General features: G+C 38.7%; 1 protein-coding gene across 2 annotated transcripts; it reads left to right on the forward strand.

Moving 5' to 3' along the window:
• The first annotated feature begins 4924 nt into the window (after positions 1 to 4924).
• FAM241A (family with sequence similarity 241 member A) lies at positions 4925 to 49775 on the forward strand. 2 transcript variants are annotated; one of them, XM_010389320.2, is made up of 2 exons: positions 4925 to 5290; positions 47378 to 49775. In XM_010389320.2, the coding sequence occupies exons 1-2, from the start codon at positions 5138 to 5140 to the stop codon at positions 47621 to 47623; spliced, it is 399 nt and encodes a 132-aa protein (XP_010387622.2). In that variant the 5' UTR covers positions 4925 to 5137; the 3' UTR covers positions 47624 to 49775. The 2 variants fall into 2 exon arrangements, with proteins under 2 accessions (XP_010387622.2, XP_030780165.1); XM_030924305.1 differs by lacking the exon at positions 47378 to 49775 and adding an exon at positions 29536 to 29831 and having other exon boundaries at positions 4966 to 5290.
• The last annotated feature ends 22314 nt before the right edge of the window (positions 49776 to 72089 follow it).

Below are 72089 nucleotides of genomic sequence, written 5' to 3' on the forward strand. Positions count from 1 at the left end.
TAAAACAACTGTTAATCTGCCTTCCTACTGTAAGGAAAGAACTCAGCAGTACATTTGAATGCAACAAAATCACACTGGAGAACGTTAATAGAGCAGAGAGAATAAAAATTAATTCCAACCCAGGCGTAGTGGCTCATACCTGTAATCCCAGCACTTTGGGAGACTGAGGCGGGCAGATCACGTGAGGTCAGGAGTTTGAGAACAGCCTGGCCAGCATGGTGAAACACCGTCTCTACTAAAAATACAAAAATTAGCCGGTGTGATGGTACACGCCTGTAATCCCAGCTACTTGGGAGGCTGAGGCAGGAGAATCAGTTGAACCCAGGAGGTGGAGTTTGCAGTGATCCGAGATTACACTACTGCACTCCAGCCTGGGTTACAGAGCAAGACTCTAAATGTCTCAAAAAATAAAACAAAAATTAATTCCAACAGAAAGAGCAAATTTTTCCTTCTCCCAATCAGAATGGACTGTCTGGGAAGGAAAGAGAGCATTAATAGAGCGTTGTTTTAGCTGATAGAGCTTCCTTAAACTGAAAGAACACTAAAGGAAGTGAGGGTTCTCCAAGTTTCCTTTCCTCTAAATTTACATAAATTGTGCAAGAACCATACAGTTTCCTGGAATTTTGGTTCATATTCCAAACATCTCAAAAATAATTCCCTGTGCCATGCTAAATAGAAAGGAAGCAGATGAAAATCACAGGAGAAAAATTAAAGAATATAGGAAGCTTAGAATAACATTATAGCGTGTCAAAAATCAAACCGACAAATGAAGTTTTGGGTAGTTTCCACAAATAACTGCATTTGTTTTTCTAAGATTATATTACCAATTGAGTCCAGAACTCTCTGATTTGCTCGTTTCTCCCTCTGGAAAGATGTACAAATGAAATAAGAAGAACATTAAAAATAATAAAGGCATGAAAGAGAAGGATTAAAAGTCCTTGTTCCCATAGCAACTGCACAAACCACATTTGCACTAGACAGGCCATTCCTTAGACATGCATCTGTTTCTTGCCACTTATTAATTTCTGGGAAAGCACAAAACACACTAATAAAATCACAACTCCATATGATTTGACTTTGGGAGGCCAAGGTGGGTGGATCACCTGAGCGCAGGAGTTTGAGACCAACCTGGCCAACATGACAAAAATCCCATCTCTACAAAGATACAAAAATTAGCCTGGCATGGTGGCACACACCTGTAGTCCCAGCTACTTAGAGAGCTGAGGCAGGGCAGGAGGATCACCTGAGCCTGGGAGGCGGAGGTTGCAGTAAGCTGTGATCGCGCTACTGTACTCCAGCCTGGGCGGAAGAGTGAGACTCTGTCAAAAAACAAACAAACAAACCAAAAAAAAAAAACACTACATATGATTTGAGACCAACATGTTATAGTTGCCTAGGTAATAACAATCTTATATTTCCCTTGGGAAACTGGCAGTGCTAGCTTTATGTGTATATTTTTCACATTGTGCAGCAGAGTGAAAATAGCTCTCGTCTCCCATAAGATTAGGATGTAGGCCGGGCGCGGTGGCTCAAGCCTGTAATCCCAGCACTTTGGGAGGCCGAGACGGGCGGATCACGAGGTCAGGAGATCGAGACCATCCTGGCTAACACGGTGAAACCCCGTCTCTACTAAAAAAATACAAAAATCTAGCCGGGCGAGGTGGCGGGCGCCTGTAGTCGCAGCTACTGCGGAGGCTGAGGCAGGAGAATGGCGTAAACCCGGGAGGCGGAGCTTGCAGTGAGCTGAGATCCGGCCACTGCACTCCAGCCTGGGCGACAGAGTGAGACTCCGTCTCAAAAAAAAAAAAAAAAAAAAGATTAGGATGTAATCTGGATAATGTCTTTTATGTAAAATGCTAGATTTATTTAAAGAGGTGGTTCTCCAGATCTCCAGGAAAAACCAGACTCTAAACAAAAGAGTAACAGTTTAAATAAGAACTCACTCACTAAACTAAAGGTAAATGATATTAGGGGGGGAAAAAAAAGGTTCTGTCTTCAGTCCTAGGTGGAGATCCAAGGATTCTGGCTACTCTTTGGTGAAAGTTTTTGACTTCTGCCAAGAAAATAACACAAGAATTGGATTAAAATGAAGCTTCACAAGAATAGGGACCTAGACCTGGGCCTAAGGCCTAGTAGCATTCAATAAGAGAATAGGGACTTAGAGTGGGCCTAAGGCCTATTAGCATTCAATAAATATCTGCTAAAAAACTGAATGAATACACTTCTCAAAGAATCAAGAAGTTGGAATCTACAAAAGACCAGACAGTATACTCTAAAGGACTTTTTTTTTTTTTGAGACGGAGTCTCGCTCTGTCACCCAGGCTAGAGTGCAGTGACGGGATCTCAGCTCACTGCAAGCTCCGCCTCCTGGGTTTAGGCCATTCTCCTGCCTCAGCCTCCCGAGTAGCTGGGACTACAGGCGCCCGCCACCTCGCCCGGCTAGTTTTTTGTATTTTTTAGTAGAGACGGGGTTTCACCGTGTTAGCCAGGATGGGTCGATCTCCTGACCTCGTGATCCGCCCGTCTCGGCCTCCCAAAGTGCTGGGATTACAGGCTTGTGCCACCGCGCCCGGCCCTCTAAAGGACTTTTTAAGACTTGTCCCCTAAGCTGAACAAAGTTAACTTCTGTATTGTACCTGCCCGGCTATATAAATATTCTGTGACTTCTGAGTCTTTTTATATATACAGAATTTCTGCTCACTTTAGCCTGATTGAAGAGTGCATAGTTGTTTGACTTATAAAGTTACCGAATGCCACAAGAGAGAACTTCAAAATGTGCCTTAGTTCATGGGTTGGCGATAAAGAGTTGATGTTCTCTGGTTTGCTGAATATAATTCTAAAGTTTTATCAAAAAAAGTTGATTTTTATTTTTTTATTTTTTTTTTTTTTTGAGAATGTCTCGCTCTGTCACCAGGCTGGAGTGTAGTGGCGTGATCTCGGTTCACTCAACCTCCACCTCCTGGGTTCAAGTGATTCTCCTGCCTCAGCCTCCTGAGTAACTGGGACTACAGGTGTGTGCCACAACACCCAGCTAATTTTTGTATTTGTAGTAGAGATGGGGTTTCACCATGTTGGCCAGGATGGTCTCCATCTCTTGACCTTGTGATCCGCCTGCCTTGGCCTCCCAAAGTGCTGGGATTACAGGTGTTAGCCACCACGCCCAGTCAAAAAAAAAGTTGGTTTTTATAAGAAACACTACTAATAGCCAAACCAAAATTCCAAGAATGAAAATGTTGTCTTTAGGGGAAAAACAATGAGGCCATCAGAGAGTCTACTGGGTTCCCATGGTGACATTTGTTTCTGATTATACGTATATAATATTAAATACTCTCTTCTGGGGTTTTAAAGACTTTTAAGAAAGGGAATGAGCCAGATTCATTTTCTTTCTAATTTTTGATATCCAACAGCATATTTTCTGGCCCCAAGAGACTGTTTGTGGAAGAGACAATTAGAGAGGGCATGTGTGAGAAACTATGTGTGAGAGATGGTGTGTGCGAGAGGTTGTATATATATGAGACAAACTATATGTATGTGAAATCATGTGTGTATGAGAGAGATTGTGTGTATGAAAGATTGTGGGTGTGTGAGAAAGACTCTGAGAGTCTTCTGACTACAGACAACAGGAAACAGATCTTTAAAATAAGCCTATGGGATTCTGCCTATTTTAATTCCTTTTCTGAGCCTGAAAACATTTTAATAGAAGGTCCCAAATAACTCTTACTCTTCTCCATGTGTACACATGTTTACTTTCCATATTTACTTTTCTGATATTTTACCTATACAATAACCCATCGTTTTCTCAATGTACAGATAAGGCACACACAGAAAAAAATATGGTATTTTATTTAAACACCCCTCCATTTTCCTTGAACAAAATGGATAGGGTAGTACAAAAAAGAATTACAAATTGGATATATTCCCCTTACCACCCACTAAGAAAGATGTATTCTTACCCAGTTATAGAAAGATACACCATTTGATACACCATCAAACGACGCAAGGCTCCAACAAAGTACACACACGAGGAAGCACTCCACAGAAAGGGACAAATACACAGACCTTCAGTGAGACACTAGGAAAGGAGGCTAAAGGAACAAGAGGGACAGTGAAATGTGTGTTCCTTGAAAAGGATGGGCAGGTACTCAGGCAAGAACAGGGGGACCCTGCTGGAGAGTGTAACTGGGTGTATGTGTGTTTCTCTCTCACATGCAAACCCACACACACTCATCTCTTACATACATGCACTCTCTCTTAAATATATCTACTGGCTCTCTCACACTAGTTTCTCTTTCACACTTGATCTCTCTCAGTTTCTGTTGTTCCCTCATTCACTCTCTCTCTCTCACAGTCTCTTGCATACACATACAATCTCTCTCTCTCTCTTTCTCTCTCTCTTTGAGACAGGGTCTGGCTCTGTCACCCAGGCTGGAGTGCAGTGGTGTGATCTCTGCTCACTGCAGCCTCGACTTCCCGGGCTGAAGAGATCCTCCCACCTCAGCCTCCTGAGTAGCTGGAACCAAAATGCCACCACCACACCTGGCTAATTGTATTTTTAGTAGAGACGGGGTTGCCCAGGCTGGTCTCCAACTCCTGGGCTCAAGCAATCCGCCCACCTCGGCCTCCCAAAGTACATACAATCTCTTATATGCAGTTTCTTTTCTATAGAATCTCTCTCACACACACAAATGACGCTCAACGTCTCTCTCACACTAATGGTTTCTTACACACGCACAATGTCCCTCATAAATACACACAGCCTCTCTCATCGTGTATAATCTCCCTCATGCAGTCTATGTCCATAGTTTTTCACACAACCCCCTTCTTCTCAGTCTGTCGGCCTCTCAATCTCTCACACACCCCCCCAACACACACACACACACACACCTCGTTGGCCCCGCCCCCTGTCTTGACCCCTCCCCTGTATGGCTCCGCCCCGACGGCCGGGGGTTGGGCGAGCCAGTGACAGGAGGGGCCGGGCTGGTACTTCAGGCGCCCAGGCCGGCGGGGCGCGCTCCGGAGGCTCCTGTCAGCGGCGGGTACGGCGGATCCCAGGGCAGCCCTCGGGCGGCGGCGCTCCCTGGTGCGTCGCGGCGTGGTCCTCCGGCGGCTGTCCAGGGCGGCAGGAGTTGGTGGCGGGATGTGCTCAGTCGGGGAGCTGCTGCGGGGCGGCGACGGCTGGGAGCGCGACGAGGACGGGGACGCGCTGGCGGAGCAGGCGGCGGCAGGGACCGAGCGGGATCCCGGGGCGAGCCCGCGGCGGCGCGGACAGCGGCTGAAAGAGAACGAGCAGGTGAGCGCGGGGAGGGGCGGCGGCGGAGCGTCAGGGTCGGGGGCCGCGAGCCCCGCCCAGCGGTGGAGGGAAAGGGCCCGGCCCGCCGGCAGCGCCGCAGCTCTGCCCCGCGTGGGGCACTGGCTCCGCGGCTCTCTGGGAAGCCGCCGCCGGGAGCGGTTAGACGGCGCTCCCGGGAGGAGCCGCGGGGTCGCGCGAGTGCGGACGCCAGCGCCGCCCCGGGGTCGCGTGTCTGACGGGGTCAGCGTGGCCAGTCCCCTGGCGTCCGGCAGAGGATTCTCAGGCCGGCGCCCAGGGCTCGGAGGAAATGCCCTCCATAGCGGTGATTTATTTAAAAGCCTCACTTGTAAACACTTCTTTTTCAACTTCGAGTCCGTGCCTTGCGCCGGGACTCCCCTCCCGCCCTCCATCTTGCGTTTCTGAGCCCACACCTAGCGTGTCTGGAAGGTGTGGGTGGATTCCGTCCAAGGGCAGCGCTGAAAGCATGAGTAGGAGCGGGTGTTACAATGGATGTCTTGACAGGGACTCTCCCAGAGCAAGTTCTTCACGTAAACACAGATGAGATCAAAGCTTCAGTTAAAAAGTGGAGAGGCAAGAATATTGCTTTCGGTTAGTATTATACTAAAGAGAAGTATAAGAGGCCAGCCATAATAAGGGAAAAGAGAAGTTGGGTAATTTTTTAAACTCGCTGAGTTTGATCTCATTTAAATAAAGTGTGATAATGGTCATTATAACATCAGATATCTTAAAGATTAGGCAAAAGGTTTAATTTTAAAATTGAATTGTATGTTGGATGAATTTTCTACAGCAAATACAGTATTTAGACTTTCCAAATACCTGAAGTAAGCTGATCTTTAGAATCACGTTAAGGAGCAGGAATTCAAATGATTATTGGCCTTTATTACAGCCTGTACTGTTAGAACAATTAATGCCTGTCTCTCCTCATTTTTCTTCATTTATCCTTTCTGTCACATTTCACAAATTCCAGTATCATCACTAAATGCGTTAATAGATGTGTACCTTATATTGTTTCAATAGGTTACTTAGGAAACAGTAACACTGTGTAGCACACAAAATATGCCTTAGCGTTAGGTTTGATCACCACGTGGAGTGTAATTTTTCATCTGTGACAATATAAGAGAAAATGACTCAAGCAAATAATTTGGTAGCTAGTTCTTCTGATTCCGTTCCTAGTGGTTTTTCCCGTTAACTGTACTCAGTTGCTCAAGGGCTTGGTTTCCTCTAGCTTAAATTGCTCAACTGGAAAAGTGAAGAAGACAGCACAAGAATTCCTTTGGGGGTGGGGAGGGGTTGCATCTGAGCAGGGGTTTCCAAACTAAATTTTCAAATGGTTGTAAGGGAGCATATAAAATACTTCATTTAAGCTTCTGTGCACTTCATTAGTATGATTATGTAGACATCACTAATAGCACAGAATTGCTTATGTTACAAAGTAAAAAGATAAAACAAAAAATGAAATGTGTATCTTAGAAAACAGATATCACTTTGCATACCTGCTCCTTCATTGAATGTCATGAAAGTTCATTTCCTGTACTCCTTTGAAGTGTTATTTTTATCATTCTCTTTTTGCCTCAAAATTTATTAATTTATTCGAAGCCCCCATACACAATAATTGAAAATCACTTCTGAGATAGGCATTACCTACTACTAGCACCAAAGAAGATTTTGTCAAGAAGCCAAAAATAAGCAAAAACTTGGTGCAACCCAACCCATTGGTGTAAAAAGCAAACTTTTCTGATAAATCGTTTCTTGGTAATATTATCATAAAGCCTGGCTGTTTTTTTTTCAAGTCCTGTAAATGTAAAACTGTTATGCATTACATGTGTGAAGATATTTGAGGGAGAAATGTAATTAACAACAATGGAACATATCCCAAGGACTCGTTTTATTTAGCTTTTATTTAGGGAGATGATTTTTGTTTGTCTTGTTGGTTGTTTTAAGGATACAAGGACGCCAGATTACAAATGGAATATTTTTGAAAGATTGGTTTCTAAGTTAATGATTTAGAACTTAAAGTGAACTTTTCCATGAAAACAATGATATAAACAGAAACAGAACGAAAACTAATTAGCTGGAAATGAGACAGAGGCCATCTTCCTGCCGTCTTTTCTACTTGGCACGCTCACTTGGTGTTCCAGAGTCATGGATAGGCTCATGGATATTGAGAGGAAATTAGAGGCAGGAGCTAGCAGAGGCGCTCCTTCTAACCCGGAAAAGAGCTATGGTTGTATGCTCTTGAACTCAGTAACTCCAGAGGCACCTGACTTGTGCTCGTCTAACTCTTTCAGTGATTTTGTCAACACCTAATTTTCTGTATTAAGTCCCTTTCTATTTCTATTCCCCTCACAGAGTTTGCTCTTTCCTGATAATTTGATGGAGGTTTCTTTCTTGGGCTATTTCTCAAGCTAAAGCCTCCTCCACATACATCCCTTCCTTCACTGATTTTTCTTTCAACTTCTATCTGAAAGGTTCATTCCTTTTCCTTAACCTGGAAGGCTCTTCGATCAGCTTGTTATTATAATATCGGAACAAAATGTATCTTTATTTTGTTATTTATTTCATATAATACTGAAATGCTAGTATTAACATAGGTGTTTTATTACTAGTTAAGATATTGTCTGCATCATTTTTTACAATTTGTCCTTAGATGCTACTCCATTTGAGCAAAAAATGAAGGTTCCTCTGTCCTGGCCTGAGTCTTTCCAGGTAGGGCGACTGACAAAGGAAGCCTGGTTAAAATCAAGTCACTTAAGAAAGAAGGCATTGGGAGAATGAGTCAAGTCCCATAGATGAAGAAACTGTGCCGGGTTTGAAGTAGGATCAGGTGTCTAAAGAGAGAGAAGCAAGGGAAAGAAGGAATTTCAAGGAATGCCCAAGGAACTGAAGAGACAGGACATAGCTATTCCATATATATGTTGGTAATTGTGTGCATGAGAGATGATCCAAGTATGTTCCTGAGGGTGAATGCCAGGTGGCTTTACGTAAGAATTTCTGTGCCTTGATGCATAGCTGGAAGGCTAAACATTTCCAGTCCGTTATTATATATCTTAAATGTCAATAGCATCTGATTAGATGTGGCACAATGTACAGGTCACTTACAATCTGAAATAACCTAACATGACCCTCTTACCTAGAGAATAGGGAAGTCCCATTATCCTTAGATTGACTTTAGAATTATTAACTCTAGCTTTAACATCTTTATGATTATAAAGGTAATGTGTGCTTTGGAAAATTAGAACTATAAAAAGATCTAAAGAAGAAAAAAGCCTTTGAAATCCCACTCTGAATAATATTTTGATATCAAATATGAAACATTTGGTATTACTACAGTATATTCATTTGTCTATGTGTATATGCATATATACACACTTTTTTTTTTTTTTTTTTGAGATAGGGTTTTGCTATGTTGTGCAGGCTAATCTCAAACTACTGGCCTCAAGCAATCCTTCCATCTCAGCCTCCCAAAGTACTGGGATTACAGGTCTGAGCCTCTGTGTCCAGCCACACACGTATTTTTAACATGTTTTAATATAAATAGAATTTTGTGTCTTCTTTTACAAAAGGTTGTGTCATTTTGCCATGTTATGGAAATCCTATGTGAAAACTCTCTTTAGGACTGCCAAATAATTCATTCCCCTAACACCGCACATTGAAGTTGCTTCAAGCTTTCTTTTATAAATCATGCTGTATAATCTTTTATCGTATTAAGAATTATATTAAAGTCTATATTAAGTTTTTTTATTTTTGTTGGTATTATGAAAAGGATTTTTTCCATATCATTTATTTCTGGTGTCTAGCTATTGACTTTTATGTATTTCATTTTTAACTGGCCACCTTTCTAAATTTTTATACTGGTACTAATAAATACTAGTGTATCTCTTAGACTTGATTTTTTGCATCTTCTAGGTATATAATTATCCAGTTTATAGATAAGAATGATTTTGCTTCCTTTCAAATGACAATGTCTCATTTCTATTTCTTGCCTTTTGCAATGCCTAGAACTTTCAGAACAATGCTGGCTCATAGATAAATTTAAGTAAATAAATGAAGGAACTTCTGTAACAGCACTTGCCAAAGTGTGTTCCATGAGATGAGCTGTAAAAAAGAAACAAAATGGGGGGTCAGTGAGGGGGCCCATGCCTTTTTATCTGTCAGTAGAAATATGATTAACAGTACAGATTCCAGATCAGGGATACCTGGGTTTGCCTTTTATTGACTGTAACTTTAGGCAAGTAACCTCTCTGGGCTTCAGTTTCTGTGTCTGCATAATGGAAATAATTGTATCAACTTCATAGGATTATTGGAAGGATTATATGAGTTAATAATACGTGAGATGTACGTAGAGCAGTCTCTGGCACATAGCTAGCATGTGAGTGTTAGCTGTTAGACCTAATTTTGAACCAAAGTCCTAACTGAAACAAAATCTGAGAAAGGCAATTTTAAGTTTTCCAGCCTTTGCAATTAGAAAAACACCTTAGGAGAAAAGCAGAATAGAATAGTGTTAATATAGTTTGGATGTTTGTTGCCTCCAAATTTTATACTGAAGAGTGATCTACAGTGTTGGAGGTGGGGTCTCATGAGAGGTGTTTTGATCATGGGGGTAGATCCCTCATAAATGGCTTAGTGCTATCCCTTTGGTGATAGGTAAATTGTCACCCACTTAGTTCACACCAGATCTGGTTGTTTAAAAGAATCTGGAACCTCTTATTCTCTCTCTCCCTCTATCTCCCTCCCTCCCTCCCTCCCTCCTTCTTGCCATGTGACACTGCCTGCTCTCCCTTCACTTTCCACCATGCTTGTAAGCTTCCTAAGGCCCTTACCAGAAGCAGATGCCAGCAATATGTTTTCTCTACAGCCTGCAGAACCATGAGCCAAATAAACCTCTCTTCTTTATAAATTATCCAGTGCTATATTATCTGTGTCTGATTTTTTTATAGCAATGGAAACTGACACAAGTATTCCTCATCTTTAATGTGCATAGGAATCATCTCTTATTAAATGCAGATTTTGATTCAGTTGGTTTGGAGTGAGGTCTGAGATTTTGCATCTCTACAAGCTCCTAAGTGATACTGATGCTGTGCCCATGGACCACATTTTGGCAAGGGAATGGAGAATAAGCAAGTCAAGATACTGTATTCACCACACTTGCCCTTCAACATAGTATCAGTAATACATACATATGAAGTTGTTTAACTATTTTCTTAGAAGTGTATATTTAAACTCTTGGTAAAATATGAGAAGCCAATAGTTGTTCCCTAGGCCACATTATTTGCTGTAGGTCCTACAGCTAACTCATGCTAGAGCAGACTAGAACCCAGGTGTCTGAACACCAAAGCTAGTGTTTTTTGTTTGTTTCATAAATACAAAAAGCACATTACATGATGGAAGAACAGTCTGACAAATTTTCTGCCCTTCTTTAGATTGTGTAGTTCAAAACTAAATACTAGCTTATACTCACTTCCTTGCACATATTTTAAAAGCAGTTTGCAAGCAATATTGTAACAAGTGCTATGAACTTAGATGAATTCTGCCCTAACTTAATCTCATCTTGTTCCTAAGGACATCCAGTCACTAGAGTAACTCAGGGAATAATTTTGCATTTGATAGGCATCTTTTGTTCATTTTTTTAAAATTATCCTGACTGGAATTTCTAAATCAGTGGTTCTCAACTGGGGGCGTTTTGTCCACAGGGGGCATTTGACAATGTCTGGACATTTTTTTTATTGTTGAGACTAAGGGGGTGGTACTGACATCTAATATGAAAAGGCCAGGAATGCTGCTAAACATCCTATAATGCTATAGTCCCCTACAGCGAAGTATTGTCAGGCACAAAATTTCAATAGTGCCAAAGTTGAGAAACAATACTCAAAATATGTAAGGGTTAAAGTCCTTTGAGTTGTCAAAAGTAATTACTCTGATAATAGATACTCCAATAGATAGTTTAAAATTGTTTATTTGCTTGAAACCTGTATTTTAAACAGACTTCCAAATGATCCCTTTTCTCTGTGTCTCTTCTAGCAACTCCTCAAATGCAACTTGCTGTTATTTTGCTTTCTCGCACATTCCTTTTCTGCCTTTCTTTCCTACCAACCACCTACTTTCTGTCCCTGTTGAGTCTTATTGTCCCATGTGTTTTATCCTTCTCCACCCATCTCGACCACTTTCTCTTCTTCTGCATACATCTTCCCCTACCTCTTCCACTTCTTTACAGAAGCTGAGCATTATGAAACAATGAAAAGGGGTTTGAAGTATGACAGATCTAATTTTGAATCCTGGTTTTACTACTTTATTAGCCCCCGTGATCCTGATTACTTAATCCCTCAGAGATTCAATTTCCTCATTTGTAATGGGTATAATGCTACCCACTTCTTAAAGTTTTTATGAAGATTCAGTCTCATTTTGTATGTAAAATGCCTTAACACATGGGAGGTAGGCCCTCAATAAATATTTGCTCCTTATTTTTCCCTCACCTTTTCTATTTTTCGTCTTTTTCTCTGATTTTCCTCCTCTTATTTCCCTCAACTAACACATCATAGAACTGTTTTTAGTACATGTAATTCTCAAATTTATAGAATATTTATTGAACAAAGTGTTAAGATTGTCTTTTCTAAACATTAAATACATTTTTTCACAATCTTTAAAGAAAAAAGTAAACCTGTCAACCTAAATTATGTTGTTTTTTATGTAGATCTCTAGTTGTTTTTTTTTTTCCCCTTGTTGCTCACTAATCCTTGAAAGGAAAAATACCCACCTCCTCTGTACAAACTGTTCTCAGTTTCCTATTCAAAAGAAGAGATAAGGCAAGATTAAAGGGAAAAACTAAAAGTACCATGACATCAGTCTTGCTGTAACCAAAATATGTAGAAGTTCTGTGTCTCCATTCATGTGTTCTTTAAGACTTAGCAAAACTATCCTCATTTTCTGTCTTTTCTGGAGTCATCATCTTATCTTGCAGTAACAGCCACCTATCTCCAAAACCCTTGTTTCTACTTAGTTATGTTTTATTTCATTGTGTTTGTGTGTTTAAGAGAATTAATAAGATATTTGAAGTGTAGCTTCTTTTGAGCAGATCAGCCAAGTTTCTAACTAACCTGATGCAGAAGATACTTTGTATCTTCTAATCTTTTTCCCCATACCCAGTGTTCCCCCCTCCCCACAACCATTTAACTTCATTGACAGCTGAGTCTTATCTTGGCATAGGAAGAGGAAGTGATTGGCTTTATTTCTTGCTAGTTTCTTATGGCAACAACTGTAGCTTATCAGGGTTCTAATCAAAAGGAAAGCAAGGTACAAATGTTTTTAACTTTATGGAAAATAAAGGATAAAATTATTATTAATACTTAATATCTAAACATAATGTTAAGAAAGTTAAATTCCCATTGTGGTTTTCACTATATTTATTTTCATGTAACTTTTTAAATATCTGTGTTTGAGAATTTCTTTTATTTCCTCTTCCAATTAATCCAAAATAATTTAATTTTTGTTTTGATTAAACAAAAATTTAATCCTCTTGATTAAAGTTTTACTTAAATGTCTGCAGATGGTCTACAGAGGTAGGGAATTTAAGTTTGATGTGTGATTGTGAATTCCATCAGTCTGACTGAATTGAGGATTTCTTATTCCATGAGTTTTAGAGGTAATAACAACAGAAGTGAAATTTTCACTGCCACAAATTGAGAATTGAGAAGGAAAGTCATTTTTCAGGAGAAATACTTGATTTTGACTACTTTTTTTCCCTAAGTTTGATACTTTATTTTTTTTTTAATTTATTTCTGTTTATTTTTGAGACAGAGTTTTCCTCTGTTGCCCAAGCAGGAGTGCAATGGTAGGATCTCAGCTCACTGCAACCTCCACTTCCCAGGTTCAAGCAATTCTTGTGCCTCAGCCTACCAAGTTCCTGGGACTACAGGTGCATACCACCATGCCTGACTTTTTGTATTTTTAGTAGAGATGGAGTTTTGCCATGTTGCCCAGGCTGGTTATGAACTGCTGGCCTCAAGCAATCTGCCTGCCTCGGCCTTCCACGGTGCTGGGATTACAGGCATGAGCCACTGTGCCCAGCCTGGCTACTTTTAACGAATAAGTTCACCCATCTTGTTGTAGCATCTAGCTTATTGTCCTGCATATACAAGGTACTAAGTAATGTCACCAGAGATTTCATATTTTTTTATTAAAAAAAGGAGGTTTTTGAAAAAGTATAAAATGTAGAAATTTCTTAACCTGCAGTTTGAAATCAAAAAGAGGCTTGGGCAAGGCACGGTGGCTCATGCCTGTAATCACAGCACTTTGGGAGGCTGAGGCAGGTGGGTCACCTGAGGCCAGGAGTTCGAGACCAGCTTGGCCAACATGGTGAAACCCCACCTCTACAAAAAAATACAAAAATTAGCTGGGTGTGGTGGTGAACATCTGTAATCCCAGCTACTCAGGAGGCTGAGGTAGAAGAATCGCTTGAACCCAGGAGGCAGAGGTTGCAGTGAGCTGAGATCATGCCACTGTACTCCAGCCTGGGCGACAGAGCAAAACTCTGCACCCACCACCCCACCCCCGGCCCCTGCCCCCAAAAAAGAGGCTTCAGTTAGGCATATTCTTGAATTCGTGGCCCACTATCATATATCATTAGTTTATGAAAAGCCCTTCTCTTATTTATTTTTCCATTGCATAACCATTTCTTTCACTACAATAGGCAGTTGTTCCAATATGTCTGTTAGATATTACTGAAATTGAGTGTATCTTTTTGACTACCTGGTGGTTTCATTTGTGTATTTGCAGTTATGACTTATAATTTTAAAAATATTGAATCCCGGTAGTTAAAATGAAAAATGAATGCAAATTTTGATATTTTTCAGTTTATAATCATTTCAAAGACTAAGTTCTAGTTGATATTCTCATTGGTTTTTATCCATCCCCTCAAAAAAATCTTTTTTCTTTTATTGGTTCTATGTAGTTTAGTGGGAGGTAAGTATAAAACAATGCTATAATTTTTCATTTACTGATAAATGACAAGTTATAATGATAAAGAAGTTATAAATTATGTAATATATAATATAATGCTGTTATTAGATGAAGCCTTATATAGGTAGTAAATTTTTACATTTAATTATATCATTTTTTAATGTTTTGTAGGAAATGAAAACTGCAACTTCTTATAGAGTCCGATAAATAGGAAAATATGTCCAGCCTCACTAGAAAGAAAAGAAATGCAAATTAAAACAATTAGGCATGATTTTTCACCTGTCAAGTTGTCAAAGATTAAAAAGATGAAAGGTGTGGGTTTAGAGATACAGTGTATAAAATACTATATGGCTATATGAGATATAGTGTATAAAATACACTAAAAATTAGAGGTATAAGCTAGTTCAGTATTTCTAGAAGGAAATATGATATCAAACCTTATGAACAGATACTATTATTACCCCTACTTTAACATGTACAAATTGCAGAGCAAGGAGGTTAAGTAACAGTGAAAGTATAGCTGCTAGAAAGTTGCAGAGTTGAGATTCAAATCCATGCTTAAAAGCCCTAAACTACCAAGCTAGTGTTTGGCCATGAAATCAATTTAGTGGATTTTAAACAGGATAGGATAATATGGAAATTACTAGAATACATCACACATGGTATGCGTGTCACTTTGTGGAACTTAATATGTACTAGTTCAGGATATATAATACTGTATATTTCTTATTGTGGATGACAGTCACGATCACTGCAGTAGCACAGACAGATCAATTCTATCTCAGGTGATGTACCTGGAACTCTTCCCCCAGATCTTCCCTTGGCAGGGCTTCATATCCCAGCATATCTATTACTTTCTCAGAAAGTTCAGCTCTGACTACTTTGTGGAAAGAACCTCCCACCCCATAATCCTCTCTTCCACTAGACTGTTTTCTTTTCCTCATAGCTCTTCTTGCTAGTTGGAATTATCTTCCTTGTTAGTTAATATGTTTATTCTCTGCCACTCTTCACTGACCTCTCCACAGGCACACTCTAAAATGTAGAGTGTGTGCCCAGTCCCCATGAGGACAGAGATTACATTATATGGCAAATGTTTCAGAAAATTATTTGGGCATCTCTGAGCTACTACAGATGAATCTGTCAAAACTTCTATTCAAAAACATACTTGCTAGTAAAAACTCAATTGATGTTTTTGCTGAAGAAATGTGAAATTACCATGACAGAAATTAGTTTTCAAGAGGGAGAAACTTGGACTTTGTGTATAACAGGAACATGTCCTCTTATCAGAATTAACAGAAGAGGAACTAGTGATGTTAGTTGTGCATTGAGCTTAAAAGATTTCTGTGAAACATTTGTAAAATTGTAGGCAAGGATGTAGTCCTTGAAATGCTGTATTTAAAAATATCACAATATAAAGAAGGTAAAAGGCTAATACACATAGAAACTGGGGGTATTAACTTGTGTTGCTCTAAATTTTGAATTCTGTTTTTTGTTTTTTTGAAAATAGGATAGTAAGAAACCCAGATAGTCAGTGAAGCCCAGAGCTAGTAGAAAGACAGTGAATAAAATTCTTATCAGCCATTTCAATTGTGACAATGTTAAATTATAATTTTCAAAAAGGTAAAAGTATGGCTCTCATTAAACATAAAAGGAACACGTGTTAAATATTTTATGTAACTCATTATTTAGAGGGAACCCAGTAAATGTTACAACCTTTTCAAAGAAGAAATCAAAGAACTTAAAATATTTATGGAGAAGATATGTTGAAATGGATTTCAAAACTGGCTTTTTCCACAGGCAGAGAGAAGGAAGTCAATTGAACCTTAACTGGAACAGAATTTATTCCTGTAGATAAGAATATTTTTGCATTGCTCTCAATTATCTGTAATTTATAGACTTTAAAATAACTCAGAGACCATGAAGACTAACAATGTTCTAAACAATGCCGTAGAGACACCCAATAATTTTTTTGGCTTATTCTAAATAGATAAAGATAATTTAATATTTCTCCACATCCTCTCCAACACCTGTTGTTTCCTGATTTTTTAATGATTGCCATTCTAACTGGTGTGAGATGGTATCTCATTGTGGTTTTGATTTGCATTTCTCTGATGGCGAGTGATGATGAGCATTTTTTCATGTGTCTATTGGCTGGATGAATGTCTTCTTTTGAGAAATGTCTGTTCATATCCTTTGCCCACTTTTTGATGGGGTTGTTTGTTTTTTTCTTGTATATTTGTTTGAGTTCTTTGTAGATTCTGGATATTAGCCCTTTGTCAGATGAGTAGGTTGCAAAAATTTTCTCCCATTCTGTAGGTTGCCTGTTCACTCTGATGGTAGTTTCTTTTGCTGTGCAGAAGCTCTTTAGTTTAATTAGATCCCATTTGTCAATTTTTGCTTTTGCTGCCGTTGCTTTTGGTGTTTTAGACATGAAGTCCTTGCCCATGCCTATGTCCTGAATGGACATAGAAAACCTAGGTTTTCTTCTAGGGTTTTTATGGTATTAGGTCTAACATTTAAGTCTCTAATCCATCTTGAATTAATCTTCGTATAAGGAGTAAGGAGAGGATCCAGTTTCAGCTTTCTACTTATGGCTAGCCAATTTTCCCAGCACCATTTATGAAATAGGGAATCCTTTCCCCATTTCTTGTTTCTCTCAGGTTTGTCAAAGATCAGATGGCTGTAGATGTGTGGTATTATTTCTGAGGACTCTGTTCTGTTCCATTGGTCTATATCTCTGTTTTGGTACCAGTACCATGCTGTTTTGGTTACTGTAGCCTTGTAGTATAGTTTGAAGTCAGGTAGCGTGACGCCTCCAGCTTTGTCCTTTTGACTTAGGATTGTCTTGGCAATGCAGGCTCTTTTTTGGTTCCATATGAACTTTAAAGCAGTTTTTTCCAATTCTGTGAAGAAACTCATTGGTAGCTTGATGGGGATGGCATTGAATCTATGAATAACCTTGGGCAGTATGGCCATTTTCACGATATTGATTCTTCCTATCCATGAGCATTGTAAACTAGTTCAACCATTATGGAAAACAATATGGCAATTCCTCAAGGATCTAGAACTAGATGTACCATATGACCCAGCCATCCCACTACTGGGTATATACCCAAAGGATTATAAATTATTCTACTACAAAGACACATGCACACGTATGTTTATTGCGGCACTATTCACAATAGCAAAGACTTGGAATCAACCCAAATGTCCATCTGTGACAGACTGGATTAAGAAAATGTGGCACATATACACCATGGAATACTATGCAGCCAGAAAAAAGGATGAGTTTGCGTCCTTTGTAGGGACATGGATGCAGCTGGAAACCATCATTCTTAGCAAACTATCACAAGAAGAGAAAACCAAACACCGCATGTTCTCACTCATAGGTGGGAACTGAACAACGAGATCACTTGGACTCGGGAAGGGGAACATCACACACTGGGGCCTATCATGGGAAGGGGGGAGAGGGGAGGGATTGCATTGGGGAGTTATACATATATAAATGATGAATTGATGGGTGCTGACGAGTTGATGGGTGCAGCACACCAACATGGCACAAGTATACATATGTAACAAACCTGCACGTTATGCACATGTACCCTAGAACTTAAAGTATAATTAAAAAAAAAAAAATCGCCATAAAAAAAAAGATAATTTAATAATAGACAAAGATAATTTTTAAAATTTTCTACACACAGTAGATTAATTTCTGAATAGCAGGGCTATATGTGTCTCTTTAGAGTGTCATGTGATGTTAGAAAATATTAATTCTATTCCAGTCTTCTTTCCTAGTACTATTGAATGCATACATTCAGTGTACATGTGAAAGTGCATAATTTACATGAAAAAAGTAAAAATTGATTTCTTTTTGACATTCTTCTGTTATTATACAACTAAAATTAACCTGAATCTGAGATCACTCCCAAAAAAACACCCCAAACATTTCCAAAAAATTTTGGTGAGAACAAGATTGCTGCTCAAAGGATTCCATATCTATGTCTAGCTTTTATTTAGCACAGAAATCCCAATTGCTTGTTCATATCATCCTAGCATATTTTTTCCGTGTGTTGAGTGGTCACTTGTTCAGAGACAACTTTGTCTACTCGAGAGTTTCACAGCAATGTAGAGGCGCATTTCATTTAAGCTTTTAAATTTAAAGAAGGGCAGGAACAAAATGATTTTTTTCTATAGGAAATTAACCAATTAGCATTACTATCTGGCATCAATAAAAATATCCAATGTAAAACACTTGAGAAAAATAACATAAAGAAAAAAATAGATACCAAACTTTGTCCTTTATTATTTATTTTATTGATTATAATTTTTTATTGTGGTTTATTTAACAGTAATATACTGAAAAAGGTATAATGATTCTGCCATTTCTAGATGATAATATTTTCTTCTTGGAGTTTAAATGATTCGCTATTCGGAAATCAAAGTCTTTGGGCACTCTATATTTGGCTATGATTTTCAACCTTAAGTTGCTCTAACAATCTAGCTATATACTAAAGATACTTTCTCCTTTTACATAATATTGAACATAAATTGTTTTAACAACTGATTGTAATAATTGTATTATATAAATGTTTCTGTATTTATTATTATTTAGTTTTCCTGCTAGCATATACGTTCTTGATAGCTTTTAACCCATTCATTTCAAAAATTTAATGAGCTCCTACTGTTTTTCCAGGCACTGATCTAAGTCAAGATATAAGGAAACAAATAAAAACAGGCCACATTTCATTTCTGATTAATCTTGTGTTGTAGTAGGGAAAGAGAGACAATGCATAAATGAACAAGTATATCAGCCAACAAGTAAATCATTGGGTTATATGCAGTATGAAAAAAAAACCAGGAAGGTAGACAGGGAGTGTGGATGTGAGCTAGGATTGCTATTTTTATTGTTGTTATTATTTTTTCATTGCTATTGATATGTAATATTTGAACATATTTATGGGGTACATGTGATATTTTGAAGCATGCATTGTGTAATGATTAAATCAGTATATTTAGGATATCCATCATCTCAAACATTTATTATTTCTTTGTGTTGGGAACATTCAAATATTCTCTTCTAGCTTTTTTGAACTATACAATATATTGCTGTTAACTGCAGTCACCTAACTGTGCTATTGCACACTAGATTTTTTCTTACTGTATGATTGTGCTTTATCACCCCCTTTCCCCCCATACATACATACTTCCCAGCTCTGTTAACTGTCATTCTACTCTGTCTCAAAAAAAAATCAACCTTTTTAACTCCCACATATGAGTAAAAACCTGTAATATTTGTCCTTCTGTGCCTGGCTTATTTCACTTTTAAATAAAGTCGTCATGGAAGAGCTCACTGAGGTAATAGTTGAGCAAAGACCCAAAGGAAGTGAGAATTACCTACTTGGCTGTGCCCCTCTGTTTGCTTTGACTCTTTAGTAGGGTAGAGCAATTTAAGTCCCAGTCTTAGTAATTATGGTAACATACCTGTCTTCAATCTAGATTCTCAATTCTTTCTCACAATCCCCACTTCCAGTTCTCTATATTTTGTTGCTATTTTATTTGCTCCTACTGTAAGCAAATGCAAATTCTTTGTGGAAAGATAGAATGAAAAAGTAAACTAACTATGGACTTATTTCAGTTAGCAAATTTCCTCTTTTAAAAGGTGCGTTTATTATACCAAAGCCAAAGACACATCAAAGAAAGAAAACTGCAGACCAGTATCTCTGATGACTATTGATGTACAAATCCTCAAGAAAATATTAGCAAGCCAAACAATATACTAAAAACGTTATTCATCATGACCAAGTGCGATTTATCCCAGGGATGCAAGGATAGTTCAACATAAATCAATCAATGTGATGTATCAACAGAATGAAGGATAAAAACCATATGATCATTTCAATTGATGCTGAAAAAGCATTTGATAAAATTCAACATCCTTCATGATTAAAAAAAATAAAACACTAAAAAACTGGATATAGAAAGAAAATACCCCAACATAATAAAAGCCACATATGACAGACCCACAGCTAGCATCATACTGAATGGAGAAAAACTGAAAGCCCTTCCTCTAAGATCTAGAACATGAGAAGGATGTCCACTGGTCACCAGTGTTATTCAACATAGTAATGGAAGTCCTAGCTAGAGCAATCAAACAAGAGAAAGATATAAAGGGCATCCGGATTGGAAAAGAAGAATTCAAATTATACTTGTTTGTATATGATATGATGTTATATTTGGAAAAACCTAAGGACTCCATCAAAAAACTATTAAAACTGATAAATTCAATAAAGTTGCATAATACAAAACCAACACACAAGAATCAGTAGCATTTCTGGCTGGTCACAGTGGCTCATGCCTGTAATCCCAGCACTTTGGGAGGCCGAGGTGGGCAGATCACTTGAGGTCAGGAGTTCAAGACCAGTCTGGCCAACATGATGAAACCCCATCTCTACTAAAAGATATAAAAATTAGCTGGGCATGGTGATGCATGCCTGTAATCCCAGCTACTCGGAGGCCGAGACAAAATAATCACTTGAACCCAGGAGGCAGAGGTTGCAGTGAACCAAGATCACGCTGCTGTACTCCAGCCTGGCAACAGAGCAAAACACCATCTCAAAAAAAAAAAATCAGTAGCATTTCTCTATACCAACAGTGAACAATCTGAAAAAGAAAAATTTTTAAAGTTATCCAATTTACAATAGCTACAAATAAAATTAAATACCTAAGAATACATTAATATATTTAACCAAATAAGTGAAAGATCTCTACAATGGAAACTGTATAACACTGACGAACAAAATTGAAGAGGACACCAAAAAATGGAAAGATATTGCATGTTCATGGATTGGAAGAATCAATATTGTTGAAATGTCCATACTACCCAAAGCAATCTACAGATTCAATGCAATCTCTATCAAAATACCAATGACATTCATCACAGAAATAGAAATAACAATCCCAAAATTTATTTAGAATCACAGAAGATCCAGAATAGCCAAAGCTATCCTGAGCAAAAAGAGCAAAACTGGAGGAAACACATTACCTGACTTCATATTATACTACAGAGCTTTAGTAACCAAAACTGTGTGGTACTGGCATAAAAACAGACACATAGATCAATGGAATAGAATAAAGAGCCCAGAAACAAATCTACACACCTACAGTAAACACATTTTCAACAAGGCTGCCAAGAATATACACTAGGGAAAATACAGTCTTTTCAATAAATGATGCTGTAGGAGAACTGGATATCCATATGCAGAAGAATGAAACTACATCCCTATCTCTTGCCATATACAAAAATCCAAATGAATTAAATACTTAAACACCTCAAACTATGAAACTACTACAAGAAAACATTGGGGAAAAGCTCCAGGACATTGGTTTGGACAAAAAATTCTTGAGTAATACCCACAAGTACAGGCAACTAAAGCAAAAATGTACAAATGAGATCACATCAAGTTAAAAAGCTTCTGTGAAGAAATAAAGATGTTCTTTGAAACCAATGGGAACAAAGACACAACGTACCAGAATCTCTGGGACACATTTAAAGCAGTGTGTAAAGGGAAATTTATAGCACTAAATGCCGACAAGAGAAAGCAGGAAAGATCTAAAATTGACACCCTAACATTAATTAAAAGAACTAGAGAAGCAAGAGCAAACACATTCAAAAGCTAGCAGAAGGCAACAAATAACTAAGATCAGAGTAGAACTGAAGGAGATAGAGACACAAAAAACCCTTCAAAAAATCAATGAATCCAGGAGCTGGTTTTTTGAAAAGATCAACAAAATTGATAGACCGCTAGCAAGACTAATAAAGAAGAAAAGAGAAGAATCAAATAGATGCAGTAAAAAATGATACAGGGGATATTGCCACTGACCCCACAGAAATACAGACTACCATTAGAGAATACTATAAACACCCCTATGCAAATAAACTAGAAAATCTAGAAGAAACAGATAAATTTCTGGACACATACACTCTCCCAAGACTAAACCAGGAAGAAGTTGAATCCCTGAATAGACCAATAACAGACTCTGAAATTGAGGCAATAATTAATAGCCTACCAACCAACCAAAGTCCAGGACCAGACGGATTCACAGCTGAATTCTACCAGAGGTACAAAGAGGGGCTGGTACCATTCCTTCTGAAACTACTCCAGTCAATAGAAAAAGAGGGAATGCTCCCTAACTCATTTTATGAGGCAAGCATCATCCTGATACCAAAGCCTGGCAGAAACACAACAAAAAGAGAGAATTTTAGACCAATATCCCCGATGAACATTGATTCAAAAATCCTCAATAAAATACTGGCAAATCAAATCCAGTGGCACATCAAAAAGCTTATCCAGCACGATCAAATTGGCTTCATCCCTGGGATGCAAGGCTGGTTCAACATATGCAAATCAATAAGCATAATCCATCATATAAACAGAACTAAAGACAAGAACCGCATGATTATCTCAATAGATGCAGAAAAGGCCTTCAACAAAATTCAACACCTTCATGCTAAAAACTCTCAATAAACTAGGTATTGATGGAACATATCTCCAAATAATAAGAGCTATTTATGACAAACCCACAGCCAATATCATACTAAATGGGCAAAAACTGGAAGCATTACCTTTGAAAACTGGTACAAGACAGAGGTGCCCTCTCTCACCACTCCTATTCAACAAAGTGTTGGAAGTTCTGGCCAGGGTAATCAGGCAAGAGAAAGAAATAAATTAGGAAAAGAGGAAGTCAAATTGCCCCTGTTTGCAGATGACGTGATTATATATTTAGAAAACTCCATCGTCTCAGCCCAAAATCTCCTTAAGCTGATAAGCAACTTCAGCAAAGTCTCAGGATACAAAACCAATGTGCAAAAATCACAAGCATTCCTATACACCAATAACAGACATACAGAGAGCCAAATCATGAGTGAACTCCCATTCACAATTGCTTCAAAGAGAAATACCTAGGAATCCATCTTACAAGTGATGTGAAGGACCTCTGCAAGGAGAACTGCAAACCACTGCTCAAGGAAATAAAAGAGGACACAAACAAATGGAAGAACATTCCATGCTCATGGATAGGAAGAATCAATATCATGAAAATGACCATACTGCCCAAGGTAATTTATAGATTCAGTGCCATCCCTATCAAGCTACCAATGCCTTTGTTCACAGAATTGGAAAAAACTACTTTAAAGTTCATATGAAACCAAAAAAGAGCCCGCATTGCCAAGAAAATCCTAAGCCAAAAGAACAAAGCTGGAGGCTACCTGACTTCAAACTATACTACAAGGCTACAGTAACCAAAACAGCATGGTACTGGTACAAAAACAGAGATGACCAGTGGAACAGAATAGAACCCTCAGAAATAATACCACACCTCTACAACCATCTGATCTTTGACAAACCTGACACAAACAAGCAATAGGGAAAGGATTCCCTATTTAATAAATGGTGCAGGGAAAACTGGCTAGCCATATGTAGAAAGCTGAAACTGGATCCCTTCCTTACACGTTATACAAAAATTAATTCAAGATGGATTAAAGACTTAAATGTTAGACCTAAAACCATAAAAACCCTAGAAGAAAACCTAGGTAATACAATTCAGGACATAAGCATGGGCGAGGACTTCATGACTAAAACACCAAAAGCAATGGCAACAAAAGCCAAAATTGACAAATGGAATCTAATTAAACTAAAGGGCTTCTGCACAGCAAAAGAAACTACCGTCAGAATGAACAGGCAACCTACAGAAAGGGAGAAAAATTTTACCATCTACCCATCTGACAAAGGGCTAATATCCAGAATCTACAAAGAACTTAAAACAAATTTACAAGAAAAAATCAACCCCATCAAAAAGTGGGCGAAGGATATGAACAGACATTTCTCAAAAGAAGACATTTATGCAGCCAACAGACACATGAAAAAATGCTCATCATCACTGGCCATCAGAGAAATGCAAATCAAAATCACAATGAGATACCATCTCACATGCGTTAGAATGGCGATCATTAAAAATTCAGGAAACAACTGATGCTGGAGAGGACGTGGAGAAATAGGAAACACTTTTACACTGTTGGGACTGTAAGCTAGTTCAACATTGTGGAAGACAGTGTGGTGATTCCTCAAGGATCTAGAACTAGAAATACCATTTGACCCAGTGATCCCATTACTGGGTATATACCCAAAGGATTATAAATCATGCTGCTATAAAGACACATGCACACATATGTTTATTGCAGCACTATTCACAGTAGCAAAGACTTGGAACCAACCCAAATGTTCATCAATGATAGACTGGACTAAGAAAATGTGACACATACACACCGTGGAATACTATGCAGCCATAAAAAAGGGTGAGTTCATCTTCTTTGTAGGGACATGGATGAAGCTGGAAACCATCATTCTGAGCAAACTGTTGCAAGGACAGAAAACCAAATACCACATGTTCTCACTCATAGGTGGGAACTGAACAATGAGAGCACTTGGATACAGGGTGGGGAACATCACACACTGGGGCCTGTCATGGGGTGGGGGGAGGGGGAAGGGATAGCATTCGGGGATATACCTAGTGTAAATGACGAGTTAATGGGTGCAGCACACCAACATGGCACATGTATACATATGTAACCTGCACGTTATGCACATGTATCCTAGAACTTAAAATATAGTTAAAAAAAAAAAAAAGGATGAGTTCATGTCCTTTGTAAGGACATGGATGAAGCTGGAAACCATCATTCTGAGCAAACTGTTGCAAGGACAAAAAACCAAACACCGCATGTTCTCACTCATAGTTGGGAATTGAACAATGAGAACACTTAGACATAGGGTGGGGAGCATCACACACCGGGACCTATTGTGGGATGGGGGGAGGGGGGAGGGATAGCATTAGGAGATATACCTAATGTTAATGACAAGTTAATGGGTGCAGCACACCAACATGGCACATGTGTAGATACGTAACAAACCTGCACGTTGTGCACATGTACCCTAGAACTTAAAGTATAATAATAAAAATTAAACTGAAAAAAAAAAAAAGCTTCTGCACAGCTAAAGAAACAATCAACCAAGTGAAGATACAACCCACAGAATGGGAGAAAATATTTGTAAACTACCTATCTGACAAGGGATTAATAACCAGAATATATAAGGAACTCAAACAACTCTATAGGAAAAAAGTCTAATAATTCAATTTTAACGTGGGCAAAAGATTTAAATAGACATTCCTCAAAAGAAGACATACAGGCCAGGTGCCGTGGTTCATGCCTGTAGTCCCAACACTTTGGGAGGCCAAGGCAGGCCGATCACTTGAACTCAGGAGTTTGAGACCAGCCTGGGCAATATGGTGAAACCCCATCTCTACAAAAAATACAAGTAAACTAGCCAGGCATGGGCTCAGCTATTTGGTAGGCTGAGGTGGGAGAATCACCTGAGCCTAGGAGTTCCTTCAAGGCTTCAGTAAGCTGTGATCACACCACCGCACTCCAGTCTGGATGACAGAATGAGACCCTGTCTCAAAAGCAAAAACAAAAATAAGACATACAAATGACAAACAGGCATATGAAAAGATGCTCAACATCACTGAGCATCAGAGAAATGCAAATCAAAACTACAATGAGATATCATCTCACACCAGTTGAAATATTTTTTATCCAAAGACAGGCAATAAAGAAAAACTAGTGAGGATGTGGAGAAAAGGGAAGCCTCATACACTGTTGGTGGGAATGTACATTAGTATGACCACTATGGAGAACAGTTTGGAGATTCCTCAAAAAACTAAAAATTGAGCTTCCATACAGTCTGTCAATCCCACTGCTGGGTATATCCCCAAAAGAAAGGAAATTAGTATCTCAAAGAGATACCTGCACTCTCATATTTGTTATAGCAGTGTTCACAATAGCTAAGATTTGGAAGCAACCTAATTGTCCATTAACAGATGAATGGATAAAGAAAATGTGGTACTTATACCCAAGGGAGTACTAGTCAGCCATTAAAGAGATTGAGGTCGTCTTTTGCAACAACATGGATGGAACTGGAGGTCATTATGTTAAGTGAAATAAGCCAGGCACAGGAAGACAAACGTCGCATATTCTCACTTATTTGTGGGATCTAAAAATCAAAATAATTGAACTCATGAAGGTAGAGAGTAGAAGGATGGCTACCAGAGGCTGGGAAGGGTAGTGGGGCGTGAGGGGGAAGTGAGGATGGTTAATGTTTACAAAAAGAATGGAATGAATGAATGAGACCTAGTATTTGATATACAACAGAGTGATTGTTGTCAAAATAATTGTACATTTTAAAGTAACTAAAAGAGTATAATTGGATTGTTTGTAACACAAAATTAAATGCTTGAGGGGATGGATACCCCATTTTCCATGATGTGCTAATTTCACATTGTATACCTATATCAAAATATCTCATGTGCCCCACCAATATATACACCTACTATGTACTCAGAATTTCTATTTTTTTTTCTTTTTTTTTTTTTTTTTTTTGAGACGGAGTCTCGCTCTGTCGCCCAGGCTGGAGTGCAGAGGTGCGATCTCGGCTCACTGCAAGCTCCGCCTCCCAGGTTCACCCTATTCTCAGCCTCTCTCAAGTAGCTGGGACAACAGCCCTGCCACCACGCCTGGCTAATTTTTTTTTTTTTTTTTTTTTTTTTTTTTTAAATTAGAGACGGGGTTTCACCGTGTTAGCCAGGATGGTCTTGATCTCCTGACCTTGTGATCTGCCTGCCTCAGCCTCCCAAAGTCCTGGGAAATTTTTTTTAAATGTTTTTTAAAAGTACATTTCTTAATGAAGATTATATATTCACACCTTACAATGAATTTGTTTATTCTGCTTTCCTTTTAATACCTGGTTCAACTCCTTTACAATAAGAGATTTAGAAATTTGATTATTTGATGTGAAGGGGTGAGGTTGAGAAGGAGAATGTAAGTTTTTTACGGCAAAGCATGTTTTCTGAAAAAGAAATTTTCCAATAAACTGTACTACGGTTTATTGGAATGAGCTCAGAATTTGTTGTCAGACTACTACTCTTGCTTTCAAATCCTGGCTGGCTGATTTTTGGGGGAAGTCCTCTGGAGTCAGTTAGACCTCTAGAGTCTAATAGCACCCACCTGATTGTGATTTTGTGTGGAGCTAATGCTTGGAATATATGTGTTTGACAGTTCATTGAACAAATGGCTATAAGCAAAGGAAGATGGAAAAAGATCAAAATTACAAGGATTTTTTTCTGAAGATATTAAAAATACTAATAATTTTCTGTTGGCCAAGGTATGATTTAAAAATTGGGTCTTCAGCATATAAACTATATATGTATTAATAAAAATCATTAGAGAATATGAACTCTCCATCAGAAGAGAACATAGAGTAAAAAGATAAGATGCCCTCTAGATAAGTTAGAGGAGTTCTAACTATAAACTCAGAAGGGAATGGGCCAGCGGAAGTAGACCAAAGAGAAAAAGGGAGATGAAGACACCTAGAATGACTAGTAGGCTTCTGGCTTGCACTGCAGGTTGTGCCATTCATTGAGGCAGAGGATACTGGAGGAAGACCAATTTTAGAGCAGATGATTATGAATTTGGTACTGGGCCTGTTGAATTTGAGGTTCCTGTAAGACATTCGTGTAGAAATGTTGAATATGTAGTTGAGCATTCTAGTCTAGAAATCTGAAGAGTTGCCTGAGCTGAGAAGTGATGTTCTGAAAGATAAGAAGAAAACTATGAATATTTTATGAAAATATGGGTCATTTTAATTAGGAATGGATAGAGCAGCAGTGTTTTATATGGTAATTTGGGTACATATCTTTATATACTAAGTAGCTTAATAGCAGGGAATATGGGTTATTATTTTGTATACCCTACAGCACTTAACCTTACTCTTGGTAAGCATTCAATTATTATTTGTTGAACTAAATTGACTAAAGAGTTTATTTTGCAAGCTAGCCTGTTCTGTGAATCAAGGATTGTGAATTATCTGAGTTGGAGCTTAGTAATCAAAGATTCTCAAGAGAGGACATGACAGACATCAAGAACCAGTGTGTGGTTTCCTGAAAGTAAGCAGCAATCAGTCTGGCAAATCAGTCAGGTCTGTGCAGGCTTGCCACAAGTAGGGCACAGCACATCTTGCATAAAATGCAGGTGCAAAACTTGCTGAGAGGAGAGGATCATAACTTTGGTATGTAAGCACAAACTGTGTTACAGTAAGCAGAAGACTTCTAGTAATTTTCACTGTATCACCATTCACCTAAAATTAAAACAACTAATATACTTTGTTATGAAATATGGTGACTTTATATAGATACGCTGTTTTTCAAAGAGTTTTTTTCACAAGAAATGTCACAGATTCACACACTTTTCTTTATCTACAAGACTAGATTCCTACAGACTCTTTAGTCCTATAAATAATGAAAAGCAATTAACCTTTTTTCCCTACTTAGTTCAAATGATTGATAGCTTAATAGATACTTCATTTAATAAGAATTGTCCAGTAGTGGTTATTTCAGAACTGCAAAGAAAAAAATCAGCCAAGTCAATGGGTTGACAAAAAGTGAAGTGTATAAAACAAGAAGCTGTTATTGTACAGGAAACAATAAATTCCCAAACAATTAATATATATGAATGGCATTTTCATAGCTTTTTGAAAAATTGTCAGATTTGTAAGTACTGTTAACTTTGCTATGAGACAAAATTCCATCATAGATCTTACTAAGAAATTATTGATAAGTTAATTTTAAAAGAAGCTTAGTTCTAACAAGGATGGTTCCTATATTTGAATTTATTGTTTTAATTTAAGACAGTGTTTGGCTCCTGTTGCCCAGGCTGGAGTGCAATGGCGCAATCTTAGCTCATTGCAACTTCCACCTCCCAGATTCAAGCGATTCTTCCACCTCAGCCTTCCAAGTAGCTGGGATTACAGGCATGCGCCCCCACACCTGGCTTAATTTTGTATTTTTAGTAGAGACGGAGTGTCAGCATATTGGTCAGGCTGGTCTTGAACTCCTGACCTCAAGTAATCCGCCTGCCTCGGCCTCCCAGAGTGCTGGGATTACAGGCGTGAGCCATGGCACCCAGCCTTTGATACTTCTATTAGTCATGCCTACATGTTCAACTCTTTAAATATAATATGGAAAAGATACAACAGCATAAGCAAAATAGTCTTCAGTCTTCCATATAGCTTTACCTTGGACTAGGTACAAACTTAAAACTCCTATCCTAAAATTTAATTTAAAAGAAGTATTTACAAAATCATAAATGCTGATAATTATTTCAACAGATGCTGGCCAAACTACCAGAAGAGCGGCCATCAGTGAAACACTCAATGTTTTTTTTTGTTTGTTTGTTTTTTGAGACAGAGTCTCGCTCTGTCACCCAGGCTGGAGTGCTGTGGCCGGATCTCAGCTCACTGCAAGCTCCGCCTCCCGGGTTCACTCAATGTTTTTAAGAATCAGTCCTCATCCATAGGCATGGGCAAGGACTTCATGTCTAAAACACCAAAAGCAACGGCAGCAAAAGCAAAAATTGACAAATGGGATCTAATTAAACTAAAGAGCTTTTGCACAGCAAAAGAAACTACCATCAGAGTGAACAGGCAACCTACAGAATGGGAGAAAATTTTTGCAATCTACTCATCTGACAAAGGGCTAATATCCAGAATCTACAAAGAACTCAAACAAATATACAAGAAAAAAAAAACAACCCCATCAAAAAGTGGGGAAAGTATATGAACAGACATTTCTCGAAAGAAGACATTCATACAGCCAACAGACACATGAAAAAATGCTCATCATCACTCGCCATCAGAGAAATGCAAATCAAAACCACAATGAGATACCATCTCACACCAGTTAGAATGGCAATCATTAAGAAGTCAGGAAACAACAGGTGCTGGAGAGGATGTGGAGAAATAGGAACACTTTTACACTGTTGGTGGGATTGTAAACTAGTTCAACCATTATGGAAAACAGTATGGCAATTCCTCAAGGATCTAGAACTAGATGTACCATATGACCCAGCCATCCCACTACTGGGTATATACCCAAAGGATTATAAATTATTCTACTACAAAGACACATGCACACGTTATGTTTATTGCGGCACTATTCACAATAGCAAAGAGTTGGAATCAACCCAAATGTCCATCTGTGACAGACTGGATTAAGAAAATGTGGCACATATACACCATGGAATACTATGCAGCCAGAAAAAAGGATGAGTTTGCGTCCTTTGTAGGGACATGGATGCAGCTGGAAACCATCATTCTTAGCAAACTATCACAAGAAGAGAAAACCAAACACCGCATGTTCTCACTCAGGTGGGAACTGAACAATGAGATCACTTGGACTCGGGTAGGGGAACATCACACACTGGGGCCTATCATGGGGAGAGGGGAGGAGGGAGGGATTGCATTGGGGAGTTATACATGATATAAATGATGAGTTGATGGGTGCTGACGAGTTGATGGGTGCAGCACACCAACATGGCATAAGTATACATATGTAACAAGCCTGCACGTTATGCACATGTACCCTAGAACTTAAAGTATAATAAAAACAAAACAAAACAAAAAAAGGAATCAGTCCTCATCTAGTTAGTGCCTCAGATTCATTCTGGTGCCTCTGATTTTGAATATTACTGCTTTTCTTCGTTTTGTCCTAAAAGGAAGTGACTCATCAAACACACAAACTAATCCAGTTCCAATCAGGATCTATATTTTGCTTAAGGAATGAAAAGGTATATGTTACAGTATAAAATCCATTTTTGTACTTAGATGCATGAATAAGAGGAGTTGAGATTGTGAGTAAATGCTAATCTTAAAAAGAAATGGCAACACCTCTAAGAAAGAGACAACAAAAGAGTAAGAAAGATCCAAAACAATCTTCAGGAATTGGATGGACAATTATCAAGAGGTGACTGAAAGGATTTGGGAGTATGGAAGGAATACCAGGAACATTGAGACAACATAATTTTATAGTGAAGCATCTCAACACAATTTTTACCAATAACACTTAGCAGCCTAAAAGAAACAGGGAAATTGGAGACTGTAGGAAGTCAGGGCATGGGGAGAAAACGTAGCTATGAATTCATAGTTGAAATGGTTGACCGGGCACGGTGGCTCAAGCCTGTAATCCCAGCACTTTGGGAGGCCGAGACGGGCGGATCACGAGGTCAGGAGATCGAGACCATCCTGGCTAACACAGTGAAACCCCGACTCTACTAAAAAATACAAAAAACTAGCCGGGCGTGGTGGCGGGCGCCTGTAGTCCCAGCTACTCGGGAGGCTGAGGCAGGAGAATGGCGTAAACCCGGGAGGCGGAGCTTGCAGTGAGCTGAGATCCGGCCACTGCACTCCACCCGGGCGACAGAGCGAGACTCCGTCTCAAAAAAAAAAAAAAAAAAAAAAAAAAAAGAAATGGTAGACACTATGTATTCTCAACTGCAAGGAGAAAATAGAAGCCAAAAGGACTAAATATGTAACTAATCCAGAGGCTTTTAAAATTCTACTTCTTTCTTGGTATGTATTGTCATGTATTTGTTTATCTTCTCTTCCTGTATGATACTGTGTCTTACTTGTGTTTCACAAATGTGAGACTCCTGACCTTTTATAAGAAGGTAACAAGGCATTTTTCTTTCCTTTTCTTTTTTTTTTTTTTTTTTGAGACGGAGTCTCGCTCTGTCGCCCGGGTGGAGTGCAGTGGCCGGATCTCAGCTCACTGCAAGCTCCGCCTCCCGGGTTTACGCCATTCTCCTGCCTCGGCCTCCCGAGTAGCTGGGACTACAGGCGCCCACCACCTCGCCCGGTAGTTTTTTGTATTTTTTTTTTTAGTAGAGACGGGGTTTCACCATGTTAGCCAGGATGGTCTCGATCTCCTGACCTCGTGATCCGCCTGTCTCGGCCTCCCAAAGTGCTGGGGTTACAGGCTTGAGCCACCGCGCCCGGCCGGCATTTTTCAAAAAGCCTTTCTTTGGAGAGGTTGAGTGGGGTGGTAGAGTGGATTAATTGGAACAAAATTCCAGTTGTTTGTTGGGAAAATATTTTTTAGTCTCAAATCCCTCTGAGACTCACTCCAAACTAATTTCTTTCTGTCATTCTTCTTCCTTCTTTCAGCCTCTCTGTAACTAAATTTAGTTTAAAATTATGTTTTCTAGAAAGGCAGCCTTTCCATGATCATTGGAGCACATTCTGCTCATGTTAGAAGTTCATCGTTCTTAGTCATTAAGCACATACAGTATCCCCCCTTATCTGCAGGGGATACATTCTAAGACCCCCAGTGGATGCTGAAATTGATAATAGTACTGAACCCTATATATACTGTTTTTCCTATGTGTACATACCTATGATTACATTTCATTTATAAGTAAAGACACAGTAAGAGATTAACAATAAGAATAAATTGGAACAATTATAATAATACACTGTAATAAAAGTTGTATGAATGTGGTCTCTCTCTCAAAATAATCTTATTGTATTATACTCACCCTTCTTGTGATCTGTCAATCTAATAATTGAGGTGACTACTAAGCGACTAATGGGTGGATTGTGTCAACAGCATGGATATGCTGGACAAAAGCTTGAGTCATGTCCCAAGCAGGATAGAGCAAGATGGTGTGAGATTTCATTGCTGTACTCAAAATGGCCCACAATTTAAAACTTACAAATTATTTATTTCTGAAATTTTCCATTTGATATTTTCAGACCACAGCTGACTACAGCTAACTGAAACTGGGAAAAGAGAAACTGGATAAGGGGGACAACTATAGTATTAAGGCAAGAAAATTTCAGGGGAAAACAAGCGGTTATTTTTTGGCCAAATATGATACATTTTCTCTCTTAACTGAATACAGTTAGAAATAGGAGAAAAAAAAAAAGCCCACCTTTGAAGTGCTCAGTGTGCTTAGTCTCTGTGCCAACTTCTGTAGTTTTTCTTTTCTTCTGGGGGTAGGAATGGGATTAAAGGTTAGAGATTGGTTTTGTTTTTTATTTTTAAGAAAAGATGAAAATTTAAAAATCCTGGTCAAATAGTAAGTATGACAATTGAGACCAGGTGCTGTACTATAGGGAGCCAGATGTGTGTATAAAACAAGAAGCTGTTATTGTACAGGAAAAAAATGCAAAAACCACAAAACCATTTTAAAATTATTATTTTTACTTTCTTTCTGTGCTGATAGCGCCCCCACAAACATGGTAAACATTCCTAAAACCCACTGGACTTTCTGTATGAAGTGTGGCAAGCACCAACCCCACAAAATGACACAGTACAAGAAGGGCAATGATTCTCTGTATGCCTAGGGAAAGCAGTGTTATGACAGGAAACAGAGTGGCTATGGGGAGCAAGCTAAGCCAATTTTCCAGAAAAATAAAAACTACAAAAAAGATTGTGCTAAGGCTTGAGTGTGATGAGCCAACTGCAGATCTAAGATAATGCTGGCTATTAAAAGATACAAGCATTTTGAAATGGGAGGAGATAAGGAGAGAAAGGCCCAAGTGATTCAGTTCTAAATGTCATCTTTTGTTTTGTTATGAAGATTATAAAATCTTGAGTTTATGGCCGGGCGCGGTGGCTCACGTGAGCCTGTGATCCCAGCACTTTGGGAGGCCGAGGCAGGTGAATCACGAGGTCAGAAGATCTAGACCATCCTGGCTAACACGGTGACACCCCTTCTCTACTAAAAATATAAAAAATTAGCTGGGCGTGGTGGCAGGCACCTGTAGTCCCAGCTACTCAGGTGGCTGAGGCAGGAGAATGGCATGAACCCTGGAGGTGGAGGTTGCAGTGAGCTGAGATCGCGCCACTGCACTCCAGCCTGGGCGATAGAGCAGGACTCCATTCCAAAAAAAAAAAAAAGGTATTATTTTTGCTGAATATAAGTGAATCAAGACAAGTATAACTGAACTGCTTTTAAAAACTGATACATTGAAACAATTAGAATGTGAATCACCACAAGACTGATTTTATATTTATAGTGAAGCATATAGTGTAGGCTTTAGAACATAGGCTTTAGAGCCAGATTGCCTGAATGTGTCTAGATTCTACCAGTTACTAATGGATCTTGACTAAATTATGTAATCTTTTTTCCTCAGTTTCCTTTATGTTTTGAAGATCATAGTACTGAAAACATTGCCCAGAACATACTATTCAATTAATGTTCATTTTTTAAATTAATAAATGTGTCATGAAATAAGTTAAAAATTTCATTTAAGCATTGTTGTTTTCAAGGCTTACATATTTCAGAGCTTATCTACATAGGGACAGCCTTTGAGATGAAGAGGAATAAAAAGCAAGAAATGAGTCTTTGCAGGTGACTAAATTCTGAAGTGAAGATGTTTTGTAAACCACAGAATCAGTTCGTGGTATATGAGAGCTATAACCAGCTATCCTTTTACATAATAATACAAAAGCAGTTAAACACACCATATCATTTTTTAAAGCATCATTTACATATTTGAAAGCAGTGCATTAGTGGGGTTTTTGCCAATTCTTTTGATTTAGCTTTTGACCAAATTGACCTTTCTTGAACTAAATGCCAAGCATTTTGCAGCTCTTAAATGTTGATCACATTTTGCCTTAAAATATATGTATTTGTTTATAAATGTTAACCTCCACACTAGATTATTAGCTTCTCAAAGTTAAGGATGTAGTCTTATTTATCTAATGCTTTATAGGCACCAGAAAAAATGTTTGTTGAATTGGTTCTAGAGAATAGTTTTTAAAGCAAAATAATCATAAATGTTATGCTGAATATGAATGACAACATAGTTTTATTTGTTCATTTGTACATTAATATGTTTATTTATTTGCTATTTGTTTTCTTTCTGGGCTGCCAGATACTTTGTTTGTTTGTTTTGAGGCAAGGTCTGGCTTTGTCACCCAGGCTGGAGTGCAGTGGTGCACTGCAGCCTCTGCCTCCTGGGCTCAAGCTGTTTTCCTACCTCAGCCTCCTGAGCAGCTGGGACTACAGGCGCCCACCACCATACCCCGCTAATTTCTGTATTTTTTTGTACAGTTAGGGTCTCACTGTGTTGCCCAGGCTGGTCTTGAACTCCTGAACTCAAATGATCTGCCCACCTCAGCCTCCCAAAGTGCTGAGAATTATAGGTGTGGGCCACTATGCCCTGCCCTGCCAGAGATTTAATGTGGTCCATAGAAGGAGGAGACCATTTTATTGTTCGCAGAGCATTCTTGATTTACTTTTTATATTTCTACATTTTTAAAGAACTTCTCCAGAGAGTTATAAATAATGATAGAAAGTATTTTAATTGTGCTAAAAGTTTTTCTAAAAAATAGGTTTGAGAGTGACATTTAATGTATTGAAAGCAACTAAGGAAAAAACAGGACTATTCTGAGATTTGGGTTTCTGGTTAACTTTCTTTAGGCTTAATGAAAAAATGAGTTAATTACCAGCTAAAGTACTTGGTAGACTACTGCACAATGATGGAAAATTGCCCACTTGATGATATTTGTGAAAATATAGTGAAGAAGGAGAAAAAGGGAGCCTTTTTAAATTCATTTAATCTTCAAGTATGTATTTAAAGCCTTTTTTTAATGTTAGTAAGAACTGCCTGATTAAATGGATCCTCATAAGTCAAACTTTTATACTGAGAGTTTGATCACAGGACATGTGAAGAATAATAAACACTCTTAAAGGTGCTTACGGTCCCAGGACTCATTCCAGAGAACTAGCTACCTACCATATAGCATCCTCTGATTCAGCTTCACAGAAGTTGTCTCACAGTTCACCATCAGAAGAAATGTCCAGAAATAACCAAGGTAGGGCTTCCAGAACAATGAGGTAAGGAATTCAGCAGACTATCTCCTCAGCAAAGCAGCAATTTAACTGTTGAAAATTATTAAGCAAAACAAAATAAAGCAATCTTTTAAAGTCTCCAAGAACCATCCTTGAGGTATTCAGCAAATAGAGAATTATTCATTCAAGAAAATATACTAAATCTCAGACTACAGTTTCGCCCTGGAGGAGTAGGCCTCTGGTGTTTCTCAGCTCTCTGCCCCTCCTCCTCCTAGCTCTGTGTTGTGGAATCTCAATTCCAGGTAGGCATAGCTGAGAGGACCAAGTCTTTCTTCCCCCAACCAGTCTCTAAGTGAGGCACAGCAAGTCGAGAACACAGAGGCCCAGCCTTCCCCTCCCTGTACTCACTGTAGGGCAGAGGTTCCCTCCCAGGAGAGGTAACCCAGGAAAACCAGGGGCTGCTCCCCAACCTCAAGTGTGTAATTTTACAGCAGGGTGTCGCCCCAGGGAAAACTAGTGCAATGGTGCAGGAGCCCTGCCCAGGAGGAAAGGCAGATCTTATGAGTGAAGAGCTCCATAGATTTCCCTGAGAGGACTTTGTTTAACTGGGGAAGGGAATGGAGAACTTCATGACTAAATTTGTTGTTGAAAGCAATACAGAGCTTGGTGAAGCGCAATTAAGAGGAGGCTGATAGCGCCATAATACATCAAAACATATTACTAGTGGCACTATCAAAACAATACAGCGGCCAGAAGTTTTAAAGAGAGAACCAGGGAAAGAGCCAAGAAGAGCCTTCCTGGGATCAAAGTCAACTGTGAGAATCGATAAAGCAGGGCTCATGTGCTAGGCTACACCCACTCAGAAGCAATTATAGTAGGATATGGGGTAGACTTGAAAGCATTCTCTGTGCTGTACATAGACCCATCAACACAGGACAATAGCCTCAATGGCACAAGGGGCTTAAATTCAACATCTGACCAAACACCAATTGAACAATAAACTATTCTGACCCCTTACTCCTTGGAAGCCAGGCTTTAAAATGACATCACAGTCATCCCTGACAGTCTGAAAAACTGTGTATATGCCCAAGGCATTTCTCTGTCAGTTGCCAGAGTGGGAATCTCCAAGCTACTAGTCCCTGGCTGAATGTGTAAAGTGTTTACCACAATATCTAGCATATGGGTAAATTCTGATTAGTGGTAGCTATTATTATTATCATCATCTATAGTCAGAACTCTTGGTTTCAAGGACAAAAATCCAACTCATACTAGATTTTGGAAAATAGGAATTTATTGGCTCATGTTATGAAAAAGACCAAAAGTAGATATGCTAGCTATATCCGAGTACTGAAATTGTGTCAATGAAATTGTCTCTATCCATTTCTTGTCTTTACTTTATGTTGGCTTTGTTCTTAGCAAGCTTTCCCCTCCTAGTAATATGGCCTACATCTCACCAGCTATCTAACTACAATTTGTTTGTTTTTTTCAAAAAAAAAAAACCAAAAACCTGTCTCTTTTTCAATAGTTGCAGTAAAAGTCTTGACTAGAGCTTTCATTGGCCTGTCTTGCATTACATACTCATTAATTAAGTAAATACATGCCCAAGAAAATGAAATGCTCAGCCAGGCGTGGTAGCTCATGCCTGTACTCCCAGCACTTTGGTAGGCTGAGGTGGGTGGATAACCTGAGGTCAGGAGTTCGAGACCAGCCTGGCCAACATGGTGAATCCCTGTCTCTACTAAAAATACAAAAATTAGCTGGGTGTGATGGTGGGCACCTGTAATCCCAGCTACTCAGGAGGCTGAGGCAGGAGAATCGCTTGAACCCAGGAGGCAGAGGTTGCCGTGAGCCAAAATCACGGTGTGGCACTCCAACATGGGCGACAAAGCGAGACTCTGTCTCAAAAAAAAAGGAAAGAAAATGAAATGTTCTTATTGGGCAGGCTTGGAGCTGGGGAATGGAGACATCTTCAACCAACACATGGACTAAGAGCAGGTAAAGTATGGCTTCCCCAAAGTTAAATCAAGTAGAATATATGGTATATATACTAGGCAGGCAAAAACAGCAGATTTTCAATACTGCGTATGTAATGATATGCATTAACACAACAACATGTAATACTGGACACAGGAAGACAATTGGTGAATCTTAAATTGTCAACTCACTCAGCAAAAGCCTGTTTATAGAATGTAACTTGTGCCATTTCCAAAGTGAGTAAACAGGTTTTACCAATATTAATGTGCACAGATTGTTCTGTGGGTAGGGATGTTCCATAGAAAACATCCCACTTCAATTTCTATATAATTAAATTGTCATAACACTTGAAAAAAATACAACTGAACTTAATTATCATGAGAAAGATGATCACTAAGGCATTAATTATCTCAGGCAGCATGGTACAATAGAGAATAGCAGTAAAAATCACAAGATACTAATTCTGCCAAAAATATAGTAATAATAATTACCATATATTGAGTGCTTATTCAAAAAGCTTTTATCTGTTTTCTTATCACAACAACTCTATAAAATAGGTATTATTATACACATTCTATGGGTGAAGAAACTGAGAGTCAGTGGTTAAGTAATTTGCCCAATGTCACAGAGCTGATACATGAGAGAGCAGGATTTGAATCTGTCCTGTTTACTACCAAAGCCTTGTTTTTTTGTTAATGGGCTATGGGACTTAACCTCTTCATTCCTAATTTCTAAAGTAAGAGACTGTGATTTAATTATCTTTGAAGATGCTTCTCAAAAATCCAGTGATTACTTAAGGGTTTACCTTTAATTTCTCATAATTAATTTTGGGTATCTTTTAAGAAGGATTTTGAATCAATTAGAACACCCCTCTATTTTTATGTATGTCTTTAATCATGGACAAAAAAAAGAATATCACTGTTTTGGTGAGAACACTCTTCTTGTGCATGTCACAGTCAGTACTCTCTGTGAAACCACAAAGGAAACTACATTTGACAAATGTTTTTCCATTGGGACCTCACATACAAAGAATAAATTTTGGCAAAGACAAAAGTGATTAACGTTAGAACAGGAAAAAAGCTGCAATCTGTATTTCTGCACTCATGTACTGGTTTAGCGAAGTCTTATGGGTTTGCTTATTGTTTGTAGGGGAGGTTTTTTGTTTGTTGTCTTAATCCAATTCTGCCAACCACATATCTCTCCATTCTTGCCGAGTCTTTTTTTTTCACATTTGAATCTGAATTCATTACTACTTTTAAAAACTATGGAAATGTACTAACCTGATGCAAATAGCTTTACATAGTTTAAATTTTTGTACAAGATGAAAATAAGAATTTGAACAACTCTTCTGCTTTTGAATACTTTTAGGTTTTCTGTAAACTGTGAGAAAAGATGTAAAGGAAAAAAGTAATATTCATTTTGCTGTGTAAAATGTATTCATTCTGTGTAAAGTGAAAGTGTATTTATATAGCTTATTTTTTCAGAGGTGGAGTACATAAAATGTCTCTGAAAACTAAGCAGCATTAACTAGATGCTAGTTACTATGTAATAATAACTGGAGGGTGCACAGTGTAGGGATTAATGGTGGATCCCCTAGAGTAAGAATATCTAGGTTCACGTCATAGATCCTTCAATTACTAAGTGTAGGTCAATGTCCAGACATTTAATTCCTCTTAAACTTTACAGTTTCCTTATCTATAAATGGGGGGAAATAATAGTGCCTCCTTTACAGATTGTTGCAAAGATCAAACAAGATAATGCATGTAAAACACAGTGCATGTTACATAGGAGGCACTTGGGTTAGCTTTCCTACTCTACCATTAATACCACTACCACTACTATTACTCTGAAAATTACAAGCATCTTGACAGAGAATCAGACCCCTAAGAACTCATCTGTTCGTATTAGTGTCTGCCCTTAAAACACAGTGGGTTAGGAATTATACTGAGCATGTAAGTTTTAGCTAGCAGCTGTCATTTTCTGTAATTTTAGTCTAGAATTTATAAATATTTGAAAAAATTCACAACTATGCTCATGGGAGAATACAGTGAATTTTGATATTACATTTAAGTTTTCTTTGTTTTAAATTTTTGTGGGCTTTTTGCATAGTATGTTATTGTAGAATATTTCCATTTTTCCTTCAACGAATACTTATTATGAGACTATGATGGGCCAGGCACAGTGCAATATACAAAGTACTAATGTAAAATTTGTAAGACATGTTTATTGCCCTTAATACCCTTAGCGGGTTCAAAGCTAGTGACAGAACATAGATATATAAAGAAATAATTTTATAATAAAATATTATGCTAGGCATAATAATGGTCTCTCCAAAGATGTCCACATCTTGATCCTCAGAACCAGAGAATATGATATCTTACATGGCAAAAGGAATTTTGCAGATGTGATTAAATTTAAGGACTTTGAGATGTGGAGCGTATCCTAATTATCCAGGCGGATCAAACCTAATCACACATGGGTTCTTAAATACAGAGAACTTTTAATTTGTCTTGACTTAATTCTTGTATATGGATCCAGTTTCATTCTTCTGCATATGACTAGCCAATTATCCCAACGCCATTAAATAGGGAGTCCTTTCCCAATTGCTTGTTTCGTCTGCTTTGTCTAAGATCAAAAGATTTAAATGTAAGACCTCATACTATATAAATTCTAGAAGAAAATCTAGGAAATACCCTTGTCAACATTGGCCTTGGCAAAGAATTTTTGGCTAAGCCCCCAAAAGCAATTGCAACAAGAACAAAAATTGACAAGTGGGACCTAATTAAACTAAAGAATTTCTGCACAGCAAAAGAAACTATCAACAGAGTAAACAGGCAACTTAAAGAATGGGAGAAAATTTCCACAAACTATGCATCTGACAGGGGTCTAATATACAGAATATATAAGAAACTTAAATCAACAAGCAATAAACAAGTAACACTATTTTTAAAAGGACAAAAGACATACACAGACATTTCTCAAAGGAAGACATAAAAGCAGCCCTGAAAAAAAATGCTCATCATCACTCATGAGAGAAATAAAAATCAAAACCACAATGAGATACCATCATACTAGTCAGAATGGCTGTTATTAAAAAGTCAAAAAACAACAGATGCTGGCGAGGCTGTGGAGAAAAGGGAATGCTTATACATTATTGATGGGAATATGAATTAGTTCAGCCACTGTGGAAAGCAGTTTGGAGATTTTTCAAAGAACTTCAAACAGAGCTACCATTTGACCCAGCAATCCTATTACTACATATATACCCAAAGAAAATAAATTGTTTTTCAAAAAGACACATGCTCTCATATGTTCATCATAGTGCTACTCTCAATAGCAAAGACAGAATCAACCTAGGTGCCCATCAGTGGTGGATTGCATAAAGAAAATGTGATATATGTATCTATACACACACTACACACACACACACACAATGTAATACTGCACAGCCTGAAGAACAAAATCATATCCTTTGCAGCAGTCAACATGGATATAGCTGGAGACCACTGTCCTAACCAAATTAATGCAGAAACAGAAAACCAAATACCACGTGTTCTCACTTATAAGTAGGAGCTAAACATTGGGTGCTCATGGACATAAGGATGGCAACAGTAGACACTGGGGACTACTAGAGGGAGGAGGAAGAAAGTGGAGTGTGGGTTGAAAAACTACATATTGGGTACTATGCTCACTACCTGAGTGATGGAATATATACCCCAAACCTCAGCATCATGCAGTATACCCTTGTAACAAACCTGCACATGTACCCCCGTATCTAAAATAAAAGTTGAAATGATTTTAAAAAGAGCTAAAGAAATAATTTAAAATTAAAACTTTTGAGGCCCCTAATTTTATGTCCTCTTTACACAGTATTTCTCTATGAAGAATTCTGTATTTCTCTCTGTTTGTTAACAACAATTAAATGTAGGCAATAAAAAATACAGGTGTTCGTTATACCAGTGTTTTCTCAAAATGTGGTGAAAAGCTAGGTTTTTGTTTTTCAATTCATTGCAGACTGATACATTTGTAAAATAAATTTTAAAAAAAGAACTTTTTCTCACTGTGGTCAGAGGAAAATGTTAACTACTGAAGAATGGTCAAAGAGGTGCAGTACTGCTAGCTTTGAAGATGAAAGAAAGAGGTCCAGGAGCCAAGGAATATGGGCAGCTCTAGCAACTGGAAAAGTACAGAAATAGATTCTTTTGAGTCTCTAGAAAGAAATTCAGTCCTGCAAAAATGACTTCTAATAGAACTATAAAATAATATGTTTATGTTGGTTTAAACCATTACATTTATAATTCTTATGGAAGCAATAGAAAACTAATATTAAGCACAAGTTCTCTTTACGTGAGGAGTATATGTGGAAAATAAAAGAAAATAAGGATAACTTTCCAAAGTTGACCCAGAAGAACTAGGAATAATTTTTTCAAAAGACAGGCAAAATTCATTGTTCCAAAGTGAATCACATGCACTTTCCAAAACTAGCTCTAGTAAAGAGAAAATTATTATTAGAATCATCTCTGGAACTGAGTAGGTAGAATTCACTTCACTTGAAGAATGAAGGCTGGATTTAAGGTTCTAATAGGGAAGAGGAAAGAAGACTGGATGCTGAATAATATCCACAACAGAAATACTGCTAATCCCATAAAAATATATACATGGTTTTCAGATTACTGTAGTAAATAATATTTTGGAAAATAGTGCCCATCTTTTGTTTGGCAAAAAAAAAAGGAGCAAGTAGAGAATCTATCAAATCCTTCTCTAATGCCTTCCAGAAAGACACATGATAAATTCTTTCTGTTTATTCGACAAATATTTATTGAGATGTTTCTATATGCTGCTATTCCCAGGACATAGCCTTTGCTACGTATTCATATCAGAGGATATCGGTGGCCAGCAAAAATAAATACTGCTCCTACTTCATGAAGCTTATAGTACAGGTAGACATTAATCAAATAATAACACACATTGGCATTGAGTTAGAATGCGTTGAAAGAGCATTATCTGATGCCGTGAGACTGAGTTGAAGCTTAAGCTAAGACCAAAAGAAGAGGATGCCTTAACTAAGCAAAGGAGAGGGGAAATAATTTTTTAAGCAGAGAAAATAGTATGTGCAAATCCCTGTGGCGAGCAAGAGCTGAAAAACCTATGTGGCTGAAAACAAAGACAGAGGAAGGCTGATGACAGAATGAGACCAGAGACTCAGATAGAAGCCAGACTAAGCAGGGCTTCATAGATCATGTTAAAGATTTTGGCCTTGATCTTAAAAGCAGGACGGAGGTGGCATGATTGAATTTGCACTTGGAAAGAACCACTGTGGCTACATTGTGGTATATAGATTATAGGGGAGCTAATGGACTTGTGCAGTAGCAGTGTTAGGAAACTATTGGAATAGTCAAGAGATCTTAGTAGATTCTTAGGATTATAGCAGTAGATGGAATAGTATATACACTTTAAAGAAATGTTTAGGCCGGGCGCGGTGGCTCAAGCCTGTAATCCCAGCACTTTGGGAGGCCGAGACGGGCGGATCACGAGGTCAGGAGTTCAAGACCATCCTGGCTAACACGGTGAAACCCTGTCTCTACTAAAAAATACAAAAAAAGCTAGCCGGGCGAGGTGGCTGGCGCCTGTAGTCCCAGCTACTTGGGAGGCTGAGGCAGGAGAATGGCGTAAACCCGGGAGGCGGAGTTTGCAGTGAGCTGAGATCCGGCCACTACACTCCAGCCCGGGCGACAGAGCGAGACTCCGTCTCAAAAAAAAAAAAAAGAAAGAAATGTTTAGAAGGTAAAACAAAGAGGATATGGTGATGACCTGGATGTGGGTCATGAGGAAGAGGAAGAGGGAGGGGGTCAAGTATGCCTTAGAGTTCTGACCTTTGGATCTGGTGTATGGATGGTGGTGCCATTCACTAACCTAGGGAGCATCAAGAGAGCCCTCTTCCTCACAAATCAGCCAGATGGTTTAAATTTTATTGTAAATAAGGACTTCTAAAAATAATTGAATTGGATGACCTTTTGATAGCTCATGAGACAATCCAGAAAAAGCAATATGCTGTTACTTGTGGTAGTTTTGTGACACCACATGCAATTCATTGTATCTCATAACTCAAGTCATAATATAGTCCTTTCTTAATACAATTTACCCAATTGCAATATATTTGTAATGAGTTAATTCTACTTATCTCAGCTTGTCAATTTTGTAAACTTAAAAAAAAACAAACATAGAAATGCACCAATTGACGGAAAGAAGGGAGGGATCAAACTCATCAACTATAACCATGCAGGTCTTTACCTCAAATTATTTCAAGTATCCCTTACTCTTACAGTGAAGTACTGGTGCTGGCTCCTACCAGTCCTCAAAGAGCAAGTTGTTAAATTTTCAGGAACTTTGTGAACTGGCTGTTAATAGTTTGAAATTGGCCACAGTGGAAGTACTAACACTACAGAAACTGGAAATCACAACAGAATTGGCAAACACTGTAAAACAGAGCTTCCGCCAACCCCCAACAAAGCCCATTGTTAAACATTTACCAACACACCAGTCTTTGTATCCTTTAGAACTGTGTTATTTGAGAGGATAGCCTAGATACATAAAATACTGTAATGAGATTGACTATAATCTCACTGATTGAAGAATAGTGCTTATTTTCCTTTTCCACATTCTTTTTTTTTTTTCTTTTGCCTGCCTGGAAACTGACACCCTTTCCACATTCTTAAATGTCTTCCTCTAGGGTTGTTTGAACCCCCTATCCAATTCATTGCTGGATATATTTGATGTTTCTACAGAACCTCATTTGTGAAGATATGTTACTTTTAGGCATTAGTCTAGTGATTTTTTTAAACATTTTTCTTCTTCGTTAGATTGCCCAGATTAAGAAGTATTTCAGTAAGGTGGCAAAGTTTTAGAAATTACTGAATCTGGTTGATAGGTATGTAGGTTTATTATACTATTTTCTCTAGTTTTGTGTGTGCTTAAAATTTTTTATAATTAAAAAAAAGAAGCAGGTGGCGACAGCCACACCTTTCCCAGACTTGTCCTTACTGGGTCTTCAACTTCCAGTCTCAATCCCACCAGCTGTTCTCAAGATCTGAGATAATGTGAGCATTGCCGTCTCCTCACCTGGCCTGATTTACTAACTCTCTATTTTCATTTAAGTGTTGCAACACCTCCTTCTTCCCCTGAAAAACCCACAAGCATTTGTAGATTTTATTTATTTTACAAAGAATTTAAACCTTCAGACAGTACCTACCATATCCAGATTTAGGGTACTTTCTTCGTACTGAAACCACAAAAATAAAAAAAAAGTCTATTTTTTTTTGAGACGGAGTCTCGCTGTGCTGCCCAGGCTGGAGTGCAGTGGCCGGATCTCAGCTCACTGCAAGCTCCGCCTCCCGGGTTCACGCCATTCTCCTGCCTTAGCCTCCCGAGTAGCTGGGACTACAGGCGCCCGCCAGGTCGCCCGGCTAGTTTTTTTTGTATTTTTAGTAGAGACGGGGTTTCACCATGTTAGCCAGGATGGTCTCGATCTCCTGACCTCGTGATCCGCCCGTCTCGGCCTCCCAAAGTGCTGGGATTACAGGCTTGAGCCACCGCGCCCGGCCAAAAAAAAAGTCTTAAAAAGCTTCAGTAACAACAAAAAAACCCCAAAGTACAGTGAGTGCATAGATTACAAGAAACTGGGAAGAGTAAAAAAAAAAAAAAAAAAAAAAAGATTTTTAAGAACTTTAGTAAAAAATGAAGAATAAAAGGGCCAGAACCAGTATCAATATGCTAAACACTGGAGAAACAGAGAGGGATGAGGGATCAGCAGAATTACGTACTAAATCGAGGACTCTTCAAGTTCTACCCTAAAGAAAAGAAAGCTTTAATGTGAGGCAAGAACAAGATTTTTTTTTTAATGTAGTATATTGTTATGGATCATATCAAAGTACAAGAAACATAAAATTGACCCGTATCAGTGAAGAAAAAAATAATTTAGAAATCAATTTTTTTAAAAAAAGAAAAAATCCACAAATTATAACTTAAGAGAAAACTATCAGTATCAAAAAAGGATCACATAAATCATTTTATGGATTAGAAAGCTGAAGTTCAGGAAAAGTGAAGTAATTTGGCTAAGGTCATGTCACTCAGCTAGTTTAAGTGTTGCAGCCTGGACATGAACTCCCTAGATAACTCTACAACATTTTGTTTTTCTGTCTTTTTCTGATAGAAGTGAAAATCCAAAAGTAATTTTAAAAATTATATAAAATAAGCCGGGTGCGGTGGCTCATGCCTGTAATTCCAACACTTCAGGAGGCCAAGGTCACTGCTTGCCTGGTGCTGATTTCTCTGAGTTCAGAGGAGGGAGCCTGTAGACCTGGGAACCAGGTATCTGAGGACGAAGCACCCAGTAATTGGAGCTGGCATCTCAAGAAGGCACATTGAGATTGGTTCTACAAGTGTTGGAAAACCTCCAGATTGCAATCAGCTGCTACTACTAGCAGGCACTGTTGCTGTCAGAGTGAAGAATTGTTGCTAGAGTGAGACTTAACAGGATTAAGAAACCCATCTGAAGGAAACAGCAAATTCCTTCTTCCTTCTCTACTTGTGAAGTATCACGCTGGTCCCTGTATTGGCAGAGCCTAACAGGGAGCCAGAAATGCTTGCAGAATTCCAAAGAGTGGGTTTGAAACCAAGAGACAGTAGCTTATTAATTGTCATGGCCTTAATTGTAATACGACTGGAAGATAATAGAAATAACACTTTTGGTATATATAATTGGGTGCATGTAGACATTTTCTGGAATACTAACTACTGGGTAGACATTTGGTCTTATTGTAAAAAAAAAAAAAAAAAAAAAAAAAAAAAAAAAAAAAAAAACATTTTATTAAAACTATTTGTTTCTCCTGATGAAATTAATAAGAGCCACTTAGGGCATCTGTATAATGAACAGGAAACTATGCAAGGGCCTGCTCTGAAGTCTGCTTAGCTGAGCTTAAGACAAAGATCACAGCAGTAGTGACTGAGGATTGCTCTATAGTAACAGCAAACATGCTTTGGTCAGCTGAGGCTCAGTTTCTTAAAGTCTTAGTGTCAAAGAAACTGTCTAAAAAAGAATCTTACCAGGACAGAGCAATGAGGCCTTGCCTCATAAAACAGGACAGTGGCAGAAAAGGGTGTTCTGAAATCATGGTCACTCACAAGAGAAATACAAACATGGTTCTTCACTTAAGCAGCCATTTTTGTTCAATTCCAGGATCAAAAAGAACATCCCCATTGTATTAAATTAACAGGCACTTACAGGATAATTATCACAAGTATGCCTAGCACTTGGGGAGATAAAGAACTAAGGTTCTTAAAGACCTTTACATATTTCTCATGTTATGTTCATGTTTGGTCTTTTTTTTTTTTTTTTAAAGGATGTTGAAGATTCACAAAACCACACTGGTGAGCCTGTTGGAGATGACTACAAGAAAATGGGAACACTTTTTGGTGAACTGAACAAAAACCTTATCAACATGGGCTTCACAAGGATGTATTTTGGAGAACGAATTGTGGAACCAGTAATAGTCATTTTCTTTTGGGTTATGCTGTGGTTCCTTGGCCTGCAAGCCCTTGGACTAGTTTCTGTTCTTTGCCTTGTTATTATTTATGTGCAACAGTAAAACATGGCTGAATGGAATTGTTTGACATTTGGTAGCCGTATATGTAATTGAAGAAGTTATGTATTTCACTTTTTGACAACCGAAAAAGTTTGCCTTGTTTCAAATTGTGTGCTGGATGTTTTGTAAGTAAATTTATACATGGATGTTACTTAAAACTAAACTCTTGATCATAACAGGGTTGAATATATATTTTGAATATACATTAGCTTATTCAAAACTCTTGTTTCACTATGATCTCTGTCCCCTTTATACACCTCTATCCCCATGCCAAATCTTAAGTAACACCACCAGAAAGTGAACAGGGAAAATAACAGGACATGGAATTCAAATCAAGCAATCTAGTTCTTATAAAGAGTTCCAATAAAACATTTTAGAAGAAAAAGGATGAAATAAGCTACAAGTAAGTTTCACTTAGAAAACTGCTCCCCAGTAACCCTCCCCACCAAATAATCCCATAATATTTGGGAAATATTTGGATTTCAGTTGTCCCTACCCAGTCTAAACTAAGGTAAATGATAATTAGCATACACTACCTTAATATTGTGATGAAAATCAGTAAATAAAGATAGAACGTTTTCTAAAGGTTGAAAATAATATATTTATTATTTCTGGGGAAAGTTCCCAGGTTAAATATAACTTTTTAAAAATGTAACATTTGGACCTAGACCTACTTTAGTATATCATTTGAAGTTTCAGACAATTTTGGTGCTAATTACTTTTTGTGAGTTTTTGAAGTCTCATAGCCTAGTTGACTTCACCCTACGCTAATGCCATCTTTTCTTGTGTCTAACAAGTTGCATATTTTTTCCTAGAGAGACATTTTCAGTATATATTTTTTAGAAATTTATAATTTTATAGTTCTTTCATAACAATTATTCTGTTTTAAAACAATGTATTTCCTATCTTGACATGGACTTTTTCACAAAAAAATTATATTTTACTGTTGTTTTCAGGAAAAAAACATCATATTTCTTTGATATCTATATCAGAAAGTACAATATTAACAATATAAAACCAAATGCTTAAATTTGGAACTTAGCCAATTTTGATAATATTTTTCTAAGGCTAAAGTCATGTCAGCAATTGGCTAGCCATGTTATTAAGGTGTCTTAATTCAGCATTTTTAGGTTTTATATTGAAATTTGCATTTCTTTAAATACTCCTGGAAAATGGGGAATGGCTTTAGTGGTATTTTAGGTTTTGTTAGAGAACCTAAAATCTTTACACTTTCATCTCAAAGACTATAAAGGAAAGAGGTAGTTAAGATCATTTAGAATTCAAGTTAAATTTCAGAAAATTGGGGCAGTCAGGCATTTTTATCTTTGGTAGGGCAACAAGTAAAACGTGTAGAGTGCTTGCTATTCCACTTTTTAAAGCTTTTACCCAATCTTATTTTTAAAATTCTGTACATTCTCAGTGTCTTCTCATTCTGAAGCAGAAAATAAGGAAGAACATTCAACTTAGATTTCTAAAATCAGATAATCCTAAACAAAAATGTTAGTCAGGGTCACTAAAAAGTATTGTGCATTTATATAAATACAGGCCTTTTGAAATTTGACTTTTAAAAAACAAAAGACTTTGTACGATATCATTGTGTTTTTATTGCGTTTGCAATATTTTTATAGTAACCTTTATGAAATGAACTCAGTATAAGTGCAAGTTGTTTGAAAAGGTGTTTTTATTAGTGCACAGTAGAATTGTGAGGTTTTCAGTAGACGTCATGAGATTTTGTATATCTACATAAAATATAAGTACTTTTTTTCTAATGCTACTGGAAATTTTACTTTTCCTTTGGAACACATAAATAATACTATGTACAAAATAATAGCTCTGGTTCCACCAGTACCTAATGTTGAAAACATTTTTAAAGTAATTTTTAATAGTAACTATTTAGTATACTGTCAATACTATGCATCAGCACACTGGTGTTAATAGGGTATATATTAAATTATATAAAGAAATAAGATATTTTGCTGTTATTCTTTCTACATATATTATTGGTTGTTAGTACAGTATACCATCAAATATTTGGCTTTGATATGAGAAAAAACAAACTGCCTATGTAATGGAAATAAAATATTTTCTTTTATGAAATATATTAGAATGCAGATTATGCTAATATCCTGAAATAAAACTGGTAATTTATTTGGTTCATGGTGTAAAGAATTAGATTGGGCCAGGCGCGGTGGTTCACACCTGTAAGCCCAGCACTTTGGGAAGCCAAGGTGGGTGGATCACAAGGTCAGGAGATCAAGATCATCCTGGCTAACATGGTGAAACCCTGTCTCTACTAAAAATACCAAAAATTAGCTGGGCGTGGTGGTGGGCGCCTACAGTGCCAGCTACTAAGGAGGCTGAGGCAGGAGAATGGCGTGAACCCGAGAGGCAGAGCTGGCAGTGAGCTGAGATCAAGCTGCTGCACTCCAGCCTGGGCAACAGAGTAAGACTCCGTCTCAAAAAAAAAAAGGAATTAGACTGAAAATTGTTCTCATCACAAATACAAGCCAGTTTTAGAAACTGTTATTGCTTATGAATAAAGAAATAGAAGTTACAATGCTAAGGTTATTATATAATGCATACTCATATGGCCAGCCTGTAATTCAAAGGAAAAAGATCAAAGTCTACAGATAAACAGACTGTAGATGAGTAAATCCATTTTTCTTCAAAGACTCTGTATTTTGTAGAATTCTGTTCTCTCATACCTTAAGTTGTCATGGGCAAGGTATTTTCCCATTCCTGGCTACAGGCAGATCATTCTTAGTCCAGTAGTGTGCTGGAGCGAGCTTGCACCGGCTTACAAGAGCCAACTGTGAACATTTTTTCTGGCTTCAGTGCCGTCAAGTTGATAGTTTGAAATTGGGCATGGTGGGAGTATTTACACCAAAAAAAATAGTAAACACTACAAATCGGATCTTTTATTTTCCCTTGAAAGCCAGCTGTTAAACATATATCAGCACACCCTAGAGGCCACATTCACATGTCTATTCCTACAGATACGAAAGTAAGGAACAGAACACATTTTGTGAAATAAAGCATATGAGGTAAATCCCCCACCCAAAACCGCATCTGGATCTTTCCCTTGTGGGTATTATGGTCCGTGGTTATCTTCTGACCAACAAATCTCTGTTTAATCATGTTTTGACCACAGAAAATCTCTCTAGGCTGTTACCAAGCTGCAGATCCACTAAAGACTCTCCAGGCAATCAGGAAAGGTGAAAGTTGCAGATTGTTAGAGGAAAAATTACAGTGTAAGTCAAGATCTGTTGTAATATAGAAAGCTCAAAATAGTCAAAGCCAGATATGGAGCAATCAAAGGCTATTTGTGTGGTTCATAGATTATGTTTTAATTGTTACTTCACAAATGTTTATTAGTTTCAGGCTTTTTAAATGCTCTCATTGCCAATTTATGACTTTACAATTAAAGGGAGAAGCAGCAAAAAATCAAGATGGCCAGGGGCGGTGGCTCACACCTGTAATTCCAGCACTTTGGGAGGCCGAAGCGGGCAGATCACCTGAGGTCGGGAGTTTGAAACCAGCCTGACCTATATGGAGAAACCCCGTCTCTGCTAAAAAAAAATACAAAATTTGCTGGGCGTGGTGGTACTTGCCTGTAATCCCACCTACTCAGGAGGCTGAGGCAGGAGAATCGCTTGAACCTGGCAGCCAGAGTTTGCAGTGAGCCGAGATTGCGCCATTGCACTCCAACCTGGGCAACAAGAGCAAAACTCCATCTCAAAAAAAACAAGAAAAAATTAAATAAGACTTTCATGCCTGGTAATAGAGTTGGCCAAAAAGAATATAAACTTATTTACAAACTATGGCTTCAGGGGTATTGGTGGATTTGAGGTCATTTGCAACTCCTGTAATTTTTGGTATGCGTTGGAGTTCAGTCCAACAGCCTGCTCTCACATCACTCCACACAGCAACTCGGCAATGTCACCACTCCCATGGCTGCAGAGTTACCATTTGCATCCTAACAGCTCCCCGGTTTGCATCTCTAGATCAGAGCACTGTACAGAATGTAAGACTCATACGTTCAATTGCTTGCCCAATATTTATTTGTACTTGGTTATCCCATAGTACCCGAGATGCAGCATGTCCAAACGAGCTCAGATCCTTCTCCCAAATCTTTAATTCCTGTTTCCCATTTCAGCAAATGACACAATCCTTTCCCTAACAGATCAAGCAGGAGTTGTAGGTGACATCCTTGACTCTGTATTTCCTACACTACCTACATGTAACCAATTACCAAGTCTGTTTTACTTCTAAAACTTTAATCTTTCTACTTCTCTTCATTCCTAGCATCACTAACTTAGTCCATTCTACCATCATCTCACCTGGCATGCTGAGAATCCTGATTAGCCTCCCTGCCTTTATTTTCTACTTTTTAGTTACAGATCTTTCTAAAGCATTATTCTAATATGATTCTGATATCCTTGACCTAAATCTTTTCAGTGGCTTTCTGTTTTCATTATGATAAAGTCCTTATGCCTTAATATGTTTTACAAGGCTCTTCACGTACTGGTTATTGCATACCTCATCTGTCTATACTGCCACTCTCCATTTCCAAGACTCAACTATACTGAACTTTTCCCCAGTTTCTTTAAAGAGACATGCTTTCTTACTTCCAGAACTTTGTACATGCTTTACCTTCTTTAACTGTCCCACCAGATTAGCCAACATCTACACAGCCTTAAGACCTCAAGTGAGACATCATGTCCTCCAGGGAAACTTCTCTGAATCCTTTAAATCCAGTTTTGGTTCTTCATTATAGCTTGGTTTCTCATTATGTGCAACCCTGTACTTTCCAGGTCAGCACTTCTCATGCTATATTGCAATAGCTTATTTGTCAGCTTCTTCCATTAATCAATAGGCTTCACAAGGAAAGAGAACATGTCTGTCATTCTATAATTGCATTGCTAGTGCCTAACACAATGCCTGGGACATAATGGGCCTTGAAAATATTTATCAAATAGGTAAACCCACTTCATCTACTCATGGTCTCCATATAGACCACAAACAAAAAAGAGCTAGAGTTGTTGTACTTTGAAGTTCTTTGACTCCAAAAATATACTTACTGTGCACAAAGAGCATGGATTGATGTATACATAATAATTTGTAAAGTTATTCACTTTTGATAAAAGAATATTGCTGTTATTTGGAAATATATATACAGTATTTCCACTATCCACTCATGTATTTTAGGAGAAAATGTATTTTCAGTGTTGTGTTTGGTTGATTCACTATTTTTCCAAAAAGGATATTTTGCAATACGTATGGTCACTGATACTACCAAAAGTTTACATGTGTTCAGTGTTTTTTAATAGAACTTTATTTATTACATTTTAATTTTTTGTTTTGTTTTGTTTTTTGAGGTGAAGTCTTGCTCTGTTGCCAGGCTGGAGGACTGTGGCACGATCTTGGCTCACTGCAACCTCCGCCTCCTGGGTTCAAGCAATTCTCCTGCCTCAGCAGGAGTAGTTGGGATTACAGGCACATGCCCAGCTAATTTTTGTATTTGTAGTAGAGACGAGGTTTCACCATGTTGGCCAGGATGATCTCTTGACCTTGTGATCTGCCTCCCTCGGCCTCCCAAAGTGCTGGGATTACAGGCGTGAGCCACCACGCCTGGCCTACATTTTAATTAAAAAAAAAAAAAAAAACTCTTAAGGTTTTTTGTGAGCAGAAATCAAGTATTTAAGCGTGGTATTTTAGGCTCCAGAAGAAATTCACTATTACAGTGTCCTAGTAGCCCAGACATATGTGTTAAATGACATGTCTACACTTTGTTATTCTTTCTAATAAATAATACTCTTTTACAACTCTACCTTCTGAGTGTCTCTTCCCACTCCCTATCACATGTTCTACTTACCAGTTAATGGCTGCCATATCCAGTTTGGAATGACCAAAGCAACAACACACCTGAGGGTGAACAGAGGTTATCTTTTTTCCTCATCCCTATTGCCGGAACAGAATGCCAAGACCTGACGTGTATGGCTTCCTGGGAAAGGAGAAGTGGGAAAACCAAGATCAAGACCAGTCTCTGCCTCCAAGCTATATTTTTCTTCTTTCTGTTGCCTTGACTATTGTGTAAGTTAGAATTATCTAATAAACTCTGCAGAAGCCTGCTAGGGATCCAAAACACATTTATGTTTATTAAATTTGAGTTATCTTTTTAGCAATTAAAGTTTATCATTTAATCTTTCATCGACTTAGTTGGAAATTTCCTTGCCAGTTTTCCAAAACACCACCGAAAACAGTAACTTGTATCATAAAACCATGGACCTTTTTTGCCATTGGTTCCCCCCAGTATTATAAGAGGCTAGTTTATAGTGTATTTTTAATGTGAGGTTGTTTAATGTAAGAAAATTTTATATACAATGTACTTATTAATACCACAGTTAAGACAAAAACTTTAAGAGATTTTTCTGGGAGTAGCAGGATATGTAATGACATCATCCATATTTGAAAATATGTACCGGCCGGGCGCGGTGGCTCAAGCCTGTAATCCCAGCACTTTGGGAGGCCGAGACGGGCGGATCACGAGGTCAGGAGATCGAGACCATCCTGGCTAACACGGTGAAACCCCGTCTCTACTAAAAATACAAAAAAACTAGCCGGGCGAAGTGGCGGGCGCCTGTAGTCCCAGCTACTCGGGAGGCTGAGGCAGGAGAATGGCGTAAACTCGGGAGGCGGAGCTTGCAGTGAGCTGAGATCTGGCCACTGCACTCCAGTCCGGGCGACAGAGCGAGACTCCGCCTCAAAAAAAAAAAAAAAAAAAAAAAAAAGAAAATATGTACCATCTACTGATTGCCCTTCTCTGGTCTGTCATGATTGTTTCTGTTAATGTTTTCTTCATTTTTTAGGTATAAAATTCTAAAAATAGTCATGATTAGTTTTTCCATGAGACCACAGCACCAGGTAGCCACAGCAGGCTACCTCTGAAGGACCTTAAGTCATAATTTTTTAATATATTTTCTGTCTTAAAGGGCACAAGAGTATGTATTGTAAACAGAAGACATAAATAAAGCTTAAGAAGAAACAGTTACAAAAGGAAAACACCCTCCCTGGGTATGACTTTGGAGAGATGAACCTAAATCGTCTTTCACAAAACTCTAGTGATGATTTTTCGTATGAGGTGAAGCATTTGTTTAATAGACCAGTGGCTTTCAAAGATTTCTAAATTTAGTTAACATAAAATCGTACACAAATATATAGGATACCTAAATATTGTTTATATGATAAAAGAGCTGCTATGATTGATTTTGCGGTAGGTCAAAGTTCCCTGGGAAGCAGACTTGGAAGAAATTAGCATGCAGAAAATCTACTAGGGAGTGCTCTGGGATTGGCACCTGTAAGGAAAGTAAAAGACGCAAGACTGGACAGAGGGGGTTAGGCAATACATTCACTACAGGGCCATAACTCTATGGAGTGGTCTGAAGCTAGGATGGTCCCTCAGAGTTGCTTCATGCTGTGAGAAGACAGCTTTCTTCTGCAAAAAGCAATTCCCAGGGAGAACTGACAGCTGGGGATTATCAAGCGGCACTCCCAGCAGCTATCAAAATAAATCCTTCGGTTCTGAAGGGAGAATTTGAGCAGCACAATGTAACATCTACTATAGAATTCATTCTTTTCTCACTTTGCCCTCCATGGTACCTGAGTCATTTCCAAAAACCTTAGTCTTCAGAGTACCGTATGAAAATCACTGATTTAAATCATAAACTCATTGACTAAGATGGCTTAAAACTTGGGGGAATACTGACCGGGCGTGGTGGCTCACGCCTGTAATCCCAACACTTTGAGAAGCCGAGGTGCTAGCGCGGATCACGAGGTGAGGAGATAGAGGCCAACCTGGCTAACACGGTGAAACCCCGTCTCTACTACAAATGCAAAAAAATTAACCGGGCGTGGTGGCGGGCGCCTGTAGTCCCAGCTACTCAGGAGGCTGAGGCAGGAGAATGGCGTGAACCCGGAAGGAGGAGCTTGCAGTGAGCCGAGATCACGCCACTGCACTCCAGGCTGGGCGACAGAGCAAGACTCTGTCTCAAAACAAATACAAAAACAAACTGGGGGAATGCCTACACCTTTAGTCTGTTGTGTTGTCTAGCTTCTACCATGAGATCCAGTCTTCAGTTATGATGAAGCTTTAGTTGACTTAATAGTATGTCCAGAAGCCAAAAATGGCTTGCCTCTATTAGGAATAGGTTAAAAAAAAAAAAAAAAAAAAAAGTTGACAAGAAAGCCCATTACTTACAGCTAGGAGTAGGAAGTCAATGACATTTTGTACATATAAACTGCATAGACCAGTATTTACGCTAATAAATCTGCCAGATGAGGCCTCACAAGATATCAGGACAAACCATCGTTAGGGCATGTCATGGGAACTGGATAGCTTCAAGTACAGACGTAGGTAAGTCTTTCCAGAACTCTGATTTGTGCTTTCTGGTCCCCTCCCCAAGTACCCAAAGCAGTTTTAATCCTCAAACTTTTGGAGCATGTTTGAACTAAGATCTTGAACAGCAGAGAAGAACTCACTTCAAATAAATCATATGTTGTGCCCCCATCCCAACGCACTATTGGAACTGATTTATGACTTGGAGATTTGGCTCTAATCCTGACGTTTTATTTTTAGAACATAGGGTCTCATAAGCCAGATTTGGTAATTCAGTAAACACTCAAGAGCTTTCTACAGTCTTAGTCCAGAATATTTTGGGGGCTCCCTAATAGAGTCTTAGGAGTGGGCATGATCAAGCAAGACAATGACCCAACCCAATTATGCACAAAAACTATAGTGTTGAGGCATGCTTTTCCTCTTCGGTTATAGGAAAATTTTAGAATAATGTCCAAACAAACTTCCAGATGAAAAGGTCCTCTTCATGTCATACCTGAATTTAAGACTTGGTTCTGCCATTTACTCGGTGTAGAACTTATACAAGTAATACATCTTTTTAAACTTCAAGTCCCTCGTCTGTAAAATGGGGTAATTGTTATGACAGCATAATTTACTGGGTATCTTATCATAGTGCCTTGCATATAGCAAGCTTTCAATAAATGCTAGTCATTATCATTAAACATTCACACATGAGAAATGACCTTCTTCACTACCCATGGAAAGCTCATATAGTGAGAGCCACAAAAGGTTTAGTTATTTCATTGTTGACAAAAGATAAATACAAGGGAATTCTATTACACTGCTCTTCTGTTCCCAATCACTCATGATTGAAATCTTTGTGAAATCTCTTATTTCAACTATGAGTGCTTCATGAGTTAAAATGATCATAAAAATAAGGAATAAGTCAAAAATTTAATGAACAGAAATAAAATGTGCTTTGTGCAACCATACTTTCTTTAACAAGATGCATTGTTCTCTTTAAGCCTCTATTTACCACAATACCATGCACTCTCTGTTGCCTCTTTGCCTTGGAAAACTTAGGTGCAGAACCACACTCAACAATTCACACACGATTCTGCTGTGGGTTTGAACATTTACAAAACGATATCAATTCTGAAAATACTTAGCTCTAAATTTTCCTCCATTTCATAAGTCAATGGTATTAGGGTATGTTTATAGAATAACATGTATCTTGCTTTGATTTTAAAATAAAATTTCATATTAATTTGTTTGTCTGTGCTATATTGTCAATATACACTTAAAAATGTTTGGCCAAGATAAATATAATTGTACCCAGAATAACCTGTATTCAAAATGTATAGCCTATACTAGTACTCTCACACAAAATATCCAGCCCACATCAAAACATATGGATACATTCTATATACACGTAAGTAATATAAGCCAGGAATGGTGATTAATATGTATTAATGTGTATTTTTAATATGTTCATAAAGTCTTACCTTTTTAGTCTGAAAACATGCTAAACGCATATTATGATTTTAATTAGTCTTTTTCTATTTTAGCAAACCTTCAGTTACATTGTTCCCTCCTGGACTTCCCTTTCATATCTCCTTTTCTTTCAAGTATTTCTCCCTACCTGAAAAGTGGAAGTTTCACAAATCAGATGTTTATGAAAAGTTATGGCATATCTTTAGTGCCATCTCTCAGTGCACTTCAAAACTGGTTCTCCCACATTTTCCTTAACTGTCAGTTTATGCTTTCAGATTTTTTTTTTTTTTTTTTTTTTTTTTTGAGGCGGAGTCTCACTCTGTTGCCCAGGCTGGAGTGCAGTGGCGCGATCTCGGCTCACTGCAAGCTCCGCCTACTGGGTTTATGCCATTCTCCTGCCTCAGCCTCCCGAGTAGCTGGGACTACAGGCGCCCGCCACCTCGCCCGGCTAGTTTTTTTTTTTTTTTTTTTTGTATTTTTTAGTAGAGACGGGGTTTCACCGTGTAGACCAGGATGGTCTCGATCTCCTGACCTCGCGATCCACGCGTCTCGGCCTCCCAAAGTGCTGGGATTACAGGCTTGAGCCACCGCGCCCGGCCGCTTTCAGATATTTTTATAAGACGCTCAGATAGAGCTGATGTTGGCCCATACAGCTCTCTAGGCATTTCTCCATTTTTCAAATTGTGAGAAACATTTCTTGAGAACTCCATTCCTGAATACCTGATCTTCACAATCACCTCTCTGTAATGGAAATATACTGTGTTTTTCTTCCCTTACCATATCACTGACTGTCAATGAGACAGGCTTTCGTCCACTAACTTGGCTTGCAAAAGCCCTAGGCTAACAAAGAAGATATTATTTTTGCAATGGCAGAAAGACTTAGAAACAAAAAGACCTGGGCTACAAAATTCGTTTTAAATTACAGGTGCTTTACTGGCACCATTTACTGATGCTCCTTCATTTCTGCCAAACCAAGCAAGAAACTGCTATTGGGACTATTTTCTTTACCAGATGAGTCATTTCTCTTCATCAATGACTTTCAGAAATGTTCATACCAGGAAAAGCGACACTGGTGAATTCTCAAACTGAAATGCAATTCTATGACACACCATCTGCTGCTAACTTTTTTCTTTAAATATAGAGCATGGGGCATCAGAATGAATTCATCTTTAGCTTAATATAGATACAGATGGATAAATACAGAAATAATTACAGATATGTATGTATACAAGGGGTTAGTATACTGCTCATATCTTTCCAAGTTGACAGGGCCTAGAAACACCACCACTCCACTAGCACATCAGCACCCATCTCTTTGTTTCTAATGCCATTCTGTAATAAGGGTAATCAAGGTTCCCTGGAGAAATATCTGATTCTAGGACTAGACAGGGAATGTGAAAGATGAGCCTGGAAAGTAAAGAATGCTAAAACATTCTATCTCTTTCTCTCTCTCTCTCTCTCTCTCTCTCCACACGCACACACACAGACACACACAAACACACACACACACACGAGAGAGAGACAGAGAGAGCACACCAATTGAAAGAGTTTCCAAAAGACCAAAGCTGGAACAATTTAAGCAACAAAATATATAAAGTAGTATTGAATTGTAACCCGAAGTATAAATATTCACGAGTTTATCCGGATAGAAATACATGATTACATAAACAATAAGGGAGAATAGACAAATCTCTTACACAGAAGAATTTCCAAAGAATTTATATAGATACTGCCCCTTCAGGTAGGTGCAGCACAACTCCCTAATCCATGAGAATTACTTCCCACAAAATACAGAATTGAAGGCAGTAGGGAGGGTAGCTTGGTAGGGGAGAAGCCTGACAAATACTACTTCAGCCAGGTCATCAAGCTTGGTATCATCAGTGATAAGTCAAGGTGATAGCATATACCTTTGAGAGGATGTTATGGGAATGCCACTTTATATCTGTGGTCTTCTGCTCCAGAAACCATACCGCCAGGTTAATCATGAGGAAAACATCGACAAACCCAAATTGAGGATCATTTTATGAAATATCTGACCAGTACACCTCAAAACCGTCAAGGTCATCAAAAACAAGTCTGGAAAACCGTCACAAACCAGCGAAGACTAAGGAAACATTATGATTAAATGTAATGTGGTATCCTAGATAGGATTCTGAAACAGAAAAAGAACATTAGGAAAAAGTAAGGCATTCTAAAAGAAATATGGGCTTTGATTAATAATAATGTATCAATACTGGTTTAGTTGTAGCAAATGTACTATAAGTATGTACGTAGACATAAGATATTAACAACAGGAAAAACTGTATGCTGGATAGACAGGAACCCTCTCTATAATCTTTGCAATTTTTCTGTTGCAAAAATTTAATTATCTGCATTACTAAACACTTACTTAAAAAATAATTTTAGGCCGGGTGGTGGCTCACGCCTGTAATCCCAGCACTTTGTGAGGCAGAGGCAGGCGGATCACTTGAGGTCAGGAGTTCGAGACCAGGTTGGCCAACATGGTGAAACCCCATATCTACTTAAAAAAAATACAAAAATTAGCTGGGCGTGGCAGCACATGCCTGTAATCTCAGCTACTCAGAAGGCTGAGGCAGGAGAATTGCTTGAACCCAGGAGGTAGAGGTTGCAGTGAGCTGGGATTGTGCCACTGCACTCCAGCCTGGGTGACAGAGCAAGGCTCCATCTCAAAAAAAAAATTAATAATTTTAATGAATTCCACTTTAACCCTTAGTCATGTCAGTAACCACATATTATCTCCTTTTCTATATAAAAATTCATTTGCGCTATGAGACAACATGAGTTTCTAATGACTTTTTCACCCTCTTCTTTTTATACATTTCAAAGCAGCAGTATAAAATTCACATTAATACTCCTTTGAAAAATTAGCGCTCTATGACATATTAAACATATTAAAATAAATATCTACAAGTTTATACTGATAGATATAAATAATTGCATGAACAAATTAATAAGGGAGAATTTCATGTGAGCTTTATATTTATGTTTAATAATTTCTTAGGTGAGGGAGGAAGAATAGGAATCTAAATGTCCTAATACAAACCAATTAGCTCACACCCAAAAGAGTCTTTGAGTTTGACATATACTCCTAGAAGTTCCTCCTGGGTGTGGGATCCTTGGTCCATCTGTGAATCCCAGGAAAACTCCCAGAATATTTCCAAAATACCCTAGAAGTTGACAAGCTGTTGCTGTGCCTGAACCCCTGTGGATACCACTGGGGATGGCACCAGGTTCAAGAGGCCAAAGAAGAGACCCAGAGCCAGCAAACAAGACATGCATTTTATTGGGGGCTTACATACAGGGGAAGGAATCCAGTAGCAGCGGGCAAGGCAGGAGGAGAACCACAACTGCTTGCAAAAGCCATGTGGTTTAGCATTTTCACTTAGCACTCTTCCTAATGACCTCCATCTGGCAACCTTCATTCAGCCCAAAACTTGGGACCTGGACCCCCTTTATGGCCTGTGTTCCACAAGATGGGCTGGGGGCTCAGGTGTTCCTCATAGAAAAGGAACAAATCTTCACGTTGGCCACACTCAGATTCCCTAGCTCAGAACATGCATTCAGGTGTGTCTGCCATACAGAGTCATTCTCAGGGTATGCTTAAGTTGTTACTATCATATGCGTTCACCATACAGTTGTGACTGTGTTAGAGTCCTCTGGCTCAGAGGTCCTGAAGAGCCTTACCACCAGTGAGTCTTCTGATCTGCTCAGGACAGACCAGCCTGGAACACTGCCTCATTTTCCCACCAACCCCAAAACAGGCTTGGTCTCAGAACCAGTCAATCCATAAGGGAGTTCTTAGGCTGGAAACATCTTAGAAAGTCTTTCCATAAAGACATCTTAGGTTGATATTAATATTGTTCTGTGGCCTTAGAGGACCCTGGAACGGAAGCATGTAGAGATGAGTCCTGCAGCCTGGCAACCCCCATTTGCGTTCATGCCCAACCACGGAGCATCTTTAATATATCTGCATATCACCAGAGGTTCTCCTCAGGGGAATATAACAGGTGCTGGGTACTCTCTGGAGTGTGAGGCTTTACAAGCTTGATAACTTCTTCTGACAGCAACACCTGTTTGCCCTTTCACGAAGAGTTCTTCTGGTTTACATGAATTTGAAAACATTTCTGCCTAAATATGTCCCATATATTCTCTATCATTTTTTGAAGATCAGTAACTCTAACCATTCAATAGTGATTATGCAGAAGATCTGTACATTGAACAGGTGACATAACCAAGGAAAAAAGTGTGTCACTTGCAGTCTATACTTGACTCTTGTCCTCTAGAAATTGCATCATGCCTTGGTTTCTCTATTTGTAAATGCCAATTTAGTCTGACTCTCAAAGGGTTAAAACATTATTGGATAGGGTTAAAAAACATCTTGATTTTTATTAAATATATATATATTTATATTTATTATGCATTCTTATGTTTATATATTTTTAATGTTTACATATATTTTCTAGGAAACATAGTAAGGTGTTGACAGTGGTGATCTCTGGTAGGCATATGTTTTCATTTCATCATTTTTGCTTAATTTATCTTCCAGAATGTAGTCCCTGTACAAGGTAATAATGAAAGATTATCGTTTTGGACCCATGCTATTTTATACATTCAGTGCATTAAATTTCTCTCCGTTTTACCTGTTCCCTTCCTAGCAGAAAAATGGTTTTTTAAAAGATAATCTGTTTAATGAAATACAAAAGAACTGCAAAAATACATACTAAGAATGCTAATAAACTAAGTTTCTAGTAATGAATAAAACACTTCTTAAGGTTTTCCATGAAGTGTTGGCCTTCGAGATGGAAATTTCCAAACTATTTTCATTTGCTACCATAAAAACTGCATGAGTGATCAGGCCTGATCACAGATGGGGAAACCTGGTGATGCCTGGATGATGGAAAAGGTAATAAGGCACAGATGTTGAGCTGTTTTCTTTAGATTGCACCTGGTTTATGGGGGCCTGAAGTACTCCAAATGCTCTGTCATAATTTGTTGTTAGGAAAATGAGCTTAATGTCATGGAAGGGTCAGTCAAAGGTTGAAAACTATTTGAAATGAGAGCTTCCTATCACTACCTATTACTTTGAATCTAATTGTATACTGTTATTTGTTCAACTGTTTGCATACCAGGGATTAGTTTAAAAAGTTTAAATTTTGAAATATCTGGAAATAGTTTTCAGAGAGTGCCCTACCCCTGCCACTCTTTCACTACCCACATAACAGAAAGCTGGGTAGGAGAGGAGCAATTCCAAACCAAGGCCAAGACAAGTTCTTCTGAAGCCCTCTTGGGGCATCTGCTGGAGCAATGCTGTTTTTTTGTTTTGTTTTGTTTTTTCTTTCAAGCTGGCAATAATGCCTATTTTAATCTAACTAACCAAACAAACAGCAGGGCCAAATGTACCATTTCTTAAATCTTAATTCTTCCCTCTGTGATAACCCAAAGTGCCTTGCAGTCCTGCTCAACTGGGCGTTGCCACATTCTGGACAGCCTGGGAGTTGGATATAGTAGCTGAAACTAAATAATTTGGCACAGATCCCAGTCTAAGGGCAATTGTGTATTCACCAAGCCCTATCACTGCTTTCTTCATTTCCTTTCACGTAAACTTGCATAGAATTTTTTTAAGCACTACAATTAAAAAAAAAAAAAGAGTATGGATTTTTTTAAGTTTGTATTGCTTTTCCAATAATTTCTCCAAGTAAACATTTTCTTGAGGGGAGAGGAGAATGGAGAGATGTTCACCGACAGGTACAAAGTTGCAGGTAGGCAGGAAGAATGAGTTCTGGTGTTCTATTACACAGTAGTGTGACTATAGCTAATAATGATGCATTGTATATTTCAAGATTGCTAGAAAGAATTTTGAATGTTATCACCATGAAGAAACGATAAATGTTTAAAGTGATGGATGTGCTAATTACCCTGATTTAATCATGGTGTGATATATATCTGTATTAAAGCATCACACTGTACTCCATAAATATGTACAATTACATGTCAATTATAAATAAAACTTTAAAAATTTCTCACCTATTTGTTATCCAGACTTTTGCAAAGGGAACAAACAGTTTGTGATTTCATTTGGTTTGTTTTCTGTACTGAAATTTTTGTTTTGTTTTTGCTTCATTTTTTGCTTTCTTGGCAAGTTTTGAAGATTTGCTTTTTCCATTTAATCACTCAATCCACAAACACTATTAAATATCTGCTATCTTCAGAGCAGTGGTGGCATTGCATGCTGTAAGTAATACAAGGTATAAGGCCTGGTCATTACTATTACAGAGTTTATAATTTAGCTGAAATCAGAAATAAACATGAAAATCCATTATTAGCTAAAGCTCAATCAAAAAATTACTCTTTCTGCCAAAAGAAACAGAATTTAAAATAGCTCTCCATTCCATATGGAGGTACAAAACTAGAGTACTCCAAGCGAGTTTAAGGGAACCATGAACTTTTTTTTGTATAACTACTAGAAATGTTATAGAACATATTGTAGAAGTAAAGTTTCCTAGGAATACCATTTGTGAAAATTCAATACTTATAGAGAATTCGGGAAACATAAAAAGGGACTGAAAAATCTGAAAAATATTAGGCGGACTAGGCTCAGTAGAAGGGGAATAACCCAAAAAGACAAGGAAATCATATTGGACCAGAAGAGGGACCATTGTCTTCAACCATCCACAATGTATAATTCTCATCAATGCCTTAAAAAAGAGGAATTTAAAATGCACTCATGTGTATATATGCCTATACCTCAAAGATTATATAAAATAATGGTAACAGAGGTTGCTTTGGGTAGGAAAACTGGGACATGATGTAAAAAGAGACTTACATTTCACCATATGCCCTTTTGAACCTTTTAATTTTGTTTTATGTGTATGTATAAACTAGTTTAAACAATAAAGTAAATAATTTTAAAATGTATGTATGTAACAATGAAGAGGACTCATACCAATATATTAATAGTAGTTATCTCTGAAAAATAACAGACTGTTTTTCTTTTCTCTTTTGTATTTTTATAGTTTTCAAATTTTCTACAATAAATGTGTATTAATTTTATAATTACAAAACTTCAAATTTTAAAATTCCTCCAATAACATGGAAAAATAGTGACTGCATGAACAAAAAATAACCAAAATTAATAATATCAATATTCTCACTGTACAGTATTAGTTGTTACTGTTTGGACGAACGGAGGCAAGATGGCGCACTTCCGGGTTCTTCATCACCAACTTTTCCCGCGCACGCGAAAATGCAGCCGGTGCCCGGGAAGGTGCAGACCAACCGGGCATGCGCCAGGTGACGTCAATCCGAAGAGACCAAGATTTACCTGGTCGCACCTGCGGAATGCCCCCCGACACGCCCGTGCCCCGCCTATTGCCCTCCCACTCCTAGAAAAGCCGCTCCTGGCAGACGCCCCGCGCGGATTTCCCAGCCCCCCACTCTTGTCGGGACTGCAGGAACTCCGTCCGAGAGCTCACCGGGCAACTATCTTGGCCTCCTTTGCCGGAGGCCAACAGACCTCTCCCTACCCACCTCCTTCCCTGAAGCTAGGTGACCAAAAATAAATTTGCAGTTTTGCTCCTACCCTTGTCTACTCACTGGTTCTTTTGTGCCCGCTCTGGTGGTCTTAGAAAAACAAATCAGTTACATGTAATTTTACTTCTCAACAATATAGAAAATTAAATATAGTGTTTATTTCCACCTAATATTCTTTGTTTTCTTAATAATCTCACATCTTAGGAAGCCCATGTAGGAACTGTTACAAATATTTGAACTAAGTGTCTCTACCCTTGGATATTTGGGTGTCTAGGAAGTGCAAAACTGGACAAGCAGCACTCCTAACATGGGTTAGCATTAAGTAATTTCTATACATTAACTACTCGAGACTGGCCATAGAGATGCGGATGCTGTCAACATGAGAATAATAAACTATAATTACATACACAAAATGTCTTTAAAACTTTTATACCTACCCCTACTAATGTTTGGATTAATAAATAAGTGACAGGAGAGAGTTTTAAAATGGTTTTATTATTTCTCCAGAGAAAATATGCAAGTAGCCAATAAGTACCTGTAACAATACTCACAATCATTAGTCATTAAGAAATGAAAATGAAAATCACGAGATACTAGTTCACAAAAACTAGGCTGACTACAATCAGTAATAGATAACAAGAGTTGTGTGGCAAAATTGGAATCCTCAATACGTTGTTGATGGGAATGTAAAATCATGCAACTGCTCTGGAAAACAGTTTGGTAGTTCCTCAAAAAGTTAAAACATAGAATTTCTATATGACCTAGCAGTTCCATATCTACATATATACTGAACAGAAATGAAAACATCCACACAAAGACTTGTGCATAAATGCTCATAGCAGTATTATTCTTAATAGCCAAAATGTGGAAAGAACCCAAATGTCCATCAGCTGTTGAACGGCTAAACAAAGTGTGGTATATCTTTATAATGGAACATTATTCCACCATAACAAGGAACGAAGGCCGAGAGCCGTGGCTCATGCCTGTAATCCCAGCACTTTAGGAGACAAGAGGTGTTTCTGCTGCTGCGTCGGTGAGCTCAACTATTCCATTCAGCAGCGTCCAGGGACCATTGCAGGTTCTTGGGCAGGGGGAGAAACAAGCAAACCAAAACCATGGGCGTTTTTGTCTTTCAGATGGGAAACACTCAGGCATCAACAGGCTCACCCTCGAAATGCATCCTAAGCCATTGCGACCAATTTGACCCGCAAACCCTGAAAAAGACGTGGCTCATTGTTTTTCTGCACTAAGGCCCGGCCCCAATATTCTCTCTCTGATGGGGAAAAATGGCCACCTGAGGGAAGTATAAGTTACAATACTATCCTGCAGCTTGACCTTTTCTGTAGGAGGGAAGGCAAATGGGGTGAAATACCTTATGTCCAAGCTTTGTTTTCATTGAAGGAGAATACACGACTATGCAAAGCTTGCAATTTACATCCCACAGGAAGACCTCTCAGTTTACCCCCATATCCTAGCCTTCCTATAGCTCCACTTCCTATTAATGAAAAGCCTCCTCTAATCTCCCCCACCCAGAAGGAAACAAGCAAAGAAATCTCCAAAGGACCACAAAAACCCCTGGGTATCGATTATGTCCCCTTCAAGCCATAGGGGGAGGGGAATTTGGCCCAACCAGGGTACATGTCCTCTTCTCCCTCTCTGATTTAAAGCAGATCAAGGCAGACCTAGAGAAGTTTTCAGAGGATCCTGATAGGTACACAGATGTCCTACAGGGTCTAGGGCAAACCTTCAATCTCACTTGGAGAGATGTCAGGCTGTTGTTAGATCAAACCCTGGCCTTTAATGAAAAGAACGCGGTTTTAGCTGCAGCCCAAGAATTTGGAGATACCTGGTATCTTAGTCAAGTAAATGATAGAATGACAGCCAAAAAAAAGAGGACAAATTCCCTACCGGTTAGCAAGCCATCCCCAGTATGGATCCCCACTGGGATCTAGACTCAGATCATGGGGACTGGAGTGGTAAACATCTGTTGACTTGTGTTCCAGAAGGACTAAGGAGAATTAGGAAAAAGCCCATGAATTCTTCAATGATGTCCACCATAACTCAGGGAAAGGAAGAAAATCCTTCTGCCTTCCTCGAGTGGCTATGGGAGGCCCTAAGAAAATATACTCCCCTGTCACCCGACTCACTAGAGCGTCAATTGATCCTAAAAGATAAGTTTATTTCCCAATCAGTCACAGATATCAGGAGAAAGCTCCAAAAGCAAGTCCTGGACCCTGAACAAACTCTGGAGGCATTATTAAACCTGGCAACCTCGGTGTTCTATAATAGGGACCAAAAGGAAAAGGCCCAAAAGAAAAAGCAAGATCAGAGAAAGGCCTCAGCCTTAGTCATGGCTCTCATACAAACAAATCTTGATGGTTCAGAGAGGACAGAAAATGAAGCAGGCCAGTCACCTGGTAAGGTTTGTTATCAGTGTGCTTTACTAGGACACTTTAAAAAAAAGATTGTCCACTGAGAAACAAGTCGCCACCTTGTCCATGTCCGCTATGTCGAGGTAATCACTGGAAGGTGCACTGCCCCAGAGGACAAAGTTTCTCTGGGTCAGAAGCCCCCAACCAGATGATCCAACAACAGGATTGAGGGTACCCGGGGCTAGCATCAGTTCATGTCATCACCCTCACTGAGCCCTAGGTATGTTTAACCATTGAGGGCTAGGAAATTGACTTCTTCCTGGACACTGGCACGGCTTTCTCAGTGTTAATCTCCTGTCCCGGACAGCTGTCCTCAAGGTCCGTTACCATCCGAGGAACCCTAGGATGGCCTGTAACCAGGTATTTCTCCCACCTCCTCAGTTGTAATTGGGAGACTTTGATCTTTTCATATGACTTTCTTGTTATGCCTGAAACTCCCATACCCTTATTAGGGAGGGACATATTACCCAAAGTTGGAGCTATTATCTACATGAATATGGGGAACAAGTTACCCATTTGTTGCACCCTGCTTGAGGAGGGAATCAACCCTGAAGTCTGGGCATTGGAATGAACAAACTCAAGCTCCAGCCTTAAGCCTTCACACAGGGCAAAACTTCTCTTTATACATCACGGAGAGAGCAGGAATAGCTCTTGGGGTTTTTACTCAGACTTGTGGGGCAATCCCACGACCAGTGGCATACCTAAGTAAGGAAATTGATGTAGTAGTAAAAGGTTGGCCTCACTGTTCACAGGTAGTTGCAGCAGTGGCCATTTTAGAGTCAGAGGCTATCAAAATAATACAATGAAAGGATCTCACTGTCTGGACTACTCATGATGTAAATGGCATGCTAGGTGCCAAAGGAAGTTTATGGCTATCAGACAACCGCCTACTTAGATACCAGGCACTACTCATTGAGGGACCAGTGCTTCAAATACGCATGTGTGTGGCCCTCAACCCTGCCACTTTTCTCCCAGAGGATGAGGAAACCAATCGAGCTTGACTGCCAACAAATTATAGTCCAGACTCATGCTGCACGAGAGGATCTCCTAGAAGTCCCTTTAGCTAATCCTGACCTTAACCTATATACCAATGGGAGTTCATTTGTGGAGAATGGGATACGAAGGGCAGATTATGCCATAGTTAGTGATGTAACTGTACTTGAAAGTAAGCCTCTTCCCACAGGGACCAGCACCCAGTTAGCAGAACTAGTGGCACTTACCCGAGCCTTAGAACTGGGAAAGGGAAGAAGAATAAATGTGTATACAGATAGCAAGTATGCTTATCTAATCCTACAATCTCATGCTGCAATATGGAAAGAAAGGGAGTTCCTAACCTCTGGGGGAATCCCCATTAAATATCACAAGGATATTTTATTGTTTATTATTGCATACAGTGCAAAAACCCAAGGAGGTGGCAGTCTTACACTGCCAAAGCCATCAAAAGGGGAAGGAGAGGGGAGAACAGCAGCATAAGCAGCTGGCAGAGGCAGCAGAAAGAAAGAAAGAGTCAGAAAGTCAGAGAAAGAGAGAGAGAGGAAGAAACAGAGAGACAAAGAGAAGGAGACAGAGAGAGGAAGAGACAGAGAGAGAGAAAGTCAAAGAAGGAAAGAAAGGAAGAATCAAAGAGAGAAGGAAAGAGAAAAAGAGACAAAGAAGAAGTCAAAGAGAAAGAAAGACAGATGGAAGTAGTAAAGAAAAAACAGTGTACCCCATTCCTTTAAAAGCCAGGGTAAATTTAAAACTTATAATTGATAATTTAAGGTCTTCTCTGTAACCCTGTAACACTCCAATACCACCTTGTTGTTAGTGTAAACAAGGGCATAGCCTGAAAGCACTGAGGCCACTGACAACCTGTAGCCTTCCTATCAAAAATCTTTAACCCAGCAGGTTTCCTAATAGGGGATCTAAATCTTAATTACCATACAAAGGTCTGACCAGATCTAGGAGGAACTCCCTTCAGAACAGTATGATAGATGGTTCCTCCTGGGCGATTAAGGGAAAAAGACATAATGGGTATTCAGTAAGTGATAAGTAAACTCTTGTAGAAGCAGAGTTAGGAAAATTGTCTAATAATTGGTCTGCCTGTTGTTTGCACTCAGCCAAACCTTAAAGTACTTACCGTATCAGGAAGGAGCCATCTATACCAATTCTAATATGGACTGAACGAGGTCTTATTGATAGCAAAGAATAATTGAAATCCCAAACTTACAAGATTTTCAGCAAAAGTAAAATTTGCTAAAAGTTAAGAGTGTAACATGTATTATCCTACTACCACACACTCTCAAAGGATTTCTCAGACAGTTTACAAGAAATAACAAAATCTATCCTTACTCTACAATCCCAAATAGACTCTTTGGCAGCAGTGAGTCTCCAAAACCGCTGAGGCCTAGACCTCCTCACTGCTGAGAAAGGAGGACTCGGCACCTTCTTAGGGGAAGAGTGTTGTTTTTACACTAACCAGTCAGGGATAGTACGAGATGCTGCCCAGCATTTACAGGAAAAGGCTTTTGAAATCAGACAACGCCTTTCAAACTCTTATACCAACCTCTGGAGTTGGGCGACACGGCTTCTTCCCTTTCTAGGTCCCATGGCAGCCATCTTGTTATTACTTGCCTTCGGGCCCTGTATTTTTAACCTCCTTGTCAAATTTGTTTTCTCTGGGATCAAGGCCATCAATCTACAGATGGTCTTACAAATGAAACCCCAAAAGAGCTCAACTAACAACTTCTACCAAGGACCCCTGGACCCACCCACTGGCCCTTTCACTGGCCTAAAGAGTTCCCCTCTGGAGGACACTACAATTGCAGGGCTCCTTCATCACCCCTATCCAGCAGGAAGTAGCTAGAGCGGTCATTGCCCAATTCCCAACAGCAGTTGGGGTGTCCTGTTTAGAGGGGGCATTGAGAGGTGAAGCCAGCTGGACTTCCTGGGTCAAGTGTGGACTTGGAGAACTTTTCTGTCTAAAGGATTGTAAATGCACCAATCAGCACTCTGTGTCTAGCTAAAGGTGTGTAAACACACCAACCAGCACTCTGTAAAAACGCACCAATCAGAACTCTGTGTCTAGCTAAAGGTTTGTAAACGCACCAATCAGCACTCTGTAAAATGGACCAATCAACTCTCTGTAAAATGGACCAACCAGCTCTCTGTAAAATGGACCAATCAGCAGGATGTGGGCGGCACCAAATAAGGGAATAAAAGCTGGCCACCCAAGCCAGCAGTGGTAACCCGCTGGGGTCCCCTTCCACATTGTGGAAGCTTTGTGCTTTTGCTCTTCACAACAAATCTTGATGCTGCTCACTCTTTGGGTCCGCACTACCTTTGAGAGCTGTAACACTCACCACAAAGGTCTGCAGCTTCACTCCTGAAGTCAGCGAGACCATGAACCTACCAGGAGGAACAAACAACCCTGGACGCGCCACCTTTAAGAGATGTAATACTCACTGTGAAGGTCTGTGACTTCACGCCTGAAGTCAGCAGCGCCACAAACCCACTGGAAGGAAGAAACTTCAGACACATCTGAACATCTGAAGGAACAAACTCTGGACACACCATCTTTAAAAACTATAGCACTCACCACGAGGGTCTGCAGCTTCATTCTTGAAGTCAGTGAGACCAAGAACCCACTGGAAAGAACCAATTCTGGACACAGGATCATGAGGTCAGGAGATTGAGACCATCCTGACTAACACGGTGAACACGGTGAAACCCCATCTCTACTAAATATACAAAAAATTAGCCAGGCATAGTGGCGGGCACCTGTAGTCCCAGTTACTTGGGAGGGTGAGGCAGGAGAATGGCTTGAGCCCAAGAGGTGGAGCTTGCAGTGAGCCAAGATCATGCTACTGCACTCCAGTCTGGGCAACAGAGCAGGATTCCATCTCAAAAAAAAAAAAAAAAAAAAAAATGAAATACTGATACATGCTACAATGTGGATGAAACTTGCAAACCTTATGCCAAGAGTCCATATACACAAGGTCACATACTGCATAATTTCATTTATATAAAACGTCCAGAGACAGAAAATAGATTATGGGTAACCAGGGACTGAGGGGAGGGAAGAATGAGGAGCAATTGCTAGGGTACCAGATTTCTTTGGGGGATGATGATAATGTTCTAGAATTAGATTGTGGTGATGGTTGTGCAATCTTGTGAATATACTAAAAGCCACTGAACTCTACATTTTAAAGGGGTGAATTATATGGGTATGCAAATTATGTATCAATGATCTTTTTTTTATTTCATTAGGAGCTCATGCCTAAGGTCCAATATGATCAAGTTTATTGGACTCATGGGTACAAGCATCCTGTGAGCTGATTCTTTGGGAGATCATGGTGTTATTATTAATATTACTTACTTGATAGCATAATAAAACTAATCGATGTAGAACATATTTAAAATCTCTTTGTGATATACTAATTCTTAAGTTTTACTTTGAAATCTACCACCAAAAGAAAGGTAATATGACACATAAATAAAAGCAAATTTGATTATTTCACAGAGTTTCATTATAATAGGACAGTGGTTCTAGTCATTTTTAGACATCTTACCACCAAGCCTAAACTACCACACAGTAAAAACTGACAACAATATGACCCTAAATATCAAATTAGACTCATTACAGCAAGTAACTAGCAGC

This window comes from Rhinopithecus roxellana, chromosome 2, assembly GCF_007565055.1.
Source record: "Rhinopithecus roxellana isolate Shanxi Qingling chromosome 2, ASM756505v1, whole genome shotgun sequence".
In the NCBI taxonomy this organism is placed as follows: domain Eukaryota; kingdom Metazoa; phylum Chordata; class Mammalia; order Primates; family Cercopithecidae; genus Rhinopithecus; species Rhinopithecus roxellana.

Bases quoted from the DNA above. Each gene is read 5' to 3' on its own strand.
- FAM241A (XM_010389320.2), top strand. From the start codon at position 5,138: ATGTGCTCAGTCGGGGAGCTGCTGCGGGGCGGCGACGGCTGGGAGCGC. The intron at 5,291-47,377 runs GTGAGCGCGGGG...TTTTTTTTAAAG, and splicing joins GGCTGAAAGAGAACGAGCAG to GATGTTGAAGATTCACAAAA.